Below are 72,089 nucleotides of genomic sequence, written 5' to 3' on the forward strand. Positions count from 1 at the left end.
AGCCAAAATCAGCATAATTTTTTTTTTTTAGTTGTCAGGTTCTAAATGTTTTTTTTTTTCACCATATCAATTTGCAGATTTATGATTATATTTCATTCATTAACAAGGCACAATCTACTTACGATAATGTAAATCAACATTCTTATAAAATAAATACTCAATACACATGCCCATAATATTATATTTTCATACTCATAGGTTTACATTACATCACATTGACATGCTCATAAATTTATATTCCTGTTCTAGTCTCGTTATCACCACGAGTTTATACAAGAGTGCCGAACAACAAGTTACACAACTAGTACTTTCATTTATCCTATCTTCTTGTGATTTCACAACATAACATCTTTATACGAAGAATACAACATACATATTTTCATACACATCATATCTACATGTTCATACATGTACATCCATGTTCCATTTCAAAGTCTTTACAAAATGGGTCGAACAGTAAATTAAGCGATTAACACGTCAATTCATACATAATTCATATCACCTATAACATACGAATATATAGTTCTTTTCAAAACATGTGAGCCATGGAACGGATTTCCTTACGCATTATGTTGGGATGATGTCCATGTTACAACATGAGATAATTTCAAGCATTATAAGCAATTTAAAACATAATAAAGTAATATTAACATTACATTTCATTCATGGACCAAAAAAGCATAATTATTTCATTTCTCCGTACTTATGTAAATACCACCCCTAATAATTCATCTACTATTACAATACTCAAACCCGACCATCCGTCTTGAATACCATTAACCACTAACCCTACAATTCAAACCAGTCATCACTCTAGGATGTCATTAGTTGAAGTTAGTTGGCAAACACATCTCAATCATCCCTCTGTAATGTCATTAGCCGAAGCTATTCATCAATCACAACCAGACCATCCATCTCGGATGCCATTAGCCGAAGCAAATCATAAGATGCAACCCGGTTATTCTTCTAGGATGCCATTAGCCGGAGCTAATCATCAATCACAACCAGGCCTCCATCTCAGATGCCATTAGCTGAAGCTAATCACAAAATGCAACCCGATCATCCTTCTAGGATGCTAGTAGCTGAAGCTAATCATCAATCATAACTTGGCCATACATCTCGGATGCCATTAGCTAAAGCTAATCATAAGATGCAACTCGGTCATCCTTCTAGGATACTATTAGCTGAAGCTAATCATCAATCACAACCCAACCATCTATGTTAGATGTTATTAGCCGAATCTAATAATAAGAGGTAACCTGGTAATCCTTCTATGATTCCATTAGCTAAAGCTAGTCATCAATCACAACCCGGTCATCCATCTTGGATGCCATTAACCGAAGCTAATCATAAAACACCACCTGGGCATCCTTCTAGGATGTCATTAACCAAAGCTATTCATCAATCACAACCCGACCATTCATCTTGGATGTCATTATCTGAAGCTAATCATAAACACAAACACATGTTTCATAGACGACTTATAAAATCATTATAATATATTAATATGTCCTTTGTAATGCTTATTCAAGCGGTTTATAATAATTTGACATTCACTATAACATAATAGTAGATCCTTTATAATATGCAAACAAAGATTTCGTAACAGTTTAGCATTTAGTTTAACGCAAAAATAGATCCTTCATGACACTCATACAACATTTGTAACAATTTAGCATTTTGTATAACATAACAATAGACTCTTCGTAATACTCATACAAACATTCATAAAAATTTAACATTTTGTATATCACAACAATAGATTCTTTGTGATACTCATACAAATAGTAACAATTTAATATTTTGTATACCACAATAATAGATTCTTTGTCATACTCATATAAACATTCATAACAATTAACATTATGTATACCATAACAATAAATTCTTTGTAATACTCATACAAACATCCATGACGGTTTAACATTCTGTATAGCATGATAATAGATCCTTTGTAATAATTTCACTTCAGAACTAATATTATGTTAGAAGGGGGTGGAAGTCACCTACATGTTCCTCCCATGGGGTGTCCTTAATCGGTTGAAGGTCCGATCTTGTTCGCACCACCTAACACATCAATGGTCATAAATTAGCACATCTGCATTCTGAAATCACATGACTCATCATCATACATATTTCAAGAATCCACATGTTCACATTCAAGTGTTCCACGTATTACACAATCCTATAATGAATTTGTTACATGAATTTAAGTCAATTATGATATGGAAATTTATCATTGGACATCAACATCAAAAACTGGTTCTCTGGTGACACAGAATTCGACAGCGAAACTGATTTGCTTGTGACACAAAATTCGGTAGCGAAACTAGTTTGCTAATGGCATAGAAATTGATAGTGAAAACTAATTCACTGGTGGCACATAATTTGGTAGCAAAAACTGATTTTCTAGTGGCACAAAATTCAGCAGCGAAACTAGTTCCCTAGTGACACAGAAATCAGAAACAAAAATTGGTTTGCTGGTGACACATAAATCGACAATAAAAATTGGTTTGCTGGTGGCACAAAAATCGACAGCAAACCTAGTTCGCTGGTTACACAGAAATAAAAAATGAAAATTGGTTTGCTGGTGACATATAAATTGACAACAAAAATTGGTAGCAAAACTAGTTCACTAGTAACATAGAAATCGGCAGCGAAAACTAATTCGTTGGTGATATAGAAATCAGTAGCGTACCTAGTCTACTGCTTATTCAAAAATCATTGATGAAAACTGAATTGCTATTGACCCGAAAATCATCAACGCAACATATTTCTACGACTAATGCTGGAATTGTTAGCACACATAACTTATTGTTGTCTCAAGAATCATCGATGAAAAATGAGTCGTTACTGACCTAGAAATTGTCAACGCAACCCATGTTTATGACTGACGCTAAAATCAACAATGCACACGTCCTATTGTTAACGCATAAATCATTGATGAAAACTAAGTTGTCGACTCGAAAATCATCAATGCAATTTTTTGGCTAATAATATTCTGATTTTTGCCGACCTTTGGTTGTCAATCTTGGTTCTTGATTGAACTTTTAACTCTTTAAAGAATTGACCAATCTTTGTTGTGAATTTATACTCATTTTGCTCGTCTCAAGGTGTAGGCGTTGTGATTGGGTTGGTTTATACTTTTGTTGTCTTGGAGCAGGTCTTTCATTGTGATAAACTCATCATATTGTAAGCAAACTTGGATTAGATAGATCCTGGGTTCGTGAATTTCATTCAATTCCATTAGGGTTCACATCAGTTGGTATCAGAACATATCTAATCATAGGTTATATCCTTCAATTCATGTCTTTTCTTTTTCTTGATTAGTTTCGACCACATACACAAAAATAAATAAATTAGGGTTCTTGCATCCTCTTGAATTATTGAACACCAAAATCATAAGGTAGTGTTCTTGTTGAATTCTTGATCATGCCATAATATATACATAAAATAAAAGTGTGTGTTCTTGAATTTTTTTTCTTGATTACCAAATTGGTATACAAAAAAGAAAAAAAAAAAGGGGTTTGATCTTGAAAATTTTGATTGTTGCCGCAAAATAGAAGAAGAAAATCAACATTTTGGAGTTTGGCCAAGAGCTAGGGAAAGAAAATTGATCATTGGGAATTTGGGTTACTCTTTATCTTTTTATTTTTCAAGTTCTATCATTGTTTGATTTAATTTTCAATTTGGATAGTAAATTTCTTTAGTATTATTGCTTTCATTTAGTTTATTTTGCGTCTTCGAATTGTTATATTGCTCACACAAATCTGCATTGCTACTCGTGGATTTGTCATCGTAATTTTGTGTTGTTAGTTTTGTAAATTTCTTGCTTCTTGAGTCTATATCAAATTTATAAATTCACTACGTAGTTGGTTGCTTTTCTGAATTATTGCTAAGTGATTTCAAAATCTAAAGAAAGGCAATTTGAGTGGAAAAAGGCATAGGGAGCATATTAGAGTGAAAAGCTTATAAATTTATGTGAAACACAAGTGTGTGAAGTGTTATTTTTATTGCTAACAATTTTCGTGCATGTTTTTTTTTTTTAAAATGTCTTTTAATTGTGTGTCATAGAAAAATGGTGAAATACTAGAAGATGGGCTTTTGAGAATACAACAACAGATGGAATTTATGTTTGGTGAGTTGATGACTAGGATTGAAAAATTAGAGACTAGGTCTGTGGGGGATGTAGTAAAAAGGGTAGAGAAGCTAGGAAGGAGGAAAGTGTTGCTGGAAACTCTGTAGAGGAAGCTGAGGATGATCTTAATCGTGGTAGTGGATTCTGTACACATAAGGGAGAGAGGTATGAGAATCGGCTAAGAAAGGGACACATTCAGCCACATAGGAATTTTGAGTATAGAGGGGATTTTGATGATTTGGGTGATGTAGACCAAAATTTGGGTAGTATGAAGTGAAAAATCCCACCCTCTAAGGGAAAAACTAATATAAAAGCTTATTTAATTGGGAAAAAACATGGAGATGATTTTTGACATCTATAGGTACTTTGAAGAAAAGAAGGTTAAGTTAACTATAATGGACTTTACTGATTATGCCATGGTTTGATGGGAGAGATTAATGGTAAAAAGAAAAAGGAATAGAGAAAGACTAGTTAACACATGAGAGGAGTTGAAGACAATAATGAAAAAGAGGTATGTTCCTAAACACTATTATAGAGAGTTGTTTCATTGTTTATAAATGATTACACATGGTAGTAAGAGTGTGAAGGAGTATTAGAAAGAATTAGTGGCTATGATTAGAGCTAATGTTAATGAAGATGAGGAAGTTACTATGTCTAGGGTTTTGAATGGCTTGAATATAGACATAGCTAATGTTGTGGAGTTGCAATCTTATGTTGAATTAGAAGAGTTAGTGCATTTGGCCATTAAGGTTCAAAGAGAGTTGAAAATGAAGGGCAGTACAAAATCTAGAGCTAATTCGGGGTCTTCTTCAGGTTGGAATTTTAATTATAACAAAGAGGGTAGTATGCCATCAAAGCCCTTGATGACTTCTAAAGTTGTTGAACCTACCTCCATGAAGAAGCAGGTTTTGACCAATGATAAAAAAACTTAAAGGAGAAGTCGACCAAAGCATAATCATGATATAAAGTGTTTCAAGTGTTAAGGATTGGGACACTATGCATCAGAGCGTGTAAATCATCGAGTTATGATTCTAAGGGATGATGGAGAGATTGTGTTCACAAACCTAGTCATCCATCTCAAATATCGTTAATCGAACTAATGTTATTCTCTATTTAAAGCATAACAATCGTAGTTCTTTCATACATTTGGTATATAGAAAACATGAATGCATGAACACATCAATTCTTGAAACTAACATCCCGATCATTCCCTTAGGATGCCATTAGCCGAAGCTGATCATTTATTCATCTCAATCATCCACTTTGGATGCCATTAGCCGAAACTAATTGTAAACACTCAAAAAAAAAATAAAAGTCCAAGTAACCCCACCGTCGTTGCTGGTTTTCGCTATCGACTTCTGAATCAGCAGCGACTCAGTCTAATTGAAAGTTTAGGAAAACAATCAAACTTTCTTGAGGAGTTAAAATGGAGGGATAAAACCAGTTTTGGAGAGACCAAAACAAGGATAAGACCACATCTATATCGACCCCAAACACCTCACCTCATTTAATAGGCAGTATAAATACAAGAAGGAGAGAGAAGGTGACCCTTCCTCTTCCCAAAGTTGCATGTTGCTCTCCTCTTCCTCCTTCCAAAAAAAAAAAAAAACTAAACCAAACTAGTAGAGAGTGCCTTGTGAACGTGTGAGGGAGAGTTGAGATCTTGAGAGAAGATTGGACAGCTGCCTAGAGGGAGGGGATAAGGGGCTAGAAAACATGAGAGGAAGAAGAAGTAGGAGAACCTGCAGGAGAAGAGAAAGAATACTGTCAAACCTTCTCCAAACCTGCATGAAAGGTATGGGTCATGAAACTCCCTTCCTTTTGTTCTTAAGACCCAAAACCGAAAATAAAGAAGAGGACCATAAGAAAATTGACTTAAGACCTAAGATAGTTGTGAAGGAAATTGAAATTAACTTAGAGGACAAGGAAACAAAAACAAAATGAGGCAAATTTCCAGAACATCTAACAAAGAAAAATAAATAAAATGGAAAGAACAAATCATGGTAAAGGGTCAGCCTTAGTTATGGGGTTGGACAACATGGAAGTGTGTGTTCTGCTGGAATTTGATGAAAGATTTTGTGTTGGAATTGATTATTGCATGTGTGTATTCTACAGGAATTTAGTGACAGTTTAAGTGCTGGGATTGATTATTGCATGTGTATGTGTGTGTTCATATTGAAATCATGTGACCTTGGTAGAACCTAATGATAAATTGTGTTTTTTGCAGCGAATTTATGATTCTCTGCTGAATTATGTGTTTTGCACCAAATTTATGATTTGTTGTTGAAGTTGTATTGTCTGCAGCGAAATTGAGATTTGCTGTCGAAATTGAGTTGTGTGCAGCAAATTAGCCTCGTTGCCGAATTATGTGTTCTGTAGCATTGTGATTCATTGCCGAAGGTGTATTGTCTACAACAAATTTGTGACTCGTTGCCGGAATTGAGTTTCTATAGCGAATTAGCATTCGCTGCTGAAAACGTGTTGGTTACAATGAAGTAGTATTCGCTGCCAAAATTATAGCGCCAGCAATGAAACTGTTTTTGTTGCCAAATTGTGCAGCCCACATCGAACCAGTTTTCGCTATTGAATTGTCTGGCTTGTAGCGAGTCAGTCTTTGCTGTCAATTTCTACAATAGGCCTACTGGACAGAAATGACTCAAATGCTTGTAACAATTTCATTGTATGATGGTGTAAAATATGGAATACTTGAATGTGAACATATGAACTCTTGAAATAAGTATGGTGATGAATGTGATTCAAAGATACAAATGTACTGATTTGTGACCATTGATGTCTTAGGTGGTGTGGTCGGGATCAGACCATCGTCAGGACAAGGACAACCCGAAAATGGAGTAGGTAGGTGACTTTCACCTTCCCTTTTCATAACATTGAATTAAGAAATACTTTATCATGAATGTTATCGTATTGTGTTAGTACATATATTAGATTGCCAAATGCTTAAATGTTGACAAATAACTGATTAGCTTAGACTAATGGCATCCAAACAAATGATTGAGATAAACAATTGATTAGCTTCGACTAATGGCATCCGAAAGGATGACCGGCATAAACGATTGATTAGCTTTGGCTAATGGCATCCGAACGGATGAGCGCAACAAACCAATGATTAGTTTTAGCTAATGGCATCCGAACGGATGACTGGAATAAATGGTTGATTAACTTCAGCTAATGGCATTCAAATGGATGACCGAGACAAATGGTTGATTAGCTTCGGCTGCTGGCATCCAAAGTGGATGGCCAAGGCGAGTAAACGGTTAACCTCAACAAATGATGCCTTAAGAGGATAGCCGAATTTAAGATTGTGGCTGATTGCAAGAATTGGTGCATTTATATGTACTACAAGTCGTTCATACCAAGTACATAAAGGAACTACAAATGTCATGCTTCAAATATAGGATAATGTTAATGCTTCATTAAACTGCCAGACTGCTTATTATCATTATTATTATTAAGTAATCGCTTTCTTATAAATGTTTTGTACTAACAAGGTGCCTAGCAAACCCAACACACGGAAACTTACTTTTGCAAGGAATTATGTAGTTGCATTCTAAATCACAATGTACTTTGTATGAATCAATGTACTGAACACATAACTATTATTCTATCCTTTTTGTTTAAATTTGTGATGACTATTAGTAGGATAGGAATGCAAACTCATGTTTATGTATGTAAATTTTTAATGTGAACTTCTAATCATGCAAACATAATAATATGTGTTTTATGTAAGATTGATTTTTAAATGAAATGTTGATTGTTGTTGGTGTATGGATTGTATCTTAATGATGTGAGGGAACATGTTCGTCGATTACTAACACGATGTGTGTCAAGTACATACTAAAAAAAAAAAACATTTATAGTTGTTTTGGGCTTGAAAAGTCGGGTTGTTACAGTTGGTATCAAATCTCTTGGTTTGAATCCTAAGGATCATTGATAATTGTGTTGTTGTATAAATTTCAGGATGGTGCACACTTGATAAGGGACACAAATTGAGTTGCCCTCTTTAGAAAAGAGGGGTGGGAGCCAAGGTGCCCAAAGTTGGCAAGACGAAGATCCTTTGGACGATATGACATCTTATGCTCTGGTAATACCACCTGAAACCTTATATAAGGGAGCCACAGTAGTGGGGGAAGGCTGGAGGCCTAACCAGACAGGGGAAGTGCCCCCAATTGCAGCAAGAAATATTAAAAGAGCAACCATCAACTATTCCAACTGGTGTCCCTCCGCAGTATGTAAATGCAGCACTCCTTGTACAAATAGTTAAAGCAGTGATGGATGGCATGGCTAGCTTGGTAACACAAACAACTCCCGCCATACAGATTCTACAAGCAGCCCCTGTGACTGGCATGACCACAGACAACGTGGTGCTACTTGTACGACTTGTCAAGAGTATGATGGAAATGAGTTGTGAACCGTATATATGGGAATAAGATGTACAGGTAGCCAGGAGATGAGTTAGGAAGGTAGAAAATACCATGATTCAAATAAGCATACCCGAGGGTTTGATGGTAAATTATGCAACCTTGTTATTGTTTGATAGGGCCATGACATGGTGGGAAACAATTCAGCTGAGGCATGCAACCGAGACACTGACTTGGAGTGATTTCAAGATAGAGTTTGAGAATAAGTTTTATTTTAGGTACCATCGCAAGGTGAAGGAACAAGAGTTCTTGGCATGAAGACAGGGTGATATGTTGGTATTGGAGTACAAAAATAGGTTCCATGATCTCTCATTGTTCGCCTTACATTATATGCCGACAAAGGAACATATGATTGAGAAGTTGAGAGATGGTTTGTGATAGGATTTGGGACAAGGATTGATCGCCTTGCGGTTTAAATTCGTGAGGGAGTTGATTGAGGTTACATAAACTCAGGAGGCTTGTATTGGAGAAAGCAAACAGGGACATCAGGGTATAGGCAAAAATAGAGATGGGGAATAAGTAGAGTGTTTAAGTAGTATAGGAAAAAGGGGGAGTTTGATGGTACCGCCCCACCAACAGTCAAGTGGGAGAATGATAGTTGGGTAGTTGCACTTAAGGGCAAACTCTTTAACTGGGACCGGTGACCGCAAGGGTTTTAACTATTCTTCTTCTGTAAAATGTGGACAAATAAACCCTAGGGAGTGCTCAGTTTCCCAGGGCAATGCTTTGTGTGCAGGGATGAAGGTTATAGGTGGAGGAATTACTAGTATCTGGGGAAAAGGTGTCATTATTGTGGTGAAAAAGGTAATTATAAGAAGGACTGCCCCCAACAGGAACATTAGACAGGTACAGAGCTCGAGTTAGAGCCACTAACAGTCAGTCACCATGAATAGGCCGATGAGATCTTCTCAATCAGGAGCAAACTTCAGTCAAGGGAGACCAAGGGCACAAAATGATCAAACCTCACATACATCTTAAACTTTGATGATGAAGGTCCACGACTAAAGGATATTTCTATGGTGAAGGAATTCCCAGATGTGTTTCCCGAAGAACTATTAGGACCACCTTCGGAGTAAGAGGTAAAGGTGTTTATAGACACTTTACTTGGAGTCCCACCCATAGCCCAACAACCATATCGAATGGCTCTGGTAGAATTGAATGAGTTAAAGACTCAATTATATGAGTTGTTAGACAAAGGGTGTAACGACCTATTAATTCCTTTTGGGGAGCGCCGGTTCTATTCGTAACAATGAACAATGAAAAACAAGTTCTTGTTATCTCGGCTAGATGATTTATTTGATCAATTAAAGGGAGCGATGATATTTTCAAAGATAGATCTAAGATTAGGGTACTATTAGATGAAGATTAAAGAAACAGATGTAGCAAAGACCGTATTTAGAACCCGTTACGGACACTATGAATTTTTGGTGCTACCGTTCGGATTGACGAATGCCCCAACCCTCTTTATGGATTTAATGAATTGGGTTTTCCAACCATACCTTGATAAGTTTATGGTGGTATTCATTGATGATATACTGGTGTACTCGAATTCCTTCGAGGAATATGAAGAACACTTGAGGCAGACCTTACAAACCTTAAGTGATCACCAGTTGTATGCAAAATTGAGTAAATGTGTATTTTAGCTGAAGAGAGTGACATTTCTAAGACATGTTATATCAGCCGAAGGTGTTTTTGTAGACCTTTAGAAAGTTGAAGCAGTCTTAAGATGGGAAAGACCGACTTCATTCACTGAAATACATAGTTTCCTAGGGCATGCAGGATGCTACCAGATATTTATTGAAGGATTTCCCCTTATTGCAACCCCTTTGACCTAGCTAACTAGGAAGAATAAGAAATGGGTGTGGTCGGAAGAATGTGAGGAAAGCTTTCAAGAATTGAAGAGGAGGCTCACTATAACTCTAGTGTTAACACTTCCCTCAGGGATCGAGGGTTTTGTAGTCTATAGTGATGCCTCAGGGAAGGGATTAAGGTGTGTTTTAATGCAATATGGGAAGGTGATCGTATGCATCGAGGTAGTTAAAAACTCATGAGGCGAATTACCTAGTACACGACTTGGAGTTGGCTGCTGTAGTATTTGTATTGAGGAGGCACTATTTGTATTAGCTTTGGTCCAAACGGATGACCGGGACAAACAATTGATTAGCTTCGGCTAATGGCATCTGAATAAATAATAAGAAAAAACAGTTGATTAGCTTTGGTTGTTGGCATCCAAAGTGGATGGCTAGGGTGAGTGAACAGTTAACCTCGATAAATGATGCTTTAAGAGGATAGCCAGATTTAAGATTGTGGTTGATTGCAAGAATTGGTGCATTTATATGTACCACAAGTCGTTCATACCAAGTACATAAAGGAACTATAAATGTCATGCTTCAAATATGGGATAATGTTAACGCTTCATTAAACTGCTAGACTGCTTATTATCATTATTATTATTAAGTAATCGCTTTCTTATAAATGTTTTGTACTGCAATAGGGACATCATACTAACGAGGTGCCTAGCAAACCCAATACATGGGAACCTACTTTTGCAAGGAATCATGTAGTTGCATTCTAAATCACGATGTACCTTGTATGAATCAATGTACTGAACGTAGAACTATTATTAGATCCTTTTTGTTTAAATTTGTGATGACTATTAGTAGGATAGGAATGCAAATTCATGTCTATGTATGTATAATTTTAATGTGAATTTCTAATAATGCAAACATAATAATGTGTTTATGTAAGATTCACTTTTAAATGAAATATTGATTGTTGTTGGCATAAGGATTGTATCTTGATGAAGTGAGGGAACAAGTTTGCCGATTATTGACATGATGTGTGTCAAGTACATTATTTTTTTAAAAACAATTTATCGTTGTTTTGGGCTTGAAAAGGTGGGTTGTTACACTAATCATTTATTCATCCCTGTCATCTACTTAAGATGCCAACAACCAAAGCTAATCATTTATCCATCCTAGGATGCCATTAGCCGAAGCCAGTCATTTATCATCCAGGTCATCCATTTATGTTGCTATTAGCCGAAGTTAATCATTTATTCATATCGGTCATCCACTTAGGATGCCATTAGTCGAAGCTAATCATTTATCATTCTCGGTCATCTATTTATATTGCCATTAGCCAAAGCTAATCATTTGTTCATCCCGGTCATCCACTTAGGATGCCAATAGCCAAAGCTAATCATTTATGATTTTCGGTCATCCACTTAGGATGCCATTAGCCATAATTAATCATTAACCAATCAAACATCCCAGAGGTGGTTTATGAAATCACTATAACATGATAATATATCCTTTAAAATGCTCATTTAAACGATTCATAACAATTCACTATAACATAATAGTAAACCCTTCGTAATACTCGTATGGATGTTCCGTAATAGTTTAACGTTTAATAAACATGATAATAATTCCTTTGTAATACACAAACAAACATTCCATAATAGTTTAGCATTTAGTATAATATAACAATAGACTCTTCATATTACTCATCCAACCATTCATAACAGTTAATATTCAATACGATACAACAATAGATCCCTCAAAATACTCATACAAAAATTCATAACAATTTAGCACTATGTATAGCACAATAATAGATCCTTCATAATACTCGTATAAACATTCGCAACAAATAACCTTCAACATAATACAATGATAAATCCTTCATAATACTCATACAATCATTCGTAACAATTAACTTTTAGTATAATACAATGGTAGATCCTTGTAATACTCAAATAACCATTCATGATAGTTTAGCATTCAATATAACACAACAGTAGACCCTTCGTATTACTCATCCAACCATTCATGACAATTAATGTTTAATACAATACAACAATAGATCCCTCGTAATACTCTTACAATCATTTGTGACAATTAACATTTAATATAATACAATGATAGATCCTTTGTAATACTTATACAACCATTCATGATAGTTTAAAATTCCATATTGGATAACAATATAATCTTCATAATAAATTCACTTTAAAAGGTAACATTATGCTAAAGGGGGTAGGAATCACCTACATATTCCTTCAGTGGGGTGTCCTTGCCCAGTCGATGATCCAATCTTGGTCGCACCACTTACACATCAATGATCACAATCAACACATTTGTATTTGATAATTACATAACCCATCACCACACATTTTCTAAAAATACACATGTTCACATTCAAGTGTTCTACATATTACACAGTCATACAATGAGATCGTTATAAGCATTTACATCATTTCTGACATGGGAGTCTACCGTATAAAATCGGGAGCAAAACTACTTCAATGGTGATGTAGAATTCGATAGTGAAACTGATTCACTGGTGACATACCATTTGTCAGTGAAAATTGATGACATGGACTTATTAGCAAAAATGATTTGCTGAAACACAGACTCATCAACGAATTATTCTCTGCAACGCAAACTCATCAGCAAAATTGATTTGCCAAAACGTAGTGATTGATACTTAAAAGTGCATTTTTATCAAGGTTTTATATCATCATTTTGCACTTGAAGTATCAATAACTCCTTAACGAAAGCATGTTTTATAATAACAAGTCTGATACTATAAGATACCTTTAATTTATGGTACATGTTCATCTTAAATGCAGGTCTGTCACATAAATAAAAGGATTGATTGATGAGTTTAACTACTGAAATTTAAAAGACAAAGAGAGGGCCAAACTTATAATATAGATGCTGGTTCAGTCCAAACTAGAACACTGTTTGGTCATTAAATCATATATGGAGCTATAGATCTTGGATTTAGGCCTTATTTATATGGATATAGATGCTGGTTCAGTCCAAACTGGAACACTGTTCGGTCATTAAATCATATCTGGAGCTATAGATCTTGGATTTAGGCCTTATTTATATGGATGGAAAGCTAAGACATAGGCCTAAAACTTTCATGATGAGTGTAAGATTCAAAAAGACCGTTTTCAAGTTCAAATTATAGTTCAAAAAGGCCTAAAGTTTTGTAATGCTTAAGTTTTTCATAGCCCAATCGTATGGTATAACCTACATTTGTCCTATGAAAGGAACTGATTTGTTGTTAACATAAGTTAACATCATGAATTTCTGACAATATTTAAAAGTTTGGTGTTACTTAAATAAGATAATTAATATGATCATGTTAACAATTTATAATAAGCTATTAATGACAAATCATCCGATTGGAACCTCCTTTGTGTGTGGTTTCCAATTGAGTAATAAAAAGAGTTTATACCATACTTGTTTGAAATACTATTAGTGGATCCTCTAACCTTGACATTTATTTTTATCATTGTTTAATCCTCATATTAATCTTACATCTCAAAGTCCTCTTTAACTTATTATTATTATTATAGTTAACCTTACTATGGTTCGACCCCGGTCTTGTCGGGTTATTTATTACTTCGACACTCCTACACTTGGGAGAAGACATCAATCTTTTGGTAGTGTAAAGTTTTTGGCGCTGTTGTCAGGGAGGTAAATTTATGTATAAATTATAAATTTTGTTATATTTTTCTCTTTTCACTTTTCTTTTATCTAACTTTTGTTTCTTGTGTTTTGTCTCTTTTTCCTTTTCTTTTCCTCCTTTAATTCTCTTTCTACATGTGCATGAGTGTTTGGTCACTATATTAAGTGGTAGACTTTGTAGGGTATCCTCATCATTTTCAGAAAATATGGCAAAAGAAAATAATTAGTCGCTTCATAATGAGAATAATGAGAATAACCGAGTTAGAACATTTAGACACGACATGAATCCTATAAGAACAAGTGCACCCTCATGTATAGTTTTCCCTCTTGATGCATCTCACTTTAATTTTAAGCCAGACATTATTCAACTTTGACTTTCTTTTCATGGCTTAGATCTAGAAAATTCATACTTGCATTTGAGAGAATTTGAAGAAGTCTGTAACACCTATAATGACTTAAATTATAGCATGAATACCATCAGGTTAAAACTTTTTCCTTTTTATTAAAAGATAAAGCTAAAACATGGCTACAAAATCTTAGGTCAGAATCCATTCGTGCTTGGGATGAAATGCAACAACAATTTTTAAAGAAGTTTTTTTCATTTCACATAACAAACTCTTTCAAAAGACAAATCACCACTTTTACTCAAAAACCAGAAGAAACATTTTACCAATTCTGGGATAGGTATCGAGACTTGCTTCATACTTTCCTTTATCATGGTTTTGAAACATGAAGATTGGTTTTATATTTTTATGAAGGGTTAACACCTAAAGATAGACAAATGGTGGAATTGATGTGCAATGAAACTTTTAAAAATAAAGACCATGATGAAGCAATTGAGTACCTAGACTTGCTAGTTAAAAATGCTCAAAATTAGGACATTACAGGCACTTATGAGGCACCAGGTAAAACTCAACCTCATACATCTAGTGGAGGTATATACAACTTTAGGGAAGATCATGACCTCCAAGCCAAATTTACATCTTTAGCTAGAAAAGTCGAAGCACTAGAATTGAAAAAAAAAATGGTAAATTAAAATCTGCTCAAGACATTGTATGTCGAATCTGTGAAACGAATGAACATATAACTAATGACTGTTCAACTTTGCCCTCTTTCAAGGAATGCCTCCATGAAAAAAAAGCCCATGCTTTAAACAGTTTCCAAAGACCCAATCATAACCCATACGCGTAAACATACAACAATGGTTGGAGAAATAACCCAAATTTCAGTTAGAAGAGTGGTAATAATAATGCACAAACTTTACAACCACCGTTTCAAGCACACCATAATTTCCAAAATTCTCATGGATATACACCTCCTTATACTCCACCTCCTAGAAGAAATTTTGAGAAAACATTGCATGCATTCATTAAAAAGCAGGAGACAATCAACACTCAACTTACTTAAAGCATGATAGATTTTAAAGATACTCTTGCAAAATTCACATCTGCTCTCAGTTTTCAAGAGAAAGGTAAGTTTCCATCTCAACCACAACAAAATCCCAAGGGGTAATACAATACTAATGGAAGTACATGCTGAAGCCAACACATGGATCAAGTCAAATCAGTCATCACTCTTCACAGTGGTAAGGTTATTAAAAAACCCACTCTTGAACCTTATGAGAAAAATGCTGAGTTAATCTCTGAGGGTAAGGAATGGTTGAATCTGAACATTGCAAAGAAAAGATTAATTCCCTGCCAGCACTTCCATTTCCTCAAGTCATGACCAATAAAGGAAAATCAGTCACAACTTTGAAATCTTTGAAACAGGTGGACACCTTTGCTTATGCTAAATTTTTAAAAGATTTGTGCACTATTAAGAGAAAACTAAATGTGAAAAAGAAAGTTTTTTTAGCCAAACAAGGAAGTGTCATTCTTCAGAACAATAATGCTTTTGAAGTATAAACAATTTCTTGCTTTATTGAAGAACATAAAATTGAAAGAGCTTTACTTGATCTTAGAACTAGTGTGAATTTACTTCCATATTCAGTCTTTTAGAGTCTTAATTTAGGTAAGTTAAAACCAATTTCTATCACTCTTTTACTTGCAGATAGATCTGTAAAGGTGCCTAGAGGAATTCTTGAAGATGTGTTAATACAAGTTGATAAATTCATTTATCCTGTTGATTTTATTATTTTGGATACACAACCTGTTGAAGTATGTATTTTAATTCATGTTATTTTAGGACGTCCATTTCTTGCAACTTCTAATGTATTGATTAATTGTAGGAATGGGCTGATGAAGTTATCATTTGAAAAAATGACATTAGATATGAATATTTTCAACATTTACAAGCAACCTAGAGATGATAATGATTTACAAGAAGTGGACTTTATTGAAAAATTAGTTTATAATCAATTTCAAACCACTTTTAGTGAAACTGAGATTGATGAATTTGATGATTTGCAAATGGTTTATTTTCAGGAAAAATCAAAGGTATGTAATTGGAGACCATAAATTGAAGAATTGCCACCATGATCAATTGAGTCCATACCTTCAATCTCAAATACTTATTTTTAGGAGAAAATGAAACTTTTCCGGTAACAATCTCTTCCAAACTTAATGCACATCAAGAAGGTAAGTTATTACAGATCTGAAAATGCACAAAAATGCATTAGAATGGACCGTAATTGACATAAAAGGAATTAGGCCTTTGATTTGCACACACATGATTTATTTGGAGGAAAATGCCAAACCCTCTAGAGAAATGCAACGAAGGTTTAATCCTAATATAAAAGAAGTAGTGAAAAATAAAGTCATTAAAATTTTAGATAATGAAATCATTTATCCTATTTTTAACAGCAAATGGGTAAGTCCTACCCAAGTTATACTCAATGAGTCTGGAGTCACTGTGATAACAAATGAGAAAAATGAGTTAATTCCAACTAGGACTATTACTGGTTAGCACATGTGTATTGACTATAGAAAACTTAATTCAATGACTAGAAAAGATCATTTCCCTTTACCTTTCATGGATCAAATCCTAGAAAGAGTTGCAGGTCATGGATTTTATTGTTTCCTAGATGGCTATTAAGGTTACAATCAAATTGAAATTGCATTGGAAGATCAAAAGAAGACTACTTTCACATGTCCATTTGGTACTTTTGCATATCGAAGGATTATGTAATGCACCATCCACATTTCAAAGATGTATGCTTAGCATATCTAGTGATATGGTTGAACGTTTTCTTGAGATTTTTATAGTTAATTTTTCTGTTTTTGGCTAGTCATTTGATGATTGTTTGACTAACTTGAAAAAGTTTTTGAGCAGGTGTGAAGAGAAGATTCTTGTACTAAATTGGGAAAAATGTCATTTTATGGTTACAAACGACATTGTATTTGATCACATTGTTTCATCGCAAGGAATTGAGGTTGACAAATCTAAAATTGAGTTAATTGCAAACTTGCCAACACCAAAATCTATTAAAGATGTTAGATCATTCTTAGGACATGCTGGTTTTTACAGAAGGTTCATCAAAGATTTTAGTGTAATAACTAGGGGTGAGAAAAAAAACCAAGAAACCGAGTAAACAGAGAAAACCGAGAAAAAAAATAACCGAAAAAAAAAACCGATTAAACTGATTATTTTTTTTAAAAAAAATTTCGGTTCGGTTCGGTTTCCAAAACCTGAAACCGGAAAAACCCCAATCGAACCGAACCGATTCGGTTTAAGGGGTACTATAAATACGAAGAAAAAAAACTTAACCCTAGACCTAGACACTCTCACTCCAGTGACTCTTCGCAGCCGCTCCCTCATCCTCACGGCCGCACCTCACACAACTCACACTTTCACTCACTCTACAACAAAATCAAGTTAATCCATCTTTGATTTTTCATCCATATCCCTCTCTGGCTCTCCTACACCATTTTCATCTTCAAAACTAACAACCTAGCCAGTCAGCCACGAGTCGCATGACACACACCACACCGGCACACTGAACCTCCAAAGTCCAGATCTAACAAACCAATCCCTCCCTCTCTCACACTCGACCTTGAATCGTGTCCCAACTCACACCAGGTATGATTTCTTTTTTCTGTCAATTTCTGTTTTTATTTTTTTTAACATATGCTTTGTGATTCTGTGTATTTGTTGGTTGATTTTTTTTTTTTTTAACACCAGAGTCTAAATCTAGCAAACCAATCCCTCCCTCTTTCACACCGGACCTTGAATCGTGTCCCAACTCACACTAGGTATGATTTTTTTTTCCATCAATCTCTATTTTTTATTTTTTTTAACATATGCTTTGTGATTCTGTATATTTGTTGGTTGAATTTTTTTTTTTTTAACACTAGAGTTTGAGCATTCTATGTATTTTGGTTGATTTTTTTTCTGCATTAATAAATCTGTTGTTCTGTGTAGTGTGTATTCTGTGATTAGTGTAGGGATGATTTTTATGTGTTCATTCTGTGTATTCTGTATGATTCTATTTCTGTGTATTATGTGTAGTGTGTAATGTGTATTCTGGGTAAAGCCCCGCATTGCCATTCATTCATTTCTGTGTAATGTGATTGTGTGTCCTGTATTTAGTAATTAATTTCATTAATTTTGTCACTAATTACGTGTGATGTGATTTTTTCTAAAACTTCTAAAATTAATGACTAAAAATGATGTTGGCAGTCTAATTTCTAAAACTTTTGTTCCATATCAAATGCCTGGTGTAAGTAGCTGCTATATGGGCAATCCTCACTGTTAACACTGGGAAAACACAAGAACAAGAATTAAATCTTTGAAAGCTTGGTGTTAGTTTGAGGTGGAATGTTTATTTTTTTTAGTATTGATGAACAATTAGAGTTGCCGGTTTGATTGGTCTCGTGTATGACTAAATATTATCTAATTGATACTCCATTTTAAACAGGAAACTTGTGCAACTTGGTCACCTGTCCTAGAGAAGCTAGTTTTGGTGCCTATGAATGTTTAGAAATTAGAAATTATGTTTTTCTTTTCTTATTGATTTGAAAATATGTACTCTTCAAACTTAAGGATATATGTTGATTGTGTCTTGTTGTTTCATTGTATTTGTGATTTTCATGACTGTTTATTTGTGTTATTGCAATCTCTTGTTGTTTGAATCACTTCCTTTTCTTCTACTCCTGGAATTGTAGTGAAGTTCTTGGGATTTAGATGTTTGCTCTTGGCATTTAGAGAGAAGTAGACATGCTGTCACAAAACTTGATAGTGCCTGTGTTTTAGTTTAGGTGTTATAGGGTGGGTGGGAAGAAGTTTAAACTTTACTAATCAAGATGGAAACAAGGTTTGAATTTACATTAACAGATACTGTACTTGTTACTGATACAACTATTTGTACAATGCTAGATGGATAGTTTTGCTAACATCTATTGCTGTTATTGTTAGCTATGGGAAATTTATGAGTTTCTTTGAATTTATCAAGGTTCAAGAAACTTGATAAATGATCTTAAAACCTACGAAAACCTTGAGTTAAGTAAAAAAAATTTAGAAACTTGCACCTTTTATTTTGTAATTTAATTCATTTATTTTGCAATCATCTAACAGGTCTAATTTTTTATTTTGTAGAATTTGGTGGAAAGTTACATGTAGCGTCGGATGATAATTAGTTTAGAAGTTACTTTGATGGTAAAATACTACTTTTTATTTTTACATATTCTAATTTATTTTATTATGTTATAATTTTAGATCTTGATTTCTAGGTTTTGATGTCAATGGTGTTACGGAATCAAAATGGAATGTTCTTGTCATCTTGATGTGCTTTTTGATTAGGATGATGTGCACAATAAAGATTTATATTTTTTGCTTGAAGTGTTTTTTTTTTATGGCAAATGTTATTTATTGTTTTTTTTAAGCCCTTTTGAAGGCAAAGCTTTGTAATTTAAATTTTAATTTGGTGTGTGTTATTTAAACTTTGATGCATGAGGAGTCCAAACTCCAAAACACAAATATTAGAAAGATAAATGAATATTTAGTGATAAAAAATATTAAATATATTATAGAATTTAGTAACAAAATTAGATAATAGTTCCATTAATTACATGCCTATTAGAAAGCTCATCAGAAAACCCATTGGAAAGCTCAAAAAAGCCTAAAAAAACAATAATACAGATTTTCCGGTTTTTCTGTTAAAAAAATCGAACCGAACCGAACCGAAACTGGTCGGTTTGAACCGGTTCCGGTTCGATTTCGGTTTGAATTTTTAAGTTTTTCAAATTTTGATTTTGGTTAGTTTTTTGGATAAAAACCGAATCGAACCGGTTTTGCTCACCCCTAGTAATATCTAAACCATTGTGTAACCTTCTAACAAAGGAAAATGTTTTTGAATGGACTGAACAATGTGAAAAAGCCTTTGTTAAACTTAGAAGCTTGCTTAGTTCTGCTCATGCCATTCAACCTCTTGATTAGTCATTACTTTTTGAAATAATGTGTGATGCTAGTGATTATGTCATAGGTGTTGTTTAGGGATAAAGAAAAGATAAAAAACCTTATATGATTTACTATGCAAGTAAAACTTTAAATAGTGCTTAAATGAATTACACTACCACTAAAAAGGAATTACTTGCAGTAGTATTTGTATGTGACAAGTTCAGATCTTATCTTGTTGGCTCATCTGTTATCGTTTTTAGTGATCATGCAGCTTTGAAATATATTCTTTCAAAAAAGGATTCTAAAGCTAGATTGGTACAATGGATTTTGTTACTTCAAGAATTTGATATCACAATCAAAGATAAGAAAGGCAACAAAAATGTTGTCGTAGATCATTTGTCAAGATTGACAGCAAATTCGAGATCTAACATCACACCAATCGATGACTACTTCCTTGATGAATCTTTATTTTTTGTCTCTACAATGCCTTGGTTTGCTAATATTTTTAATTTTCTTATTTCAAGACATTTCCTAGCTCATTGTAGTACCCAAGACAAAAGAAAGTTCTCGAACGAAGTGAAGAACTTTTATTGGGATAACCTTTATTTATTCAAATATTGTCTTGATCAAATATTTTAAAGACGCATTCTTGATAATGAGGTAAGTAGTGTCATTAAATTTTATTATTCTGAAGCATGTGGGGGTCATTTCTCATCAAGAAAGACAACTGCAAAAATCTTACAAAGTGGATTTTACTGGCCCACCATGTTTAAGGACTCAAATACATTCTGTAAGACTTGTGAAAATTGTCAAAAGATAAATTAGGCCTTTATTAATCAAATATTAGATTAATTAATATTAAAGATAAATTAGGCCTTTATTAATAATAAATATGTAATTACATGAATATAATCATGTCACATGTAACCAACTGATTAGCTACAATACATATTAAACTAACAATATCGCACTTGTACTAAAGCCGATATCGCACTTATACTATCACACATTATATATGTAGCATTAATGCTTCTACATAGATAATGACTTAGTAAGAGAATCTTATAAGTTCTCTTTGATGGGTACTCACTCTATTTTTACATCTTTCATTTCATTCATTTATCAAATTAGATAGAAAATTTTTTAAGTACTTGTTTGGATTATTAATGAGACCTTGGTTTTTTTTTTTTTTTTTATGCAATGGCACCATTATTATCATAGTACATGGCAATTGGATCAACAATGCTATGAACCAACCTAGTTCATTGGATGGATTTCTTAATCCAAACAACCTCTTTGTCTTCTAAAATGTGAAGGTATACTCTTATTTAGTTGTAGAATCAATTGTGCTTTTTTATTTGAAATTCTTCCAACTCAAAACACTACCATTTAGAATAAAACATATATTAAACTGGTATTTATTATTTTTCAAACATTTCATTAAAAAATATTAATTCAAATAATTTGAACTTTTGGTTTATCTTCTCTATTGATGGATCCTATAGCCAAGTATAGGATATCATTTCCATCATATCTCTCTCAATCTATGTCTTAGAACACATATCTTTGGAGGGAGGTGTTCTATTCAAAATAGATAAGAATTTAATCTTAGATTCTTTCATGCTAAGCTATTTGACCATCTAGTCTATATGCATGGATTGAGATAATCTAATCAACCATCTAGATCTATTTCTATAGATCTCTAAATCCAATATATAGGTTGTTTCTTCTAATTTTTTTATGGAGAAATTCTTGGACAACTAAAACTTTACTAATTAAAGTAAAATTATATCGTTTATTAACAATAATATGTCATTTACATATAATATTAGGAAAACTACACCACTCACACTAGCCTTTTGTAAACACAAGGTTTATCCATATTTTTTATAAAATCAAATTTGTTGATTATACCATCAAAATTGGATATTACTACTCAAAGCTTGCATTGTACATTAGTACATTGCCTTTCATGTTAGTCTCTCTCTTAAAAACCCACATAGATCTATTAGGTTTTATTCATTTAGGTGGATTAACTAAGTTCCAAACTTAGTTAGTACATGAAGTCATTTCTTGTAATAAATATCATATATTACTTCTAAGTAATTAGTAAACTCGTTAATTATGAGCAACATGTAATTCACATCTTCCATGAGAAGTCATTATTTCATTTATGCATGATTTTCTACTAAATTTATAGAGATTTTGTGTTTTTTGAGGTTCAGGCTAACATCCATTGTTTTAGCCTTGGGAATATATTTCATTTGAACATAGTGTTCTAAGAGGAGTAGAGAATCTTATTCTCTTTTAGATAATCCTTGAAATATTTGGTCAAATATTAGTCATCTCAATCCAATCAAAGTTTCTTAATACTTATTTCAATATGTATTTCAATTTTATTGCGGTTTATATTGAACCTAGGCATATTAAATTCAGATACAAATCATTCATATAATTACTGGATCCATAAGAACATCATTATTATAAAATAAAATAAAAACAACATTTGTCCTCAATAATAAATTTAAATCCATTTAATATTAAATAAAATGAAAACAATGTCTTAAAATATTGGAACAAAATAACAATTATGAAGTTCTAGTATCAACTCATTAGGGAAAACAAAATAACTAGTTCTTATAACAAATGCATAACTAGTTCATACAACTAATGCAGCAACCCTTGCTTCATGCAATTGCAAATGTGAAAATCACATTTGGTATCTAATACCCAAGAACTACAATGCAAAGTAGTAAGATAGTTTTCGATTATAAACATACCTAAAGTAAAAGCTTCATTAAGCTTCTTTGCCTTCACGGTTGCAAGATATTCCTTGAAATTCCTCCTCTAATGTGTTTCTTTGACACAATGATTACAAGTGCTCTTGTCTTTCTTAATGCCCTAAGTAGGTTTGTTTGCTTTAGAGACAACACCCTTATTTTTCTCATCCTTCTTATTACACATTCTAAAATAATGAAGTAGAAGAACCAGGCATTTTTCCTTCTTAAAGGCTCGTTTAGTAGTCTTAAGCATATTAAGCAATTCTAGCAATGTACTATCCAACTTGTTCATGTGATAGTTTATAATGAATTGTGAAATGCTTTGGGGTAACGAATGCAAGACCAAGTCAACATTTAACTCAAGATCCATGACAAAACCCAATTGGCCTAATTCCTCAATATAGCTGATCATTCTTAAAATATGGGTGTTCATTGAAAAATCCTTTATCATCTTGCAGCAGAATAATTCCTTGAAGGTCTTATACCTCTCAATCATATTGGCCTCATCAAACCATTATTTGAGATGCATAATTATAGAATGGGAATCCATATTTCCATATTGCCTTTAAAGTTCAAGTGACATATTGTCTAACAGCACACATGCAGCTTGTTCATCGTCATCAACATGACGTTAATGTTCATTCCTAACTTACTCTTTAGCATCCTCAACAGGGGCATTTGGAATTGTATTTTCTAGAACATACAACCTCTTTTCTTGCTTGAGAACAATTTTTACATTTCGATGCCAATCTAGAAAATTTTGTTCAGTCAATTTGTTAGCATCAAATATGCTTTGTAGGGATATGTAACTACTCATTTAAAATACCAACCTATTTATATAAAGATAGAGAGTATTAGTTTCAAACGTACATATTTAAATTCCAAATTTAAATAAGATCTTTAATTCTAATTTATTCTCTCATATTTTCTTGCAAATTAATAGTCCTCCCTATTAATTTGAGAAATCTCACTTAGATTTTTCTAGTGAGCTAGGATCCCATTTAATTTATTCAATGTACCTTAAGTGACTTAATAAATCAAAATAAAATAAATTAGATAAATAACATATTTTATCAATCACATCTTGATATGACTTATGGATCAGTTAGCTGATAACTCTTTTTCTAAGCATATCTTAAATGTTTCTTCTAACTCATGCCTCTAACCTCATATGATCATGAGTGACTCATCCAAATTAAATATGTTAGTTAAGTAGAACCTAATTTTATAGCATTAAATATATTCGATTAACGGTAACTATTCATGTTCCCAATATGCACTTAATATATTAATGAGGTATTTGTTATGAATTAGTTAGATCTTATACATAACATCATATAACATATATATATTTTTTATACATAACAATTTATATATAAACATACACCCCTAGCATGTCATTATAATTGGATGATTATGGACATATCTAAGCTAATTCCTTTGAGTCATTGAAGGAATTGGTTGGTCAAATCATAAGTAGCTATAAAAAGTCTTCATAAGTCCATTACAAGAACCTCGATTGTAGCCTTCATCGCCATTTCTTTCTTCATCTTGGATTACATAATAATTTCATATATGAATTCCTACAATTCTAAATTAAATAAAATTCATATAATTAATTAAGAAACCTCGAGTTACATTCGAGGAGAATTAAGTGAGAAAAAAATTACAACCTACAACAAAAAAATAGAAATAAAATAGGACATGCAGGCCTTATTTAATAAAATTACAATCATTCAACTATCAAATAAAAGCATAATCATATTGATATTTAATATTAAAAATCACTCATCATGCATAAAACATTTTAATATGCATAATTAAAAATATATTGCATGTTTTTTCGAATTATTGGCCTTATATGCAATTTAAAATAATACTTCTAACACTTAGATATATTCAATCAAATCCAATTTGAAAACTTCCCAAACAATTTTTTTCTTCTTCAAAAACTCATTAAAAATGAATTAAACAATTTAATTCATTCATAATCCTATTATAAAAATTAATTCTATAATTAATTTAATTTAGGGTTTCAATTTTAATATAAAATTATTATTTGATATATGAAGTGCTAAAATCATAATTCCAACTCCAAATATACCTAAAAGTGATTAGATACAAGTCACAGGGTATATACATAATTCTACCCCTAAAAACCCTAATCTAAATAGCAGGGGTAGAATTGTAATTTTGCCACTATCATCTTCTTCTTGCTATTATCGGCATGGTTAGACCATGTTAGTGGCAGCCATCAGTAGTGGCACTAGTACTCCTACTGCACCTTGTGGCAATGCAGGGTGATAGCCCCCATGCAGCTCTAGTCTGGCGATGTTGGGCCTTCTGCCAAAGGTGACTGGTTGTGCACGTAGCATAGCCAGATGCTGGCACCATTACTTGTGGCTATTGCAACTACCTAAAACCATTTTAAAAAACATTAATGGTAAATTCTAGCCAGATTTGGCTGGACTAATAACCAGAAAGAATAATGAGAAAAAATATTTTTGGAAAAAATAAATTTGCATATAAATTTAATTTGCAATTAACATCATTAACAATTAAAACATGCAATCAACAACTCTAATTGTCTAATAAAGACTCGGATGCCACTTTTGGGTTCCCAAATATCATACACGTAGTGAAAACAATAAAAAAAAATTATTTGGGAGTCCTTAGGATTCCGTTAGACAGATATAGGTTGTTTAGAGATTTATTATATGAAGATTTGCTCTTCTTCCACTTTTAATAATTTTTTAAATGATGGGTTTCCACAAATCACAAGTTGTTCAATTATCCGACCTCCAACAGTACTCAACGCGAACCACTAGTAAGAAATCTTTTATATCCCTATTTAGAAGAGAGAAATTGTTATACCTGGATTGTTAGATCTCATATAACATACGTAATTTTCCTGTCCAACAGATAACCACATAAAAATAAAACGTATAGCTTACTATTTATAGTGAGATCTAAAAATCCTTATAAATAAACAAAATATCAATTTGCAACTTGAATAATATCCATATATTAATTCATGATAATTTTAGAAATTAATTCAATCAAGTCCTTACTTAATTTTTCTAGGTTTATAAATATAATTTTGTTTTTATTATATTGAGGTTTTTAATTTCTAAAATATGTTTTAATAAAGTTATATTTAGTTAAATCATTTCTGATTAATTTCTAACTAATAATTTTTAATGTATATGATCTTTTAATATAATATATCATATGTAATCAACACGGGATTATAAATCATCTCCAAGTAGAATTGAGCAAAGACTGAACCTGCATGACAAAACTGAAATGACCAATTAAATAGACAACAAAAATTATGCCTTAATGACATAAAAATAAAAAACCCAATGGGCCTCCCATCCATTGGACCAACCAATCAAGTTCTCATGTCTCAAGAAATACTAAATTTTGAAACTTATATTCAAAATTTTGTTATGTGAAAAGACAACATTATCTTTTTTGAAGGTGCAATCCTTCGGGTTGTAATTATTTTACAGGAACATCCGATAATACTGCTAACCAGCCTTCAATTGGAAATCCTGCGGAAAAGTATCTGTGCACCATATTGAGGCTGCAAGCTTATAAAGAGCATTGGAGCGTGAACATAGGTTGGGGATACTATGAAAGAGTAATGTTTGATGATCATAGCTAGGACAATTTTTGCCTCAACAATGGCTAAATTTTGACCAACACAAATTCTGGGGCCTATCCCAAATGGGAAAAATGAAGCTAAGTGATTTCGAGACTCATTAAATCTCGAGGGATTGAATTCACTGCCATCTTCTCTCCATATATCAGTATCATGATGGACAGCAGTCAAGGAAAAATAGAGTTGATTGCCAGCAGCTGGAGGGTAGAGCCGAAGTGTTTCATTGAGTATCAAGTTAACCTGCAAGATGTGATATTAACAAAAAGAAATTTAGAATTACTATGATGTAGAAGATCAAACTGCACCCTTTTAAGATTCTTACAACTCTGTCAGGCTAGAATTCTAAGCTTACAATCTTGAGATCGTTTAAATTCTCTGCCACTGGAAGATCATTGCCTCCACAGACAGAAAACACTTCTTCCCTTGCTTTGTTTTGCCATTCTTGATGTAATGCTAAGAGGATAAGCGACGACCAAGTCAAAAGATTGGCAGTAGTTTCCTTTCCTGCAAAATAGAAGGTCTTGCATTCATCTATAATCTCCTCTACCCCTAATGTATCTTCCTTCCCTTCCTGATTTTTAAATGAAGACATAAGTAGATTCCTTGAATTTTCTCTTGCTCTGATGTTATTCTTGATCAGCATTCTTATCGCTTCACGAGTTTCATTCTCTAGTCCCCTCCTCTCTGTGTTCTTCTCAGTAGGCACGAACCTGCACAGATAATAAAACAAACCTTTCATTCTGGTTTCTTTTAGTAGCATTATAATTTGTGGCCAAATGAAAGGATAGTAATCACCTGAACCCTGGAATGTAGACACTTCTCAGAGCTTGAGAAACTAAATGCATTTGCTGTTCCTGTAATGTAAATATGCGCTTCCCTTCTTCATAACTGCTTCCAAAAGCAGTTCTGGATATGATATCTGCTGAGAGGTCATGAAGTTCTTTATGCACATCCATCTCAAACTCATCTCTCCCTCCTCTTATTCCCTCCCATTTCTCTAGCATCTTGGCAATGCTTCCCACAATTTCTGGAACCCAACCCTGTCAAATAGATTTTGGTGTCAACAGTTTGATGAAATTTGGATCAAATTTGCAAGGATTATGAGGAACCACAAGGACTGCAGAAGGTTAACCTCTAATGGTTTGGAACTCTATTCCTATGGTATATTTCCACCCTAAACTTGTTGAGTTGAACACTTAGGATTAGCATTGCGAGAGATTTATTTAAAAGACTGACACAAGGAGTGTGTTCTTGTGATCATTCCAAATTACTTCTTCGATGTTTCATTCGGTCATGTGGACCTAACAAGGCCATTAGAGAACCCAAAGTATTTTCTGTCTACGATGATAAGGAGCCCAGTACAAGAATTGATGAGCTTACAAGCTTACCTTAACTCGCTCCTTCTATGTAGAGCCCATTTATGATCCTTCTATGTAGAGCCCATTTATCACCATCAAGCCCAACAAGCCCATTTATCACCATCAAGCGCAACAAGCCCCTCCTCCAAACAGAACTTTTGATTGTATTCATTAGAATCTCCTTAATCATATCTGGATCGGACATAGCCAATCTGGGCTTGGATCCAAACCAGTAGAGGAAAGTCTTCCCGTAGTTGCGTGACCACTCGTAGTACAGTGGAGCCACACGGTGAAGAATATCATGGTTGATACATGTTGACTTTGACTCTGCTGCCGCAGCAAATAAACGGCGGATCTCTGCTGAGTTGCCGACGATGATCTTGTTTTTAGGGCCACTTATGCCTTGTTTCTTGAAATAGGTTTGGATTCTTAGAGGAACCCATATCATTGAGAGAGTGAGTTTCAAGATGCAAAAAAGCAGCAAGAGGATCAGAATTAGAAGAAGAGAGAAGGCATGGTGAAATACTGAATCCAAACAGAACCAGATCAGCAATGGACAGGAGAGAGAGAGAGAGATCAAAAGGAGGGCTTAAAGTATAGTTATTAAACCTGAGGCAGGTTTCATCGGGTCAATTCAAATTAACTTAAAAAATTATATAAAAAAAAAATTTAATGTTTTATATAAAAACAATAAAGAAAAAAATCATGTAAATATAGACTATACATGTTGTAAATAATAAAATTTAAAAGAATATTTAAAAAGTTTTTTATCCCATCTTAAAAAGATATTATGTTAAACTTTTAAGTTGAAATATTTAAATTAAAAAAGTTTTTTATCCCACTTTGAAAAAACATAACTTTTTTCTTGAAAACATAAAGTATACATACATTAATGGTTTCAAATCCCACATTGAAAAAACATAACTTTTTTTCTTGTGAACATAGAGTATATATACCAATCGGTTTCAAATCTCACATTAAAAAGTGATATGTTATCCTTTTAAATTTAAGTATTTAAAACAAAAAAAAAAAATTATCCCGCATTGAAAAAACATAATTTATTTTCTTGAGAACATAGAATATATATATTAATGGGTTTAAAATCTCATATTTGAGAAGAAAAAAAAAATATCGAGTCTCGTCCAGGTCACCGGGCCACAGGTTGATCCGCTGGGTCGACCAGGTTATTGTACTAGTTGGTCTTTTGATAAACTCAGACCAATCTAGATTTAATAATTATAGTTTAAAGTTAAGGTTACTTATTATTTATTTGCGTAGTTGAAAATTAGAATATATTATTTTTGTATGGTATTGGTGATCAGTTTCTTTTGGTGACTTTCGTTGAAAAACTTGAAACCATAGGCTACGTAAGGTGTCGATTATGGGCGGAAAGTCGGAAACAAGCGAAAATCTATTGTTTAAAAAAGGCCATGGGATTAGTGGAATGCGTAGATCATGCATGCATTAATTAATCCTTAGTTAAAATATCTCATGTGAAGCCGATAAACGGCTATTTATTACAGAACACTCTTTAAAAAAACCTCGATTTCTCGAGCGAGCCTTCATTGCATCTTGTGAAGATGTAAAATTTGACAAAAGCAACAGTGGGCCAACCGCAAGCCAGAATTTTATGAATGGATTCACATTGGAACTTCAATCCATTGGTTATAAAAGTCAAAAGTTTGGTGGTTTTTTTTTTTTTTTTTGGCTTTGCCGCGGGAAATAACTGGATTTTGATGTCTACATAATTGGATTAAGGCTCGAGCTTAGTGAAAGTGACAGTCAGGATAATTGATCAAAATTTTGAAATTCTTCACCGAATTGCTTTGGCTGGATGACAATCCTCGGAAGAGCTGATAAGCTATAAGGCAATTATTTTTGACATATGATGATATGCTAGATTCTAAAACATATCATCCCCTAAACTTTTGTCCCAACCTAAAGAGGGTAAAGATCTCTTCCTTTATTTAGGAGTATTAGACTTGGTTGTAAGCATTGTTATGGTTAAAGAAGATAAAGGGGTGCAACGCTTAGTCTATTTTTCAAATCACAGCCTTCATGAAGTCATAAACTAGATATTTGAAGGTGGAGAATATGGCCCTTGCTTTGGTGAACACTTCTAGGGAACTCAAGCCATATTTCCAAGCCCACTAGATCATCATACTCTTAGGCTAGCCCTTAAGACAGATCCTTTACTAGCTAGAAATGTTTGGATGACTAGTGAAATAGGCCATTGAACTAGGAGAATTTTGACTTCAATACAAACCTTGACCAACCATAAAGAGTCACACCTTAACTAGGAGAATTTAAGGGATATATCTAAACTATAATCTTCAATTGTAGCTTTTACTACATCAAATGCGCCATAGAACAACCACTACAAGCCCCTACTTAGAACTTGTATGTTGATGGATCCTCTAATATCAATGGAAGCAAACCTAGAATACTATTGATCAGTTTGAATGAGCAAGTCTTTGAATATGGGGTTCGCTTTAAATTCTCAACTATAAAATATGTCAGAATATAAAGCTATTCTGGTTGGATTATGTCTGGCAGAAGCCCTGAATGCATATCATATGCAAGTTTACAGTGATTTCCAGCTGGTGGTGAATCAATGTCAAAGAATATATGAGGCCAAAGAACCTACAATGCAATTATATCTTCAAAAAGTTTTACTTCACTTAAGAAATGAAAACAGAAAAATTTCACACGGTCTCATCTCAAGTGACGACAATCAGCGGGCATATCTCTTATTAAATGTAAACACCCAACGAAAAAAAACTTAAGCCAGAAACAACTCCATCGTCTTTGCTAATTTCTGAATTGATAGAGACACAGTTTTCATTGTCGATTTATGAGTTGACAGCAACACAGTTTTTATTATCAATTTCTGAGTTGGTAGCGACGTAGTTGTTGTTGACGATTTCTGAGTTAATGGTGGCTAGGTGCGTAGAGGAATCCATGTGTTTTGTAAAACCCTGATAAAAATTTAGTCTTAGGTCGACCCATGTTAGGAAGAATTAAGGAGTATGGACCGGCCTACTCTAAGGGGAAGTGTGAGGGAGTAGAATCGACCTACTTTAAGTAGGAACTATGAAGGATATGACCAGCCCTAGGATGAACCAAATAGGGATAAAAACAAGGGCAACTAGCCTTCCAAACACCCCTTCACATTTAAGGGGGGTATAAATGCAGTAATGGAGAGAGAATGACCTTTGCTCTCCTAAAAAATAATTGTCATTGCAGCTGCAGTAGCTGCCCCTCCTAAGAAGATAATTGAACCAGACAGCCTGCATGCCAAGCCCCATAAATGTAGAGTGAGAAGAGAGTTGGGAAAGAAGGAGCCTACATCTCTCCCCCAAAATCGACTACAGCTTTGCTAAAACAACCTCCCTCTCTTTCAAAAGAACTGACCGCCAAACCCAGTTGCATGCTGTCTTCTTTGGGTATTTAAGTGAAGGAGAGTGAAGGAGAAAGGTGGCAACTTAAACCATGAAATAAAAGGGAACCTAAGGGCGGGCTGGTGCAGAAGAAGAAGAAAGAAGGGAAAAACTAAAAATAGAAAAAGATGAAGAAACTATCAAAACCCTCATTAGGATTGTTAAAAACATAAGATATGACTTATAATGTTTTCTTGGTTGAATGTTACCTCATAGTTGGACTAAAAAGAAAGGGGGAAACTCGAATAAAAAGAGAAAAGTATGATTGTACCATATGAATGAAGGTATGATTGTGTATGTTGATGATCTCAACGTCTGCTATGAAATTATGTTGGGTTGATGATTTTTTAGTCGAAAACAACTTAATTTTCATCAACAATTTCTGAGTTAGGTGTGAACCATGTACGCTGACAATTCCAGCGTTAGCTGTGAAGCTGTGTTGCACGAATGATTTTTTAGTCAGTGATGACTCAATTTTCATCAACAATTTCTAAGTCAGTTGTGAACCATATACGTTGATGATTTCAGTGTCAGTTGTGAAATTGTGTTGCGTTGATGATTTCTGAGTTGGCACTGACGTAGTTTTTGTCAATGATTTCTAAGTTAGCTATGAACCATGTATGCTGATGATTTCAGCGCCAGCTGTGAAATTGTGTTGCGTTGACAATTTCTGAGTCGACATTGACTCAGTTTTCGTCAACAATCTGTATTAGCAGTGGCCTGCATACGCTAATGATTTCTACCAAATAAGGGCCACCATCAAACCAATTTCGCTGATGATTTTTTGTTCTAGTGAGTCAGTTTAATGACAAGTTTGCTTTACTAACATACTAACAAACCAACTTTGTTGTCGAATTCTGTGTTCCAGATAATCAGTTTGCTAACAAGTTTGTGTAACCAGCGAACCAGATTCGCTGATGATTCTGTGTTCTAGCGAATCAGTTTGCTAACTAATCTGGATTACCCACGAACCAATTTCACTAATGAATTTCTACGGCAGATTACATATCAGAATTGGTTCAATGATTAAAATGATTGCATTGTATGATTGTAATATATGAAACACTCGAATGTGAATATGTGTATTCTTGAGATATGTATGGTGACGAGTTATGTAATTTCTAAATTCAAATGTGCTGATTTATGATTAATGGTGTGTTAGGTGGTGTGACCAGGATAGGGCTTTCGACCGAACAAGGACACCCCACAAGAGGAATAGGTTGGAGGTTTTCACCTTTTTCTTGTAAAATGTTAATGTTTTGAAATGACTTGTATGAGGATTATATATTATTGTGTTATGATGAATGTTAAATCAACTATAAAATGTTGATTATGATGTTGATGAATGTTAAACCAATTATGAAATGTGGGTTCAGTTGTTCATGAAAATGTTAATGTTCTGAAATGACTTGTTCTGAGTTGTTGATGAAATTGTGTTGTTAACAAAAGTTAAACTGATTATGACATGTGGATTGAGTCGTTGATGAATGTTAAATCAATTATGAGAGATTAATTGAGTTGTTGATTAGCTTCAGCTAATGACATCCGAGATAGATGACCTTGATATGATTGATGATTAGCTTTGGCTAATGGCATCTGAGATGGATGACCGAATTGTGTTTGATGATTAGCTTCGACTAATTGCATCCAAGACGAATGATCGGATTGTGATTGATGATTAATTTAGGCTAATGGCATCCTATATAGATGATCGAGTTGATTATGTTGATTGGCTTTGGCTAATGGTATCCGAATAGATGACGGGTTTGATTTTATGATTAATTTGAGTTAATGGCATCTAAGATGAATGGCCGAGTTTAGATGTTGCGATTAGCTAAAGTTAAAAGCATCCAATATAGATGACTAGGGTAAAGGGAGGCAAGTAACCCCAATCGATTATTAAACTTCGGCCTCACCACTCCTATAGAGAGGTTGGGGCATATGAGTAAGGATAGTACATTTAGCAAAATAATAACTATTGTACAATGCATATGAAAAGTAAATGAAAGAATGTACTCACCTTCAGTTTAATGTCCTTTTAGATATTTATTATTATGTTTAGATTATTTACAATTCTTGTATCCATGTTGTTTTTGTAACAGGAACATCACCCAATCAAGGAGCATAGGAAAGCCATTCCTCATGCTCATATACTTTGACAGGTGCTATGTAATAGTATGTTTTAGGTGTTATGTGTTTGATAAAAATGAACAAACTAGTTGAATATTTTCCATAAAAAGAAGGAGTAGAGGCCGAAATGCCTAAGATTGACAAGATGAGGATCCATTGAATGATACTGCTTCCCACACTCCAGCAAGAGTGTCTAAGTCCTTACGAGGAAGAACCATAGAAATTGAAAAAGAACAGGTACCAAATCAAATGAACGAAACACCCCCAACAAAGGTGGAACAACAAAAAAGAATGGAGGCACACTCCTCGATTGTCCCCATGGGGGTGCTCCCACCTTATAATGATTCAGGACTTATGGTTTAAATAGTCAAAGTAGTAATGGAAGGCATAGAAGGCATGGATGGCACTATAACTCAAATAACTCCAGTCATACAAGTCCCATGATTAACCCTAGGAAATGTTGCAACCATGGATGACATGGTGTTACTTGTATGGTTGGTCAAAAGTATACAGGAAATGGGTTGTCAACCCTATTTGGGGGAACAAGATGCTGAGATAGTTGAGACATGGATTAGGAAAATGGAGGAGACTATGATTCAAATTAATAAACTGGAGGGCTTACAGGTAAACAATTCTACTTAATTATTATCTGATTGGACCATTACATGGTGGGAAACTATCCAACTACGGCAGGTAACCGAAACATTGACTTGGAGCGACTTTAAATTAGAGTTTGAAAATCAATTATATTCCAGGTACCATCGTAAAGTGAAGGAACAAGAATTCTTGGCATTAAGACAAGGGGAAATGTTCTTGCACCTTAACTCAAAGATCTATAACTAAATAAAAAGATTCAACTAGAATAGAAGAAAGAAAACGGGTGTAGACCTCTTATAAAAAAAAATCATAAATGACTTTAAATGTGTGAGCTTAGAAAGAGGGTCAGCCATAGTAAGGGCTAGACAAAACACAAATTTAAGGTGACAAAATGCATGGATTGTGACCTTGTTGGAACCTTAGACTTGTTGAAATCAAAATTGGAAGCATGTTGGTGTTAATGATGTAAATTTATGCTTGTATTTGATGAAATTGTATGATAATATGTTAGGATGATGTTATATGCAGAATTATGTTGTTTTTGAACCTTGAAAAGCATGCTAGAGCTGAAAAACAGAGACCATGTTAGGTTGATGCCCACATTCTATTTGCATGATTGATGAAATTGCATGTTTATGTACCATGTGAAATAAGGTATGATTCTGTGTGCTGACAATCTTAGCATAAGCAGCGAAGTTATGTTGCGTTGATGATTTCTGAGTCGGTAGCAAAATTGTGTTGCGTTAACGATTTCCGAGTCAGCAGCGACTCAATATTTATCAATGATTTTTAGGTTAGTTGCGAACATGTACACTGATGATTTTAGCATCAGCTGTAAAGCTATGTTGCGTTTGATGATCAGCTTCGATTAATGGCATCCGAGATGAATGACCAGGTAATGTTTGATGATTATCTTTGTCTAATGGCATCCTAGATGGTTGGTCAAGTTGATTATGATGATTGGCTTCGGCTAATGGTATCCAAAGAGATGACGGGTTTGATTTTATGATTAGTTTGGGTTAATGACATCTGAGACAGATGATCAAGTTTAGATGTTGCGATCAACTACAACTAAAAGCATCCAAGGTTGATGACCAGGGTAAAGGGAGCTAATTAACCCCGACCGGGGATTAAACTTCAGCCCTACCACTCATATGGAGAGGTTAGGGCATATGAGTAAGGATAATACATCTAGCAAAATAATAAGTATTATACAATGCATATGAGAAGTAAATGAAGAATGTACTCACCTTTAGTTGATAACAGAAAGTAACAATAACATCTTTTTAGATGTTTATTATTATGTTTAGATTATTTACAATTCTTGTATCTATGTTGTTTTTGTAACAGGGACATCCCACAATCAAGGTGCATAGCAAAGCTATTTCTTGGGCTCACATACTTTGAAAGGTGCTATGTAATAGTATGTTTTAGGTGTTATGTGTTTAATAAGAACAAACAAACTAGTTGAATATTTGTCATTCGACATTTTTGTAAAGACTGGTATTGAAAATTATAATGGAATACGGATGAGAAAGTACAATATTGTAAACATGATATGGTGAATGGATGAATGTGATATTCTTTTTATGAGAATGTTGTATTGTGAAATCTCATGAGTATTACACTACACTAAAATATGAATTCTATTATGATAAACCCTAAACACCATTGTGAGAATGTGTATTTTCACTTTTTATGGTATGTTGATTTACTTTACCTTATATGGGTTGTGCCTTGCTAATAAATGAAATGTGTTGATAAATTAACAAAATGATATTATGAAAAGCATAAAAAACCTAACAACTTAAAAAAAATCCACCAATTTTGACTATGAAAAAGTCAGGTCGTTACATTAAAGTTGGCCAATTCTAGACTTACAAAACTCCCTATGGATGTATGGGTTGAAATTCTAGAAAAACCAAGTGTGAAAGCAAAAGAACTTATTGTTGTCCCTATCAGCATAGAAAAAGATTAAAGAACCCAAGTTAATAATTATTTACTTAATAAAGAGATACCTTCAGATAGAAGTGCAATAACTCGTCTCACTAATATATCAACGGAGTATTGTGTACTTAATAACATTCTGTATCGAAAACCTATTTCATTTATGTTACTTAAATGTTTATCTTAAAGAGAGCATTTGCATTCTTAGAGAATTGCAAAATGGCATATGCAAACTTTATATAGGCTCTAGAGCCCAATTGCTCAAACAATGAGAACGAGTTTCTAATGGCCAACAATGCTCCATAATACAATAAGTTTGGTGAAGAAGTGTGATCAATGTCAAAGATTTGCTTCGGTCTCCCATCAACCATCTATTGAAATGATTGTCATATCTTTGTCGTGGCTTTTTGCTCAATGGGGGATGGACATTCTAAGACCATTCTTGAAGACCACTGGTAAAAGATAATTTGTTTTGGTAGTTGTTGATTATTTCACCAAATGGGTTGCAACAGAAGCCTTAGCGAACATCACTACTAGTAAAGTACTTTCATTCCTATGGAAAAATATCATATGGCGTTTTGGATTTCCAAAAGTCTTGATAATAGATAATGGAACCCAATTTGATAATCACAAGATGAATAATTGTGTTAAAGGCTCTCTATATTAACCATCGCTTCTCCTTGGTATCGCATTCTCAAGCCAATGGTCAAGCAGAACTAGCCAACCAAGTTTTATTTTATGGGATAAAGAAAAAGATAAAACAAACCAAGTCAGAATGGACAGAGTTGCTCAATGAGATTGTATAGGTTTATAGGACAACTCAAAAGACGTCCACAAGAGAAACTTAATTTTCATCTCACCTATAGAACTGAAGCAATGATTCTAGCTGAAATTGGATGCCCTAGTCCAAGGGTGGTTCACTTTACCACTTAGAAAAATGAACAAGGCCTCATAACCAATCTAGATTTCTTAGAAGAGACTCGACTAACAGTAGCAGTTAAGAATGAAGTTCATCGACTTAAAGCAATTCAATACCATAACGTTAAAGTTAAGAATAGAAAATTCAAATTTGGAGATTTGATCCTAAAAAAATTAAAAGCTACAGGCAACCAAGGAAGTAGAAGCATGTTGGCTTCTAAATGTGATGGTCCTTTTAATATCATCAGAGTGGTCAAGGCAAATACCTACCATTTGCAAAATATAAAAGGGAAGACTCTTCCTCACACCTGACATTTTAATCACTTAAAAATGTATTATAGTAGATAGAATGTACATTTATATTATATGAAAAGTATTTTTCCCGCCAGTAAAGTTACAAATCTCTAATGGATTGGTATGTGATCTCTTTAGTGTTATACACACAAACCTTGAAGAGATTGGTATGTGTTATTCCTAGTGTTATATGAAAAAATCTTTAACAGATTAGTATGTGGTCTCCCTAATGCTACATACACAAACCTTTAAGGAATTGGTATGCGGTCTTCTTAGTGTTATACACGTAAATCTCCAAGGGATTGGTATGTGGTTTTCCTAAGAACAATAGTTCCAATAACAACAACCACGTTATCCAACATTTCAGGCCCCAATAGCTTATGGATATACAAGTTAGACATGGTCAGGGAAAGTTTATCTCCTAAGAACAATAGTTCCAACAACAACAACCACGTTATCCAACATTTCAGGCCCCAATAGCTTATGGATATACAAGTTGGACATGGTCAGGGAAAGTTTTTCTCTTATTTTCTTTATCAGAGACACAAATATTCTAAACTCTGCCTAAAAGATTTGGGAATAATTTTTCAGGGTTGTCATCATTATATGCGAACTCTCAACCTCCTCCTTGGCAGCCCTCATTTCCTCCTTAGACATCCTCAATTCCCACCTTAAAGCCTCTCTCGCTCCCTTGAACTCAGCCACCTTTTTTTCTAAGAAGTCTATGCGGCTATAAATTTCAACTAACTTTTGTTTATTGGACTCCAAGATGTATGTTTGAGCTCCCAACTCCCTCTGCAATTGGGTATACGTAGTTTTGAGAAAGGCTATATCAACGTTCTAAGCAAATTTCTCCTCGTTGAGCCAACGTACCTCAGACTTGCTAGCGCAATACTGCTAAATGGTCTCTTTCATTACTCTCTTCTCCTTAGCTCACCCACTCTTTGAGTGGGCACACACCATAAAGGTCTGGATTGGCGCAACAATAATATAAAGTAAATAAATAATATAGTTCTAAAAACTAATCAATGTATTTTTTTTTAAAAGAATAACTTAAAAACTCACTTATACCTAAAAGACCATATGCCTAGTAATGGCCAAATGATGCTAGTAGTTAGGATCAGTAAGAGCACCAACGTCAGAAGAGGGTGAGTAACTTGTCCAAGGCTTCCATCACCTCTACTCCCCTAAACCCTAGGGTGGAACTTTCATGGAAAAAAGATCATATCGTACTTTTCTCTTCCTCACTTAAGTTAGGAAAACAAAAAGGAGCATAACCTAAGTTCAAATTAGAGAAGCCATCTTCCACCCCTATAGGAATGGAAAACCCTATGAACATAAGGATTGGATTTGCGAGAGTAAGAGTCTTAGTTGGAGAAGTGACTACTTCTACATCAGAATCTGAAACCAAAGAAACCTTTATCCTCTTCTATCATAAAGTTATCTCCATAACCATCGTTATTCGGCTTAGATCTAAAGCACCCCCTGAAATGGAGGGACGATCACCTCTTATTGCCATACGGCGCGTATCCTCAACAAGAGGGATAAATGAATTTTTCTCTTTAATAGGAGAGACATCCTCATAAACCTCTTCAGTAGGAGGGACATATACAAGGGACTCTTCAATGTCCATAGAAAATGTTCTTCCAACCCTTCGCTTACATATCAAAGGTCGATTGTCTTTAAAAAGGCTATGTTCATGAGAGGCAGGAGCATGAACAAAAGGAGCACATTTGCTAAGAGATATAGAGATGTGCATTGGTAGAGATGTTGAGGATCCACTAGCCGCAGATCCAGCTTCCCTTAACAAATTCCCTACACAAAGAAAAAGTTATAAAATGAATATTAAAAATAAAGTGTCAAAGCAAGAGTTTACCCTCAGTGCAATAAAATCATTTGGCCATGTAGTTGATCTCAAATCAATTGTGTAATACGTCCAACCTAACGCACACTCTTTTCTACTCAGTGTTGAGGAAAGACCTGTCACTCACACCCACTAGGGGTGCTCTCTAATAATGGGTACAACTCTAAGTGGCATTATACTTGTCTTGCAGCTTCATCGTTTTATAATAGCTCACCACCACCCATTGTCTTCTCCAACTTTTCGAGCAAGGTGAATTTTTTTTAAAGTCTTCCTCATGAGCCACTTTGACCTATTAAAAATATTAAACTAGGGGAACAAAGGCCCCCTTTCAGTGTTATTGATCAGGGTGTAGCACTGCCTAAAAACTTTGATTATGGTTCCTCGTCTAGCATTTTAAGAAACTTATTGAATGCAAGTAGAATGGTCCACCCATTAAGGTGGAATTGAGCTAGACCCATAGTGTAATATCTAAATATTTCCTTTATAAAACATTGTAAAGAAAACAAGTATCCAAAATCATATTATGTTTATGTTTACTTAGTTAACTTGTATCTTATTTATGTTTCTCTTCTTCATTATGTTTAGCTAAGTTTATTATGTCAAGGTGGAAAGGTTTCATTAATGGTGTAAGAATAAGTATAGTGTAAACTCAACATGGACCTTAATATTTAATATTAACATGTCTTTTCTTTTTATCTTACTAATTCTTAATACCTTGCTTGTTAAATGGTTAATCTAGATTTACGTTGTATAACACTTGGTACAACAAATGCTTGGCACTATCATAGCCCAACCGTATGGTAATACCTACACATGTACTATCAAAGGAACTTGATTTGTTGCTAACATAAGTTAGCATCATGAATTCCTGATAATATTTAAAATTTTGGTGTTACTTCAATAAGATAATTAATATGATCATGTTAATAATTTATAATGATTAATGATAAATCATCGGATTGGAACCTCCTTTGTATGTGGTTTCCAATTGAATAATAAGAGTTTATACTATACTTTTTTGAAATACTATTAGTGAATCCTCTAATCTTGACATTTGTTTTATCATTGTTTAATTCTTACATTAATCTTTCATCTCAAAGTTCTCATCAACTTCTTCTTCATCTTCTTCTTCTTTATCATCATCATCATCATCATCATCATCATCATCATCATTATTAGTATTAGTATTATTACTATTATTGTTGTTGTTATTGTTGTTGTATTATTGTTGCCTATAATTTATACAATTAACCTCCTTGTGGTTCGACTCCGGTCTTGCCGGATTATTTATTATTTCAACACTCTCACACTTGGAAGAACACATCAATCTTTTGGCCGTGTCAAGTTTTTGGCGCCGTTGCCAGGGAGGTAAATTCTTGTACAAATTATAGTATTTATTTTGTTTTCTCTTTTCACTTTTCTTGTATCTAACTTTATTTCTTTTGTTTTGTTTTTTTTTCTTTTGTTTTCTTCTTCCTTTTATTCTCTTTCTACACGTGCATGAGTGTTTTGTCACGTACATTAAGTAGTAGACTTTGTAGGATATCCTCATTATTTTCAAAAAATATGGCCAAAGAAGATAACCAGTCACTTCATAATGAGAATAATGAGAATAACCGTATTAGAACACTTAGAGACCACATGAATCCCACAAGAACAAGTGCACCCTCATGCATAGTTTTGCCTCCTGATGCATCTCATTTTTAAGCTAGGTATTATTCAACTTTTACCTTCTTTTCATGGCTTAGATCTAAAAAATTCATACTTGCATTTGAGAAAATTTAAAGAAGTTTGTAACACCTATAATGACTTAAATTGTAGCATGAATACTATTAGATTAAAGCTTTTTCCTTTTTCATTAAAAGATAAAGCTAAAACATGGCTACAAACTCTTTTAAAAAAAAATCACCACTTTCACTCAAAAAAACCAGGTGAAACATTTTACCAATGTTTGGATATGTATCAAAACTTGCTTAATACTTGCCCTCATCATGGTTTTGAAACATGGAGATTGGTTTCACAATTTTATGAAGGGTTAACACCTAAAGATAGGCTAATGGTTGAATTGATGTGTAATAGAACTTTTAAAGATAAAGACCATAATGAAGCAATGGAGTACCTAGACTTGTTAGCTGAAAATGCACAAAATTGGGACACTACAGGTACCTATGAGGCACCAAGTAAAACTCAACCTCATACATCTAGTAGAGGTATGTATAACCTTAGGAAAGATCATGACCTCTAAGCCAAGTTTGCATCTTTAGCTAGAAAAGTCGAGGCATTAGAATTAAAATCTGTTCAAGACATTGTGTGTCAAATTTATGAAACAAATGAGCATGCAACCAATGATAATCCAACTTTTCCTTCTTTTAAGGAATGCCTCCATGAACAAGCTCATGCTTTAAACAGTTTTCAAAGGCTCAATCATAACCCATACTCACAAACATACAACTCTGGTTGGAGAAACCATCCAAATTTAAGTTGGAAGAGTGATAATAATAATGCACAAACTTCACAGCCACCATTTCAAGCACACCATAATTTTCAAAATTCTCATCGATATGCACCTCCTTATTCTCCACCTCCTAGAAGAAATCTTGAGGAAACATTGTATGCATTCATTGAAAAGTAAGAGACAATAAACACTCAACTTGCTCAAGGCATGACAGATTTTAAAGATGCTCTTGCAAAGTTAACATCTGCTCTCAGTTTCCAAGAGAAAGGTAAGTTTCCATCTTAACCACAGTAAAATCTAAAAGGGCAATACAATGCAAATGCAAGTAGTTCCGAAAGCCAACATATGGATCAAGTTAAATCAGTCATCACTCTTTGTAGTGGTAAGGTTATTGAAAAACCCACTCTTGAACCTTCTAAGAAAAATGATGAGTCTATATCTAAAGGTAAGGAAGGGGTTGAATATGAACATTACAAAGAAAAGGTTGATTCCCCGCCAGCACTCTCATTTCCTCATGTCGTGACTAAACAAAGGAAAGTCAATCACAATTCTGAAATCCTTGAAACTTTCAAATAGGTAAGGATCAATATATCTTTGTTGGTTGTTATTAAACAGGTACCTTCCTATGCTAAATTTTTGAAAGATCTGTGCATTGTGAAGAGAAAATTGAATGTGAAAAAGAAAGCATTTTTAGCCGAACAAGTAAGTGTTATTCTTCAGAACAATAATGCTTTGAAATATAAAGACCTTGGTTGTCCTATAATTTTTTGCTTTATCAGAGAACATAAAATTGAAAGAGCTTTACTTGATCTTGGAACTAGTGTGAATTTACTTACATATTCAGTCTTTCAAAGTCTCAATCTAGGTGAGTTAAAACCAACTTCTGTAACTCTTTTACTTGCTAATAGATCTGTAAAAGTGCCTAGAGGAATAGTTGAGGATGTGTTAGTACAAGTTGATAAATTCATTTACCTTGTAGATTTTTTTTTCTTGGATACACAACATGTTGAAGCATGTAATTCAATTCCTGTCATTTTAGGACGTCCATTTCTTGCCACTTCTAATGCATTGATTAATTATAGGAATGGACTGATGAAGCTATCATTTGAAAACATGACATTGGAGATGAATATTTTCAACATTTGCAAGAAACCTAGAGATGATAATGATTTATAGGAAGTGGATTTTATTGAAAAATTAGTTCATGATGAATTTCAAACCACTTCCAGTGAAACTGAGATTGATGAACCTGGCGAGTTGCAAATGGTCTATTTTAAGGAAGAAGCAAAAGCATGTAATAGGAGACCACAAATTAAAGAATTGCCACTATAATCAATTGAGTCCATACCTTCAAGTGTTCAACCACCAAAACCTGATTTGAAGTCGTTACCATTCAATCTCAAATACTCATTTTTGGGAGAAAATGAAACTTTTCCGGTGATAATCTCTTCCAAACTTAATGCACATCAAGAAGGTAAGTTATTACAGACTCTAAAAATGCACAAAAATACATCAGGATGGACCATAGCTGACATAAAAGGAATTAGCCCTTTGATTTGCACACATAGGATTTATTTGGAGGAAAATGTTAAACCCTTTAGAGAAATGCAATAAAGACTTAATCCTAATATGAAAGAAGTAATGAAAAATGAAGTCATTAAGCTTCTAGATTATGGAATCATTTATCCTAATTCTGAAAGCAAATGGGTAAGTCCTACCCAAGTTGTACCCAAGTATGGAGTCACTGTGATAACAAATGAGAAAAATGAGTTAATTCCAACTAGGACTATTACTAGTTGGCGCATGTGCATTGATTATAGGAAACTTAATTCAATGACTAGAAAAGATCATTTCCCTTTACCTTTCATGGATCAAATCCTAGAAAGAGTTACAAGTCATGAATTTTATTGTTTCCTATATGGCTATTCAGGTTATAACCAAATTGAAATTGCATTGGAAGATCAAGAGAAGACTACTTTCACATGTCTATTTGGTACTTTTGCATATCGAAGAATGCCTTTCAGATTATGTAATGCACCAGCCACATTTTAAGATACATGCTTAGCATATTTAGTGATATGGTTGAACGTTTCCTTGAGATTTTTATGGATGCTTTTTTTTTTTGTTTTTGATGATTCATTTGATGATTGTTTAACTAACTTGGAAAAGGTTTTGAATAGGTGTGAAGAGAAGAATCTTGTACTAAATTGGGAAAAATATCACTTTATGGTAACAAACAACATTGTACTTGGTCACATTGTTTCATCGAAAGTAATTAAGGTTGATAAATCTAAAATCAAGTTAATTGCCAACTTACCAACACCAAAATTTGTTAAAGATGTTAGATCATTCTTAGAACATGCTGGTTTTTATAGAAAATTCATCAAATATTTTAGTGTAATATCTAAATCATTATGTAACCTTCTAACAAAGAAAAATGTTTTTGAATGGACTGGACAATGTGAAAAAACCTTTGTTAAACTTAAAAGCTTGCTTACTTATGCTCCTGTCATTCAACCTCCTGATTGGTCACTACCTTTTGAAATAATGTGTGACACTAGTGATTATGTCGTGGGTGCTATCTTGGGACAAAGAAAAGATAAGAAACCTTATGTGATTTACTATGCAAGTAAAACTTTAAATAGTGCTCAAATGAATTACACTACCACTGAAAAAGAATTACTTGCAATAGTATTTACATGTGACAAGTTCAGATCTTATCTTGTTGGCTCACCTGTTGTCATTTTTAGTGATCATGCAGCAGTGAAATATCTTCTCTCTAAAAAAGATTATAAGGTTAGATAAGTGCGGTAGATTTTGTTACTTCAAGAATTTGATATCACAATCAAAGACAAAAAAAAAAAGCACCAAAAATGTTGTCATAGATCATTTGTCAAGATTGACAACAGATTCAAAATCTAACATCGCACTAATCAATGACTACTTTCCTGATGAATCTTTACTTTCCGTTTCTACAATGCCTTAGTTTGCTAATATTGTTAATTTTCTTGTTTCGGACAATTGCCAGCTCATTGGAGTACCCAAGACAAAAGAAAGTTCTTGAACAAAGTGAAGAACTTTTATTGGAATTACCTTTATTTATTCAAATATTGTCCTGATGAAATATTTCAAAGATGCATTCATGACAATAAGGTAAGTAGTATCCTTGAATTTTATCAATCTGAGGCATGTAGGATTCATTTATCATCAAGAAAGACAACTGCAAAAATCTTACAAAGTGGATTTTACTGGCCCACCATGTTCAAAGACTCACATCTATTCTACAAAACTTGTGAAAATTGTCAAAAGTTGGGATCTATTTCAAAACATCATATGATGCCTTTAAATCCTATTCTTGTCATTGAGATCTTTGATTGTTAGGGTATAGATTTCATGGGTCCATTTCCTCCATCATTTGGTTTCTTGTACATATTAGTCGCAGTAGATTATGTCTCAATATGGATAGAGGCAATTCCAAGTCGAAACAATGATCACAAAACAGTGATAAAGTTTTTGAAAGAAAACATTTTAAGTCGATTTGGAATCCCTCAAGCCATGATAAGTGATGGTGGAACACATTTCTGTAACAAGCCATTTGAGTCTTTAATGAAGAAATATGGAATCACACACAAAGTTGCCACACCTTATCACCCTCAGACGAGTGGACAGGTAGAACTCACTAATAGGGAGATCAAACAGATCTTGGAGAAAACAGTGAACCCTAATTAGAAAGATTGGTCTTTAAGACTTAATGATGCACTTTGGGCTTATTGAACTGCTTAAAAAACATCATTAGGTATGTCACCTTATAAACTAGTCTATGGAAAACCTTGTCACTTGCTTGTGGAAATTGAACATAAAACTTATTGGGCTATTAAAGCTTTCAATTCAACCCTTGATGATGTTAGTCAACTGTGAAAATTGCAAACAAATGAGCTTGAGGAAATAAGAAATGATGCATATGACAATTCAAGAATTCATAAAGCAAGAATCAAAGAGTTTCATGACAAGAAAATATTGAGAAAAACATGCAATGTTGGTCAAAAAATCTTATTTTATAACTCTTGACTCCATGTATTTCCTGAAAAACTAAGATCAAGATGGAGCGGTCCTTTTATTGTGAAACATATGTATCCATATGGGGCCTGTGATATCGAAAATCCAAATAATGGTAATGTTTTCAAGGTAAATGGCTATCATTTGAAAGTTTATTTTGATAATTTTTCAGTTAAAAATGACTCTATTGAATTGGGTGATCATGTATATAAAGATTGATTCTTTTTCTCATATTGTTTTTGTGTGACTTTTTTTTTTTTTGCTAGTCTCTCACCCCAGTCAAATGGCGGATAACGGTACTCCGTAACTCTTAAGTTGGTTCTTTTAATTTCCCATGATAACTGATATCTGTGTATATATTTGTGCAATTCTTTGCTCTTTCTCCTTTCTTTAAATCTCTCCTCCAATTCTCATTTGAAAATGGACACCACTCTTGAAAATTTAAAAAAGTATTTTCTCGCTCTGCCTTAGAATGCAATTACAAAACTTTACCATGCTAGATGTGCAAGATTGAGATTATTAATGAATCATGGAATTCCTGAAGATATTCGTTGGCTGATTGAAGCAAAGGCCTGATTATCAAGTGAGTCCTCTAATTCTTTCATTTCACACATTCCTGGAGCAACTAAAAGCACTTTTACAAAGAAACATCGTGTAAAACGACTAAAAGTATGTCACAGATGTGCCAGATGGACTTGTAATACAACATGTCATTTTTTAGGAATGGTATCTATAAACTGTGAAGATAAAATACAATTCATTAAGGATGGCCTAAGTAAGGGGTCTTTATATAATCTTTTATTGACTCTTGAGACGCACCCTAGTGGAGATGTGCATCATGAAATTCATGATTTATGGCCACAATTCCATAAAGAACATGCTTGACTTAGTCTTGGGAATCTGACTAAAAAAGACCATGTTTACCAGTTTTTAAGAAAACTAGATGGGAAGCCTATCCCTAACCCATAGGGCGTTTAAGCCGTTCTTGGACGTAAAACCAAGGAAAGTTATGAGCCACAATCACAACTACCTGTACATATACATGCTTTTTCAAAATAAATAAATAGAGAGAGAGAGAGAGTGAGACTACAGCTGGCTTACATATAGATGGTATGATTGCATTTTCAATTTCTTCTCTTCCTTCCCTTCATTTCAACTTAACCTATACATTCATCAAATATAAAAGTGTGTAGAAATGGCAAGTTCCTCAAGTCATCACATAAAAAATATTTGTGTTTTCGGTGGATCCAGTCCTGGGAAAGAAAAGGAGTTTTTAGAATTAGCAAATCATCTTGGTCAGGTACTAGCTGAGCGAAAGATTCATTTAGTGTATGGAGGAGGCAGCCTTGAGTTAATGGGGGGAGTGTCAATAGCTGTATTTTTAGAAGGTAGTCAAGTTTTGAGGGCCGTCCCCAAAGCTTTAGCAAATAGGGACATCAATGGAAAAACAATTAGAGAGGAACTACAAGTCCCCATAATATCTGATCGACTGAATGCAATGTTTAACCATGTTGATGCTTTTATTGCCTTACCAGGTGATCTGGACACATTGGAAGAGATCTTTCGTATTTCCTCTTGGGCCTAACTGCATATTCACCATAAACCTATAGTTTTGTTAAATGTTAATGGTTTTTATGATAAGTTGTTGTTTTTTCTTGATCATGTTGTGGAATAGGAATTTTTAACATCTTCAGCACGACAAATCATAATCTATGCTACTACTGCTGAACAATTGATTGACCAACTACAATCTTTCATCCCTGTAATTAATCCCTTTATGAGTCGCATAAATTGGTCAACTAAGGAAAGCCGTAAAAAGCTTAGATTAAATTTGAGCCTTCGTTTGTAAAAATTTTGTGTCTTTTGATTTTATTATTGTGTTTTGTTGTTTCTTATATTTGTTTAAGTGTGTTTTAGGTTTGTCAGTGTTCGCTATTTCAGGTGATGTCTTCTATACTCTATCTTTCTACCTTAGGACATTGAGGACAATGTCTCATTTTGATTGAGGGGAAAGGGTAGTAGTTGATATTTTTAAAAAAATATAATTGTGTTTTCTATTTCATAAACTATTTGCAAAACTGTTGTTACTAGAATGGTAGAGTAAATGAGTTTTTTTTCTTTTTTTTGTTAAAGTGACTCTTAAGACGCATCTTAGTAAACATTCTTAACAAGGTCTATCAGAATACTTCTTGAAATATTCAGGTTTATAAACTCTCGTATTATTATCACTTGATTCTACTCATATGCTCATTTAACAAGTATTCTGAAATATTCATTTTCACACACACACTTTAACATATGATTGTAGGTTGCACATTGGATTATTACATTATTTATGTTCTTTTGTTAAAGGTAACAACTAAGGGAAAGGGATAGTATATAATTTGAAAAAAAAACAAAAAAATAAAAACATAGATAATTTTGGTTTCGTAGCCTCCCTAACCTAAGCAATTAAGCCCGAAGGGGTGTTTTAACACTTAATACCCTAAAGTCAACTGACTTGGGAGCTATTGGCCCAACACTTGTTGCATGGGTTGAGGAGAAACGCTTAAGGGAATCAAACATTGCACTATCTACCTATCATTATCTACAACCCGAGTTACTAAGCTCGTAGGGGTGTTTCAACACCTAATGCCCTAAGACCAACTAGTTTGGGAGTCATTAGCTGAAAACTCGTTACATAGGTTAAATATGCATTGTGTTTTAAGTTATATGTATATATATTAAAAAAAAAATCTCAACCCAAGGAAGTTAACCTTAAACATTAGAACAAAAATTTTGTTTTCTTCCAAGTAAAGCTTCATAACTATATGTTGATATTTTGAGCACAAAAGAAAGGTTTATTAATATCTTGTTTAGGAGGTATTGAGCAGATATATGAATTTAATAAGAGTTTGTTTATTTGGATACATTAATGGAAGTTGAATGATGAATGCTTTGCTTTGTGGAATTTACAAATTGTTTTTCTATTTTAACACTTTGATTATTAGGGACTAGTAATAAGCTGGTTGAGGGGTGTGATTAGTACTTAAAAGTGCATTTTTATCAAGGTTTTATATCATCATTTTGCACTTGAAGTATCAATAACTACTTAACTAAAGCATGTTTTATAATAACATACCTAATAATATAAGATACATTTAATTTATGGTAAATTTTCATCTTAAATGCAGGCCTATCACACATATAAAAGGATTGATTGATGAGTTTGAGTATTAAAATTGAAAGGACAAAGAGAGGGTCAAACTTAGAAAAGAGATGTTGGTGCAGTCCAAACTAGAGCACTGTTCGGTAATTGGGTCATATCTCGAGTTCTTGATGTCCAAATGACCTCAATTTTTAGGAAAGATTTGGTAAGACATAGTCCTACAGCTTTCATGTGGAGTCCAAGATTTAAAAAAGCTGTTTTCAAGTCCAAATTATAGCAATAACAGAGAAGTCCGAATTTAACCTGCAGCCCAGACACTGTTCAATGTTCAGCCCATATCTCGAGTTCTAGAAGTCCAAATGACCTCAAATTTTTTTTCCTATAAAGATAAGACAACTTCCTATAACTTTCATGAGTACAGGTGGTTCCAGTTCTGATGCTAGCAATGACGTTTTATTTAGATAAGAAGATAAGGATTTTCACCAAGTCAAGAGTTGGTCACCCACTCAACAATTAGTCATCAAATAAATAGTTCCAAATTTTGGCCTATAAAAGAAGGCATTTGCCATGCATTTAGGGGCTTGGTTGTTCAGATCAAGAACTTGTTCTTGCTCTCTCTCTTTATATTGTTTTTGTAATTCTTAAGTTTTGCTTTCATTAATATCTTGTTTATGCTTTTCATTTCCTTTCCTTTACTTAGTTATCTTGTATCTTATTTATGTTCTTGTTTAGTTTATTTATGTTTCTCTTCTTCATTATGTTTAGTTAAGTTTATTATGTCAAGGTGAAAAGGTTACACTAATGGTGTAAGAATAAGTATAGTGTAAACTCAACATGGACCTTAATGTTTAATATTAACATGTCTTATCTTTTTATCTTACTAATTCTTAATACCTTGCTTGTTAAATGGTTAATCTAGATTTGTGTTGTATAACACTTGGTACAACAAATGCTTAGCACTCTCATAGCCCAACCGTATGGTAGTACCTACACATGTGCTATGAAAGGAATTTGATTTGTTGTTAACATAAGTTAGCATCATGAATTCCTGACAATATTTAAAATTTTGGTGTTACATCAATAAGATAATTAATATGATCATGTTAATAATTTATAATGAGTTATTAATGATAAATCATCGGATTGGAACCTCCTTTGTATGTGGTTTCTAGTTGAATAATAAGAGTTTTTACTATACTTGTTTGAAATACCATTAATGGATCCTCTAACCTTGACATTTGTTTTTATCATTGTTTAATCCTTACATTAATCTTCCATCTCAAAGTTCTCATCAACTTCTTCTTTATCTTTTTTATTATTATTGTTGTTGTTGTTGTTATTGTTGTTGTATTATTGTTGTCTATAATTTATATAATTAACCTCCTTGTGGTTCGACCCCAGTCTTGCCGGATTATTTATTACTTCGACACTCTTACACTTAGGAGAAAATATCAATCTTTTGTTCGTGTCATCAGACCCAATGCATTTTGGTTCAACAATCTACTAAACCGAAAAGAACATAGGTCTAACATTATGTCTAGCCCAAAACACTTGGGTTCGGCAATAATCTTGGGGTTAGTGATATGTCAAATCGAATAAACTTGGGTTCAACCGTCAACTAAATCCAAATAAACATGGATCTAACGAGATACCTGCCCCAACATCCTTAGGTTCAATCGTTAGCTGAACCTAAGAAAACATGGGCATGACGAGATGTTAGACCCAACCTACTTGGGTCCAATTATTATCTGAACCTGAGGAAACATGGGTCTAGCAAGATGTTAGATCCAATATATTTAGGTTCAACAATCAATTAAACCCAAGGCAATAGGTTAGGTCATAGATGATCTAAATTGAAAGTGTTATGGGTTGGATAAATTGCCTTACCCTTTAACCTAGGTTGGGTTACATCCTAGGTTTTGAGTATCCAAGACTAAGAAATTTTACTTTTAAAACAATTACATAAATTATCTGTATATAAGGTGATGATCTCCTTACACTTATAGATGTACAAAAAAATCTCTTAAAAGTGTTATGGGTTGAATAAGTAGTCATACCCTTTAACCTAAGTTACGTTACATTCTAGGTTTTGAGTATCCAAGACTAAGAAATTTTACTTCTAAAACAATAAGATGAATTATCCTTATATAAGGTGATGATCTGTAAATCCTCTGGGTGAAAAATCATAATTGACTAGTTTCACGTAAAACAAAACAATTCATAACTCTCGATCAGGTTATCAAAAACTTCTGACAGTTTGCGTGGAACCTTCTAATATGATGTCTTAGCTTGTGTTAAAATTTCATAATTTTTAGAGAAATTTATAAATTTAATGAAAAAATCACAATTTAACTAATTTTACATTATTAGATGTAATTTTAAATCTGACCATCAGATTGAGCTGAAATTTTGTGAGGAACCTTAAAATATATTGAATAAAATCTGGTTAAAAGTTTAGGATAAACGGAGCTCATTAGTGCTAGCAAAAAAATAAGGGCCGTCAAATGGAATCAAAACGACTCATTAAGGGTAAAATAATTATTTTCAATTACAAATAAAACAAATCAGCTCCTTTTTTTTGTTTTAAGTTGCCGACTGGGCAGTAAAAAAATGTGAAAAGAAAAAAACAAGGGAAGAACATTAGAAATCAAGAGAAAAACAAGAAAAAGTGAGAGAGAGCTTTGAAACTTGTAAGATTGAAAGACTTGGAACATTAAATTAAGGAAGAATCAAGTGAAAGAAGATATAAGAAAGATGAGGAGGGTTGGCCACACTAGGAGGAGAGGAAAAGTTGGGAGAACTTAGATTGGTAAGCATGAAAAATTAAGATTCTTACTTGAATGAAGTGTTTTTGAGTTTAGTTTGAGCAAGTTATATTAAATTTGATTTAATTTCTTATATTCTTGACTTTTTAAATTAGGGTTCCTATGAGAATTTGGGGATTTTGAGAAAAGTAGTAATATGATGGAATTGAGGTAGAATAGTATAGAAATAGTGAATGTAAGTAGTAATTAAGAAAGAAATTGAATAAGTTTGAAGAAATGAACTTGTAACTAAGGATGAGGAAATAAAGGAATGAGGTTTTGATTGTTTTATGTTTGAAAAATGATGTTCTTTATCTTATTTAAAGTATTCAAAATATGAACAAGTGAAGAAACATCATAAGAATATGAAAAGAATGAATAAATAAATGGAAGGAATAGTTCATGGAAGAATTCTTTAAGTGAGTTAAAAGAAGAAAATTGATTAAAACTATATGTTGAAAATAAGGTGACAAATGAATGAAAATTTTGGTGCATAACCCAATTAAATAAAAGATATTACGTACTTCGAATTTAGGCAAGTGGGAGAAATAATAATGGATCAATAATGTAGTGCAAATTGATTGATTTAGGAGTTGTTTCGGGAGCAAACATCAGGTAGGAGGAGCTGAGCCATTACTAGTAGACGATAGGTGATTCATCACTTTCTTTTAAAATTCAAAGTTTCATTATTAGTTATGAGTTGTTTATGACATATTGATGTGGAAAAAGTAGAAGAAGAAACTTGTTTGTAATATAATTCGAATGTTGGGTAATTCATATGGAATTACCGATTAGTTGGCTATTAATATAAAATAGTCGAACGTTGAGTAATTCGTATGGAATTACCGGTTTGATTGTTGGCTATCTAAGAGGGTTAGCCAGGTTTGAGGTAAAATTATGAATTATCAAATTAAAAATTAAGCAATGACTTTTGGTTGCAGAGGTCCTATAAAGATAGGATCAATAAATTATAAATGGGTTATTAATGTTGATATGTAGTAAGTTAGTGATGAAAGACAATTTGATATATTTTGAAGAATTGTGAATATAATAGCTTTATCATTTTTAATGTGTTACCTTTCTTATTTCTTATTAATGTTATGTATACAGGTTTTTCATGAGGTGATGCGGAGTGTTAAATATAGGCTTTATGTTTAAATCTGTTTATTTTATGGGATGTAATATCTTTACTTCATATGTAATTTGCATTATATGTAGATTTTAATATATGTATCCTAAAGATATTTGCTTGTGGTATTTATACACTTAAAAATATAAGGAACTATTATTCGTAAACTATTCAAAAAGAATACTTAATAATTATAATCATGCATGTTTAAAATATGGATGCATGTTAATGTATAATTAGTTCAATATAAATTCTTTGAGTTTATATTTGTTTGTAGTTAATGTTTTATTTGTTGATGATGTAAGGTTGATAAAAGCACAACAAAGTATGGTTATATGTAATATTGTATGATGAGATGGGATATGATCCAGGATGATTGGATCGAAGTGAAAGATTTGAGTATTGTGATTGAATGAAGTTTAGTCGATAACTTGGTAATATCAAAAAACAAAGGAAACTTTGCCAATTTCATGACATTAGTAAAGAAATGTTTGAGATTTCATGACATTATCATTTGAGGGTATTACATTTACACTTATAGGTGTACAAAAAATCTCTTAAAAGACCTACCACACTTATCATCTTATTAATAATATGTAAGGGATATTTGTCCTTTATTACTTTTTCTAAAAACGACAAGGTTCAGGAAGTATAAATACATTCTCAACCAGATAAAGGGTTCTAAACCTTTTTAATTCTCAACAGCTTGCATATATTTCAAAGCATTAATCACTCTGAAATACAAGAACAAATATTATTTGTTTTTGAAATTCAAATATTTTTTTAAGTTATTTATTGTCTTTCTCATAAAATTATTAACTTTATCATGGAAGATCTTTAAGTATTATAACTATTATTACAAGTACATAAGGCTTTACCATTAATTTGATGTTTCCTAAGCTAAAAAATAAAAATAAAAAACAATTTATCTAAACATCTTAATTAATCATTACTCACAATCTAAATAACGTATTACATATAACCGTCCCCAAGGGGTGTAGCGTGGTGGCAAAGGGCTTGAGATCTGCACAGCAGGTCTTTAGTTCGAGTCAGGGCGTGCACTTCTTGTAAGAGCCTGGGAAAGCCGGGATTTTACTCGCTTATCTGGGCCCACAAAGTGCGTTTTCCGGAGGGTGGGGTTTCCTCGAATTCAAAAAAAAGTATTACATATAACCTATTACATAAAGATTATGGGTTCCATGATATCATGTTCCCTAATTTGAAAACCCAAGGCTAAATGGTATTTAATACAGTTTTTATTTTTAGATTGTTTTTAAAAAATATTTTTTATTTGAAAAGAATATTAAATTAATATTTTTTTATGTTTGATGGTTTTAATATACTAAAAATAACATAAAAAATATTTTAATATATTTTTAAACAATAATTTATTTTAAAAATCAATGTGAACCACAGTATGAAAAACTCTCTAAATATACGGTGGAAGACTAGGCAGGAGCAGAGACAGTAGAGTTGTCATTGTTGAATGAATGCATGACCCCCCCGGTTGACTGGCCTTCTTCGAAGTACAACTATCATTCAATTAAAGAGGCCACCGTCTTTTATCTCATTTCTCATGATGTATCATTCTCAAGCAGACTTAAACGTGCCTCCATATATTTACTCTTTTTAACTGGAGCAGCTCAAAATTTGATGGGAGGAGGAACAAATATTTAAACGTATGGTAAGTAATTAATATTTAAACATATACTCTAGTAATTCACAAGTTCACCGACACTCCTTTATGAAAATATTTCGATTTTAACTTGCCTTCGAAAAGCACCTACGTGCTATCCATGGAGACCAAAAATATGCATCCTACTACGAGATAACAAGAGTATATGTTTAAGAAACGACGAAAAGAAAATTCTCCTCCCTGGACCTTTGGTATGGAGACACGAAGGTGTACGTATATCTACATTTAAAAAGCTCAGAGAGATGCCCCTGAGTGCTCAGCTTCTTTTCCACCCTTGACAAAAATACCTGGGAAAAGTGAAGCTAGCTAGATAGAGCTCTAAAGTGAGGTTGCTGTGGATCCATTAGGTTTTCTCTCAGGAACACCATCCCATGTTTCTTCAGAATTCCCTCTCCTTCCACCACCATATGCAGCAGCTGCGGCTGCGGCTGCGGCTGCTGCTGCTCCAACATTAAAGCCACCGGTACCATTGTAGTTTAGCAAAGCAGAACTAGCAGCATCCAGGCCGAGCCCAAGAAGGTCGAGTGTTGTTGGCTTGTTTCCAAACAACGAAGATGAATTCATCATAACATCACTAGTGGGGAGTACAAGTCCAAGCCCAGCGGCAAAAGTAGTGTTGTTCTCTGGCTTCATATCCCATTGATTGCCATTGCCGTCTTGATTAGTTGAAGGGGGGAAACCTAAACCACGGAGAAATGACGGGTTTGATGTAGTTGCACCCATTTGTGCTGCTTTTTGAAGCAATGCAGTGGCAGACATGGCCGGTTGCGGAGACGGTGTGTAATGGCGACGATCTTGGTCTGTGGCGAAGAGAGAGGAGGTGGTGTTGGAGAGATAAACAGATGGTGAAAGAGAGAGTGATGGAGGATCCATTGCTCTAGGTGTTGGCATAGTAGGGGGGCAATCAGAGCGAGCTAAGCCACAAAACATTGGGAACGCAGATGGTGATGCTCGTTGTGGGATAGCAGCCGGTGATGCTGTTGAAGACGCAAATATACTAGCAAATACATTACTGGTTGAGCTAGTAGAGCTTGTGCTTGTAGCTGAGGCATTCAGGCATATAGCTGCTGGTGTTGGTGGTGAAAGTCCAATTGGATTTTCTGCTAATTCTGTGACAAGAAACAGAGGGAGAGAAAGAGGACATTAACAGAGAGTAAGAAAGAAACGAACTAGAAGAATAATGCAGTCAATCACAAAAACCAAAGAGAAAGGGATATGCTAGCAAAAAATGGTATTTTGTTTTGGAGGATCTGGTGTTATGTTTTAAAGCGATTTTTTGCTTTAAAATAATATTATTTTTATTTTTAAAGTATATTTAAGTGTAGGATCCAAAAATATATATTAAAAAAACATAATTTAAAGTTAGAAAAACAATTATTTAAAAAAAAAAAACCCAGAAGGTAATAGCTTGAACTGGAAAAGCTTTATTAAAAGCAAAAGCAAGGAGCTATTATGGAATCCTTTCTCTCAAAATTTCAACCCACTTTTATTATAGTGTACTGACTTTTACTAGCAAGCAGCTACGGCTACCCATGAAATTGAAACACAACACTATCCCTCTCACCGACCGACCCACCAACCCACCCGCATGGCCACATTTGTTAATATTCTCCGGTCTATCATCGACACGAGAAAGACATCAACAAGAAATACAAAACCCACAAACAAAACCAAACCCATTTGCCCAACACAAAACCATAGACTTCAATCCATTCTGTTCCATCCACAGCCACAAGAAAACAATAAATAAATACAAATCAACCCATGATAGTACGTACTCGCTAGCAAGCTGGACCAAATTAATTACCTGAGCTTTGAACTGACAAACCCGGAGACACCACGCTAGTAGACGGCGTAAGTGGTGGAGGCGGTGGTGAAGCAACCACACACTTGACGCTACAACCATTCCCTTCATCCCCCGTTTGCGCTAGGGTTTGCGCCCTTGCACTCTCCTCCGTTAACGCATCACAGAATGCCCTATGTGTTACAAAACTATCCCTCCTATATAAAAACAAAAACAAAACCAAAACAATTAAAAATTAAAATCAATAACATACAAAACAAAGCGCGTAATAAAAACAAAATCATTTGACGCTTACCTTGAAAACAAAGTGCCACAATCGCATTTATACTCTCTGGTGCCACAAGTTTTCATGTGAGCTTTCCAATCAGACTGAACAGCATATTTCTTTGAGCATCTCTCACACTTCCACTTTTTCTCACCGTGCTTCCTGCTGAAGTGTTTTTTAATCCCAGTAAGGTCCCCAAGAGCTCTAACTGGGTTGTGATGTACACAAGATGGCTCTGGACACACATAGACACGTTTCCTTGGCTCTTTGTTGGTTCGTTGCTTTAGCTTCCATGGTAAGTTATGGCCTCGTCTGTGAAGCTGCAGGTTCTGGTCCCTTTGAAAGCCCTTGTTACAGATCTCACACACGAATCTGTTTGTAGCTAATAAAGACTTTGGTGATAACGCAACTACTTCTGCATCTGGATCTGAAAATGAAGAAATTAAATTGAGTTTATTAAAAAAATTAGCTGACAAAAATAAAAGTTTCGAAATTTGGGGTTCTTGGTAATGGTTTTTGTAAGTAAATTACCTGGCATTCCAGGGAGATTTCGCTTCTTCTTTGGTGGTGGCACTGTAACGGAGAGTGGCATGCCTTGGTTACCAAATGAAGAGACAATTGTATCCTCTCCTGAAGCTGTAGATACTTTCATTCTTAATGAATTCTCAACATCCACCATTCTCTTTCCTTCCAAAACTTCAGCTTTGTTCTGTTCAAAACTTACCATAAAAAATAAAAAAATAAAAAAAACCCTCCACTTCTCCAAGTCTCTAAACTTGCAAAAGATGGTCGGCAGTAATCGTATACTAGCTAGAGGGTTTTGATTCACAAGGTCATCTAAAACAAGAAAGAATGGATGGTTACACCTAACTAGAAGCCTCAATGAAATGAATTCTTGGACATTAAATCACCAGGATACCAATCCACTAGAGCTGGTGTTTGGATACTGATATTCTGATTTCTTTCAGAATTCAAGAAGGAAGAAAAAACAACTATGTTTTGAAAATTCTGTGTATTTCTTTAGCACTCTCTCGCAATGATGGGAAATGAAGCACCGTTTTCACTCAGCCAGTGACTCATCACACCCGAGTTTCATAGTCCCAAAAGGCGGCTACTTGAATTCATACTCATCTTCAGAGGTGAGAGAGAGGACCAGAGGGAGACACTAATAACAATGAAGAGAGGAGAGAAGAATTTTGAATGACGTGGAGAAAGTAAATTTAAAAAAAAAAAAAAAAAAAGAGTTAAAGCGGCGCCATTTAACCGTGGTTGATTTTGAACCAGTACTTTATGGATTTGTTTAATTATAGTTAAGAGAGCTTATGCATTTTGCCACGGCAACAAGTCTCTCCCGCTGCCCTGCGCAATAAATCCTACCGTCCACGTGTCAAATTATGCTGTTTGCTGACATTTGTCGTAACTAGTCGGACTAGGCGGTGCTTGTCGTTTTATAGAGAATAAATTATTTTGATGTTAAAAAAATTAGTAAAAACATTATTTTAATTATATCTACCAGCATATTTTTTTGGGAACTTTTTGAAAGGCAATAATAATGGAAAGACATTAGTACCCATCCATCCTAGATTAGGACTTCACACAGGACAGTTCGGTTTATCGGCAATACTTTTAATAATCTTACATATTTTTATTTTAGCAATTACATATCCTTAAATTTATATTAAGTGTGGTTATTTTCGGTTCAGTTTAATTTTATCAAAAAATATAACTATATAGAAAATTTTTTTAAAAAAAAAACCTTAAACCAAACTGAAACTGGTTCAAACCAATCGATTTCGGTTCGATTTGGTTTTTTAGGACAAAAATCGGTTTGACTCGGTTTTTTTTTTTTTTTTCTGTTTTTTCCAGGTTTGAGTTTGGTTCGGTTCGGTTTGATTCAATTTTTTCGGTTTCAGGCTTAAAATACCGAAACCGAATTGATCGATTTTTTCAAAATTTTAATCCATTTAATTGGTTTTTTTTCACAATTCAGTTTTTTCAATTTTTTTTTATTTAATTTAATTTTTTTAGTTTTTTTATTCACCCATAATTAATTCGTGACTTTAGATTATGTAATTAAGTGGCTTGTGCTTCTTCGGCTATGTATAATAAATCCTTATTTTCACATGTGTATTTGATTTTGTTTGTTAAGGGAAAAAACCCAATTCGTCTCTTGTACTTTGAATGTAAATATATTATATGTTTCACGTGTCTTTGTTATATATTGTTGAAATTCGATACATATATTTGAAATTAATTAGATTTAAATTATATAATTATTTATTTTTTTCAATAATTTGATTCATACCATAAAAGTCAAAGACATATTTTATTGATGAGTCACAAAATCTATAATTTGATTCTATAATTTGATCTTGGGTTGTCAACATGGTTTAAAAGAGAAGTTGCACCTGATTAATGAGTTGTTGAAGGTTTAGTTGGGTAGATGTATTCGTGGTAATGAGTAGATTTTTCTATGTTTTGTCACATATGTGTTTTTGTTGTGTGCCATGAAATGGCTTGGAAATGTCAAAAGCTTTTGATAGAAACTGATGGCTTTTTGATTAGTTGATGTCAATTGATAAGTCTTAAAATCTAAGATGATTAAGAATAAAGCTAATGTGTTGGATAATTGGTTGATTTCTTAGTTCAAACAATTCAGTCAATTCTCCATAGTCAAGGTATATGGTGACTTGATATGGAAAACCTAAAAGGTTGGTAAGTGGTATCAGGTAATGCCTGGTAAGGCAGGTAGCCGATAACTATGGTAGTAATAGGTGGTGTCTGGTAAGCCAGGTAATTGGTAGCTGGTATCTGCAAAATATTCTTTTTGATGGATGTGACAACTCTCCGATGTTAAGGTCAATAACTTTGTAGAGAGAGAATAGCAATGATATTTTTGATATATAAATTCTGAAAATATGTATGCTAACAATATTGAGAATGAAGAGACTGTAAACTTTTGACTTAATGAATTTATGATATATTTATAGCTCATGAATTTTATCCTTTTATGAAAAGAAGAGGGCTGAAGTGTAATTTTATCTTGTGATATTTTAAATTGTATTATACTTAAAATAATATGTATTGGATCCGTATAAAATATTGAGAGGCTCACATGAGGTCCGAAAAAAATTCTCTAACGAGTGTTTGGCTTATAAAAGGTATATATAAGCCCATTAAAAATGAAATGTGAGTCAATGCACGCTGTCTGTCTGGACCTAAACACGCTGGGCTCGGGCATGACAACATAACGCCCATGTTCCTTTGATGTTTTTTGGGCTTTTTTTTCCCTCTCTTTTAGATGATTTCTTAAAGTTTATCTTGGAAGATATTTTGGATCCATTTTATTTGTATCCATCGCTTATCATCAAAACTTTTTTAACTCTAAAAATATTTTTAATAATAAATAACTTTTTAGAATTATATCTTTGGATATGTTTTTTCACATTCAAAAGTATTCATATTAGAGAAATTCATTAAAGATCAAGTCTCTTATTCTAATTATTTTCAAATGTATTTTTATAAATGTGTTTTATTTAAGGTCATTAAGGGATTAGGGTTTTTTGTTTTGTTTTTTTTTTTAACCTAAGCTTATTGGGTTAACTAACGTTCACATTAGGGGTCAACAAAACTAAAACTATATATATATGTGTGTGTGTGTGTGTGTGTGTGTATGTGTGTGGGGGGGGGGGATAAGGATGAGCGAGGCAAAAAACGACAACGTTTTCTTTTAGTCCCCATTCAGTGGCTTTCTCGTAATTTGAAGAGCATTAAAACCCTTGTCCGATTTTCATTTAATTAGCTCCACACAGCTGTTTTGCCCAAGTAAAGAACAAATGTTTGATTGATTATAGGAAAATAAAGACTCCAATCGAACCTACCAAGCAAAGAGTTGCAGAGAAAACAAGATGGTGGCAAAACAGGAGAAAGGTTTAATTTCATGGGCATTTTTTTGATAAAGGAAAGAGCAGGCTCGATTGTCATTATTTGGAGGCAGTACGTGACAGTACTCTTAGCTAATGACAAATGATCCTTTAAGTCCTCCAGTGCTTACAGGCACCTACTCATAGCAGAGCACTGATCCCATGTCTGCCCGTTTACTGTATTTCGTGCTGCGGCCGTTGCGAACTTCATCAATCAGTTACTCATCCAAACTCTACTCTACGTGACCGTTTTGATACTGTGTTGGGTATGTTTAATTTAAAAAAGCATCAAATTAATTTTTTTTAGTATTTTTTTTTAAATTTTGGTATGTTAATATTAAAAATTAAAAAAAAAATATTTTAATATATTTTTAAATAAAAAATACTCTTAAAAAAATTAAGTATTATTTTTAGTATTCAATATATTTTTTTTTTTCAATTTCATCACCAATATTAGATTTATTTAGTATTAGACTTTATAATTTATTTCAATTAACTTTTATATGGAGTTATCCCGGTTTTCTTTGACAGGTTAGTCTGGGTTGATTTGAGTCATTATTTTTATTCTTTTTATTTGATTTTATTTTTCATTTAATCTTTCAACATTTGATTAATTGAGAATTAAACTTTATAATTTATTTTTTTATTTGTTTTTTATAGGGTTATCACAGTCTTATAACCCGGATCGCGGTTAAGCCGGTTGAACTTGGATTTTTTTTTTTAGTTGGTTTTTTTTTTTTTAATCTCATCCTTCAATGCTAGGTTGAGTGAGAATTACATTTTATAATTTGTTTCAATGCGTGTTTTATGAGGTATAGACTTTATAATTTGTTGTAATGTGCATTCAAAGAGGTTTTTTTGGTATCATCACCCGAATTACAAGTTTGTTTTGTTGACTTGGATGGTTTTTTGTGTCTATTTTTTTTTTTTTTTTTTTTAATTTCATCCTTCAAATTAGGTTGATTGTGAGTTGAGTTTTATAATTTGTTTTGATGTGCTTTTCATGGGGTATCTTGGTCTTATGATCCAAGTTTGAAAGGTTAACTTAGGTCAACTCAGCTATTTTTTTAGTTGAATTTAGTTTTCAATTTCATTCTTCAACATTGAGTTGATTAAGAATTAAGTCTAATAATATTTTTTAAAATTTATTTTCTATGAGGTTATCAGGATTTCATGATCTGGATATGAGATTTGATAAGTTAACCCGAGTCAATCTAATATATTGTCGTTTCAATACTTAAAAAAAGATGTTTTCTTGATTTTTTTTTAGTTAAACTATATTTTCCTCAGTCATCTGAGCTGTATTATACTTGCCAAGTCGATTAGGTCATATCAAGTTAATCTCTATATAGTTTTTAATTTTTTTTTCCAACTAAAAACAAATTAACAACACCTGAATATTTTTTTATGTCCAGAAAAATTTAACTTAACGTAGTGTAGGAAAATCTATGGAGTTATCACAGTCTTATAACCGATCACGGGTTAAGCTAGTTGACTTGCTTTTTTTTTTTCCTATCTTTCTTTTAGTTGATTTTTTTTTCAATTTCATTCTTCAATATTAGGTTATTTGAGAATTAGACTTCATAATTTGTTTTAGTGTGTGTTTTATGAGGTTTTTTAGTCTTATCAACAGGTCATGAGTTTGTTTTGTTGACTTATGTGGTTTTTTATGTGTTTTTCTTTTTAATTTCATCCTTTAAAATTGGGTTAATTGTGAATTGACATTCATAATTTATTTCAATGTGCTTTTTATAGGGTTATCTCGATTTCATGACCTAAGTTTGAATTTAATTTTTAAAACTCATTTTTTTAGTTCTTTCATTCTTTAATATTGGACTGATTGAGAAATGAGTTTAGTCAAGATATTTTTTCAATTTGCTTTCTATTGGGTTATCAGGATTTTATGACCTGGGTAGTATATTTGACAGGTTAACCCAAGTTGATTTGGGTCGATCTAATATGTTGTCATTTCAATATTTTAAAAAAGATGTCGTCCTGATTTTTTTAGGGTTAAACTACATTTTTCTCGATCATCCGGGTTATTTTTGGACCTACAAGTTGATTAGGTTACATTAAGTCAATTCCTATATAGTTTTTAATTTATTTTTCTACTAAAACACATTAACAACACCTGAATATTTTTTTACATCAAGAAAAAATTAAACTTGATTCGCAATGTAGTGTAGACAATTCTATGAGATTATCATAATCTTATAACTCTGGTCATGTGTTAATCCGTTTGACTTGATTTTTTTTCCTCCTTTTTTTAGTTGATTTTTCTCAATATTATGTTGATAGAAAATTAGATTTTATAATTTATTTTAATGTACGTTTTATGAGGTTTTTTTAGTCTCATCACTTGGGTCACAAGTTTGTTTTGTTGTCTATGGTGGTTTTTTGTGTTATTTTTTTAAAATTTTATCCTTTAAAATTGGGTTCATTGTGAATTGAACTTTATAATTTATTTCGATGTGCTTTTTCTATGGTTATCTCAGTCTTTTGACCTAAGTTTGAAAGGTTAACCTGAGTCAACTTAGCTTTTGTTTTTTAATTTAATTTATTTTTTAATTTTATTCTTCAACATTGGGTTCATTGGTAATTAAGTTTAATATATATATATATATATATATATATATATATATATATATATATATATATTATATATAACCTGACCTACAACATAACACCGATAATTATATGGTGTTATCATAGTCTTATAATTTGGGTAACAGGTTTAAGATAGTTAACTTGAGTTTTTTTGTTCTTATTTTTTTTCTAGTTGATTTATTTTCAATTTCATTTTTCAATATTAGTTTGAATGAGAATTATGCTTCATAATTTGTTTCAGTGTGTATTTTGTGAGGTTTTTCTAGTTTCATCACCCGAGTCATGAGTTTGTTTTATTGATTTAGGTGGTTTTTTGTGTCATTTGTTTTTTTAATTTCATCTTTCAAAATTAAGTTGATTGTTGATTGAGTTTCATAATTTGTTTTGATGTGTTTTTTATGGAATTATCCTGATCTCATGACCAAGGTTTGGAAGGTTAACTTGGGTCCCGATCTCATGACCTAGGTTTGGAAGGTTAACCTGGGTCGACTCTACTTGTTTTCTTAGTTGAATTTAGTTTTTAATTTTATTCTTCAACATTTGGTTGATTTAAAATTAAGTTTAATAATATTTTTTTTTAATTTAATTTTTATAGGGTTATTAGGGTCTCATGAACTGGATAGCAAATTTGACAAGTTAACTTGAGTTGATCTGAGTTGATTTATATTTTTCTTGGTCATTCGAGTTGTCTTTGAACCTATAAAATCGACTGTCACATTAATTCAATCATTATATAGTTTTAATTTTTTTCTACTAAAAAACTCATTAACAACATCTAGATATTTCTTTTATATTCAGAAAAAATTTAATCCAACCTGCAGTGTAGCACAAACAATTATCTAGTAATATATTAAAACCCCTTGGCATTTCACTATAGCACTAAACAATGAAATGTCAAGGCATCATGAACTTTAGTCCTAAAAAATAAAAATAAAAAAAAAAAATAAAAAAAAAAACTGAGAACTGTTTATTTTTTTTTAGTGTTCATCTTGTTTTTCTCTTTCAATTTCATCCTTCAATATTAGGTTTACAAGGTATTAAAGTTCATAATTTATTTTAATTTACTTTCTATGGAATTATCCTAGTCTCTTTACTCAAGTTTGACAAGTTAATCCTGGTTGACTTAAGTCATTGTTTTTGTGCCTTTTTATTTGATTTTATTTTCAATTTAATCCTTTATTGGGTTGATTGAAAATTAAGTTTCATAATTTATTTTTATTTTTATTTTTTGCTTTTTATGGGGTTATCACAATCTTATAACTCGGGTCGCAGGTTAAGCTGGTTTACATGGGTTTTGTTTTCTTTTTTTAGCTGGTTTCTTTTTTAATCTCATCCTTCAATGTTAGATTTGTTAAGAGTTACATTTTATAATTTGTTTCAGTATGTGTTCTATGAGGTCTAGGCTTTATAATTTGTTGCAATGTGCATTTAATGAGGTTTTTCTTGTATCATCACCTGGATTACGAGTTTGTTTTGTTCACTTTGGTGGTTTTTATGTCTTTTTTTTTTTTGTAATTTCAATTTAATCCTTTATTGGGTTGATTGAAAATTAAGTTTCATAATTTATTTTTTATTTTTTTTATGGGGTTATCACAATCTTATAACTCGGGTCACGGGTTAAGCCATTTGACTTGGGTTTTGTTTTCTTTTTTTAGCTAGTTTCTTTTTGAATCTCATCCTTTAATGTTAGATTTGTTGAGAATTCCGTTTTATAATTTGTTTTAGTATGTGTTCTATGAGGTTTTAGCTTTATAATTTGTTGCAATGTGCATTCAATGAGGGTTTTTTTGGTATCATCACCCGGATTACGATTTTGTTTTGTTCACTTAGGTGGTTTTTATGTCTTTTTTTTTTTGTTTTGTTTTTTTTTTTTTTTTTGTAATTTCATCATTCAAAACTAAGTTGATTGTGACTTGAGTTTTATAATTTGTTTTGATGTGTTTTTTATGGAGTTATTTTAATCTCATGATCCAAGTTTGAAAGGTTAACTTAGGTCAACTCTGCTCATTTTTTTTAATTAAATTTAGTTTTCAATTTCATTCTTCAACATTGAGTTGATTGAGAATTGAGTTTAATAATATTTTTTAATTTTTTTTCTGTGTGGTTATCAGGATTTCATGATATGGGTAGTAGATTTGAGAAGTTAACCTAAGTTAATCTAATATATTGTGATTTCAATACTTAAAAATAGATGTCTTCTTGATTTTTTTTGAGTTAAACTACATTTTCCTCAGTCATCTGAGTTGTCTTGTACCTGCCAAGTCGAATAGATCATATTAAGTTAATCCCTATATAGTTTTAATTTTTTTACTACTAAAAAACAAATTAACAACACCTAAGTATATTTTTATGTCCCGAAAAAAATTTAACCTAACCTGCAACATAGTGCAAACAAATCTATGGGGTTATCAAGGTTTTATAATCCAGGTTGCAGGTTAAGCCGGTTGACTTTTGTTTTTTTTGTCTTTTTTTTTCAATTTTATTCTTTAATATTAGGTTGTCTGAGAATTAGGCTTCATAATTTGTTTCAATGTGCATTTTATGAGTTTTTTTGGTCTTATCACCAAGTTACAAGTTTGTTATGTGGACTTAGGTGATTTTTTTGTGTGTTTTTCTTTTTAATTTCATCCTTTAAATTGGGTTAATTGTGAATTAAATTTCATTATTTGTTTCGATGTGTTTTCTATGGGGTTACCTCGATTTCATGACATAGGTTTGAAAGGTTAACTTGAGTTGACTAAACTCATTTTTTTAGTTGAATTTGATTTTCAATTTTATTCTTTAATATTAAGCTAATTGAGAATTAAGTTTAATAATATATATATTTTTAATTTATTTTTTATAAGGTTATTAGAGTTTCATGACCTAAGTAGTAGATTTAATCGGTTAATCCGAGTTGATTTGAGTCGATCTAATATGTTGTCGTTTTAATAGTTAAAAAAAGATGTCATCTTGAATTTTTTGGGTTAAACTACATTTTTTTTGGTCATCCAGGTTATTTTCGGACCTGCCAAGTTGACTAGGTCACATCAAGTCAATTCTTGTATAGTTTTAATTTATTTTTCTACTAAAAACACATTAAGAGCATCTGAATATTTTCTTACATCAAGAAAAAAATTAAACTCGATTCTCAATGTAGCATAGACAATTCTATGAGGTTATCATAATCTTATAACTTCGGTCATGTGTTAATCCGGTTGACTTGAGTTTTTTTTCCTCCTTTGTTTAGTTGATTTTTCTCAATATTAGGTTTGACTGAAAATTGAACTTTATAATTTATTTTAATGTGCACTCTATAAGATTTTTCTAGTCTTATCACCCGGCTCACAAGTTTGTTTTTTTGACTTGGGTGGTTTTTTGTATCATTTTTTTTTTTAAATTTATCCTTTGAAATTAGATTGATTGTGAATTGAACTTCATAATTTGTTTTGATGTGTTTTTTTTTTTTTTTTGTTATCTCAGTTTCATGACTTAGGTTTGAAAGGTTAACCTAGGTTGACTCAGGTTTTTTTTTTAATTTAATTTAGTTTTCAATTTCATTATTCAACATTGAATTAATTGATAATTGAGTTTATATATATAATTTGCTTTCTATAGGGTGATCAGAGTCTTATGATTTGGGTAGCATATTTGACAGGTTAACCCGAGTTGATCTAAGTCAATTTAATATATTATTGTTTCAATACTTAAAAAAAATGTCTTGATTTTTTTGAGTTAAACTATATTTTTCTTGGTCATTTAGGTTATCTTTAGACCTACCAAGTTGATTAGGTCACATCAGATCAATCCTTATATAGTTTTATTTTTTTCTATTAAAAATCACATTAACAACACCTGAATATTTTTATGTCTAGAAAAACTTTAACCCGATCCACAACATAGTGCTGATAATTATATGGTGTTATCATAGTTTTATAATCCAGGTCACGAGTTAAACTAGTTACCTTAAGTTTTTTTTTTGTTTTTCTAATTGATTTATTTTCAATCTCATCCTTTAGTATTAGTTTGACTGAGAATTAGGTTTCATAATTTGTTTCAGTGTATGTTTTATAGGGTTTTTCTAGTTTCATCACTCGATTCATAAGTTTGTTTTATTGACTTGAGTGGTTTTTTGTGTCATTTTTTTTTTAAAATTTCATCTCTCAAAATTAGGTTGATTGTGAATTGAGTTTCATAATTTGTTTTAATGTGTTTTTTATGGAATTATCTCGATCTCATGACCTAGGTTTGTGACACGACCAAAAAATTGATGTCTTCTCCCAAGTGCAGGAGTGTCGAAGTAATAAATAACCCGGCAAGACTGGGGTCGAACCACAGAGAGGTTAATTGTATAAATTATAAATAACAACACAACAACAACAATAATAACAACAACAACAACAATAATAACAATAATAGCAATAACAACAACAACAACAACAATAATAATAATAATAATACTCAGTACATGGTGTTGTTATATCTGAGAATGATCTAAAAGATCGGGTCACAGGTTTCCAGCATATATACTGAGTTTATGAAAAGATCAAAGAGTATATTATATAATATAAACAGATTTCTGATGCGAATGAACAAGGCAAGACCAACAATATCAGGATCCTTGATCAAACACAGAGCATACTTAACGTATATAAAATATAACAAGAATGTAAATAATAATAATAATAATAATAATAATAATAATAATAATAATAATAATAATAAATAAATAAAAAAGAAGAGTTTGAGATGGAAGATTAATGTAAGGATTAAACAATGATAAAAACAAATGTCAAGGTTAGAGGATCCACCAATGGTATTTCAAACAAGTATAGTATAAACTCTTATTACTCAATTTGGAAACCACACATGAAGGAGGTTCCAACCGGATGATTTGTCATTAATAGCTCATTATAAATTATTAACATGATCATATTAATTATCTTATTTATATAACACTAAACTTTTAAATATTGTCAGGAATTCATGATGTTAACAACAAATCAAGTTCCTTTCATAGCCCAGGTGTAGGTAATACCATACGGTTGGGCTATGAGAGTGCCAAGCATTTGTTGTACCAAGTATTATACAACACAAATCTAGATTAACCATTTAACAAGCAAGGTATTAAGAATTAGTAAGATAAAAAGATAAGACATGTTAATATTAAACATTAAGGTCCATGTTGAGTTTACACCATACTTGTTCTTACACCATTAGTGTAACCTTTTCACCTTGACATAATAAACTTAGCTAAACATAATAAAGAAGAGAAACATAAATAAACAAAACAAGAACATAAAGAAGATACAAGTTAACTAAGGAAAGGAAAGGAAATGAAAAGCATAAACAAGAAATTAATGAAAGCAAAACTTAAGAATTACAAAAAATATAAAGAGCGAAATAAAGAGCATGAACTTGATCTGAACAACCAAACCCCCAAATACATGGCAAATGCCTCCTTTTATAGGCCAAAATTCAGAATTATTGATTTGATGACTAATTGTTGAGTGGGTGGCCAACTTTTGACTTTGTGAAAATCATTATCTTCTTGTCTAAATAAAAAGAAAATGCTAGCATCAGAACTGGGTCCACTTGAAAGCATGAAAGTTGTAGGAAATTGACTCAGTTTTCCAGGAAAAAAAAATGGAGGTGATTTGGGCTTCTAGAACATCATATATGGGCCAAACACTGAACAGTATTTGGGCTGCAGGACAGATTCGGACTTCTCCGTTGTTGCTTAATTTGAACTTGAAAACGGCCTTCTTAGATCTTGATGAAAACATGAAAGTTGTAGGCCTATGTCTTACTGAATTTGTGTAAAAATTTGAGGTCATTTGGACATCTAGAACTCGAGATATGACCCAATTACCGAACAGTGTTCCAGTTTGGACTGCACCAACATCTCTTTTTCTAAGTTTGGCCCTCTCTTTGTCCTTTCAATTTCCATACTTGAACTCTTCAATCAATCCTTTGATTTATGTGATAAGCCTGCATTTAAGATGAACATTTACCATATATTAAGGCATTTTATAATATTAAACTTGTTAATATAAAACATGCTTTAGTTAAGGAGTTATTGATACTTTAAGTGCAAAATGATGATATAAACCCTTGATAAACATGCACTTTTAAGTACTAATCAGTTTGGAAGGTTAATCTGGGTTGATTCAACTTGTTTTTTTAGTTGAATTTAGTTTTTAATTTTATTTTTCAACATTTGGTTGATTGAAAATTAAGTTTAATAATATATTTTTTTAATTTGCTTTCTGTAAGGTTATTAGGGTCTCATGGCCTAGATAACAGATTTAACAAGTTAACCTGAGTTGATCCGAGTTGATCTATATTTTTCTTATTCATCCAGGTTGTTTTTGAATCTATCAAATCGACTATGTCACATCAATTCAATCTACTAAAAACTCATTAACAACACCTAGATATTTTTTTATATTTTAGAAAAAAATTATTCTAACCCGCAGTGTAACACAAACAATTATCTAATAATATATTAAAACCCCCTGGCATTTTACTATAGCAGTAACCATTAAATGTCAAGGCATTATGCGCTTTAGTCTTAAAAAATATTTATTTTTTTAGTGTTCAGCTTGTTTTTCTCTTTCAATTTCATCTTCAATATTAGATTTACTAGGTATTAAACTTTATAATTTGTTTCAATTTATTTTTTATGAAGTTATCCTGGTCTTGTTACTCAAGTTTAACAGGTTAACTCGAGTTGACTTGGGTCATTATTTTTATCCTTTTTTATTTGATTTTATTTTCAATTGAATGCTTTAACATTGAGTTAATCGAGAATTGAGCTTTATAATTTATTTTTTATTTGCTTACTATGAGGTAATCACAGTCTTATAACTCGAGACGCGGGTTAAGCTGATTGACTTGTTTTTTTTCTTTCTTTTTTTAGTTGGTTTCTTTTTCAATCTCATCCTTCAATATTAGGTTGACCGTGAATTACGCTTTATAATTTATTTTAATATGCATTATATGAGGTTTTCTAGTCTTATCACCCATGTCACGAGCTTCATAATTTGTGTCTCTTTATTTTTTTTTTAATTTTTTGTAATTTCATCCTTCAACATTAGGTTAACTGTGAACTAAGATTTATAATTTGTTTCAATGAACTTTTTTAATGGGGTTACATGCTCTTATGACCGAAGTTTGAACGATTAATTTGGGTCGAATCGGCTCTTTCTTTTCAATTGAATTTAGTTTTTAATTTTATTCTTCAACATTAGGTTGATTGGAGATTGAATTTAATATATTTTTTAATTTTTTTTCTATAGGGTTATTATGGTCTTATAACCCGAGTAGCAGATTTGACTGGTTATCCCAAATTGATATGAGTCGATTTAATATGTTGTCGTTTCAATACTTAAAAAAAGATGTCGTCTCGGTTTTTTTAGTTAAAGTATATTTTTCTCGGTCATCTGGGCTGTCTTTAGACCTGTCAAATTGACTAGGTCATATCAAGCTAATTCCTATATTAATTTTTATTTTATTTTTTTTATATTTTCTTATCATTTTGATATTTTAATGTCAAAAATAATTTTTAAAAAATAAAAAAATATATTATTTTAATATATTTCCTCACAAAAAAATATTTTAAAAAACATCTACCACATTCCCAAACAGTCTTAATGTCAAAAAGGAGAAATGAGTGCCAGGTCCGCAAAGTAATGATCGCCAATTTGATTATCTTCAGGTTGCTTTTCCGATTCCAGTAAGCGCACCTTCAATCTTGATGGTTACAACACTCCTTTCCGTACCCTTTCTCCTTTTACAGAGGGGCTTTGTCTGTAAGAGCCATTGTTGCTCTTCTGATACAGTATACATTGCGGGGTCAGATACTATCTTTGATTGCCCACGTCAATTGCTCTACTAACACCGTACAGGAGGAGTACATGTTTTTAAGGAGTTGATCAAGCGCTGATGGAGTCAACGTTTGCTCTGTTAACATACAAGAGCAATTTAACTGATTAAATTCCAATAGCACTTGCACATTCTCAAATAACCTGCGACCCCTAACAGCACAGTTTTTTACGAGGAAGAACCCATTTTCACTGCCGTTGCTTGTGCAACTGGGGAAGTAGAGGATGGCTGTCACCTTTTTTGTTTTGATAATTTCCAACTGAGGAATGGAGTTTTTAGGTCTTAATCGGGCACAACATCGGAATTTCTTTTTGAACCTCGTATCAAAAAGACCTCGACCCTGGTAGAAAAAGCTTTTGATGCATAAAGATGAAAGCATGGATTACGAATTGAAGATCCATCGGCATGCAACATTTATGTGGATGCAACTATGCATAGCATATGACTGCTGATAGTTTTAATTAAGAGTGGTTATTTTCGATTTGATTTGGTTTTTACCTCAAAAAAAACAACCAAACCAGTTTTTTTTTAAAAAAAATCAAACCAAAATCAAGTCAAACCGACCAATTTCGGTTTGGTTCTTGATTTCCAAAAATCAAGAAAACCTATGTCTCATTTCTTGAACCTTATCACCATCAAACAAAACAAACTTAGCAAGATCCTGTTTGAGATTGAACTGGTCTTGTTTGAGAAACAAAACAAACTTATGCCTCATTTCCTTAGCCTTGTCATCATCAAGATCAAGCAAATGGAAGCACTGGTATTCCCTTTCATTCTCAACAAGTTCAACAGTTCTCTTTCATCCACTCCTTTTCAACTTCTCATAATAATTCTTAGCTGCAATAGTCAAATAATCTTCCTTAACTACAAAGATCAACATCCTCTTACACCCAAGCCTAGCAAGATCCTCTACACCCAAATTCATCCTAGGATCAAGAGGCGAGA

At 32.8% G+C, this 72,089-nt stretch overlaps 2 protein-coding genes and 1 pseudogene across 2 annotated transcripts; 1 reads left to right on the plus strand and 2 right to left on the minus strand.

Moving 5' to 3' along the window:
* Window positions 1-26,631: 26,631 nt before the first annotated feature.
* LOC118045224 (cytochrome P450 734A1-like) lies at window positions 26,632-28,856 on the minus strand. The gene is made up of 4 exons (XM_073404191.1): window positions 28,232-28,856; window positions 27,639-27,883; window positions 27,196-27,553; window positions 26,632-27,083 (listed from the first exon to the last, which is right to left on the minus strand). The coding sequence occupies exons 2-4, from the start codon at window positions 27,845-27,847 to the stop codon at window positions 26,721-26,723; spliced, it is 930 nt and encodes a 309-aa protein (XP_073260292.1). The 5' UTR covers window positions 27,848-27,883; window positions 28,232-28,856; the 3' UTR covers window positions 26,632-26,720.
* Window positions 28,857-42,191: 13,335 nt separating this feature from the next.
* Window positions 42,192-47,577, plus strand: LOC140954525 (uncharacterized; annotated as a pseudogene).
* A 7,078-nt stretch (window positions 47,578-54,655) lies between these two features.
* On the minus strand, window positions 54,656-57,930 carry LOC118045231 (zinc finger protein GAI-ASSOCIATED FACTOR 1). The gene is made up of 4 exons (XM_035053813.2): window positions 57,280-57,930; window positions 56,779-57,175; window positions 56,487-56,680; window positions 54,656-55,788 (listed from the first exon to the last, which is right to left on the minus strand). Exons 1-4 carry the CDS (start codon window positions 57,473-57,475, stop codon window positions 54,998-55,000), a joined length of 1,578 nt encoding a protein of 525 aa, XP_034909704.1. The 5' UTR covers window positions 57,476-57,930; the 3' UTR covers window positions 54,656-54,997.
* Between the last annotated feature and the right edge of the window lie 14,159 nt (window positions 57,931-72,089).

Source organism: Populus alba, chromosome 14, assembly GCF_005239225.2.
Source record: "Populus alba chromosome 14, ASM523922v2, whole genome shotgun sequence".
NCBI lineage: Eukaryota > Viridiplantae > Streptophyta > Magnoliopsida > Malpighiales > Salicaceae > Populus > Populus alba.

Bases quoted from the DNA above. Each gene is read 5' to 3' on its own strand.
- LOC118045224 (XM_073404191.1), bottom strand. From the start codon at position 27,847: ATGCTAGAGAAATGGGAGGGAATAAGAGGAGGGAGAGATGAGTTTGAG. The intron at 27,554-27,638 runs GTGATTACTATC...TTATCTGTGCAG, and splicing joins GTCTACATTCCAGGGTTCAG to GTTCGTGCCTACTGAGAAGA. The intron at 27,084-27,195 runs GTAAGCTTAGAA...CACATCTTGCAG, and splicing joins ATTTAAACGATCTCAAGATT to GTTAACTTGATACTCAATGA.
- LOC118045231 (XM_035053813.2), bottom strand. From the start codon at position 57,475: ATGGTAAGTTTTGAACAGAACAAAGCTGAAGTTTTGGAAGGAAAGAGA. The intron at 57,176-57,279 runs GTAATTTACTTA...CTTCATTTTCAG, and splicing joins AAATCTCCCTGGAATGCCAG to ATCCAGATGCAGAAGTAGTT. The intron at 56,681-56,778 runs GTAAGCGTCAAA...GTTTTTATATAG, and splicing joins TGTGGCACTTTGTTTTCAAG to GAGGGATAGTTTTGTAACAC.